General features: G+C 31.9%; 5 protein-coding genes, 1 long non-coding RNA gene and 1 pseudogene across 8 annotated transcripts in view; 4 read left to right on the forward strand and 3 right to left on the reverse strand.

Annotated features, from left to right (window-relative positions):
• Positions 1 to 4,635: 4,635 nt before the first annotated feature.
• On the forward strand, positions 4,636 to 5,929 carry LOC144547495 (uncharacterized). Its single transcript, XR_013509090.1, has 3 exons — positions 4,636 to 5,021; positions 5,117 to 5,169; positions 5,302 to 5,929. It is a non-coding gene; the product is annotated as an uncharacterized LOC144547495 (long non-coding RNA).
• A 432-nt stretch (positions 5,930 to 6,361) lies between these two features.
• Positions 6,362 to 8,047, reverse strand: PTAC7 (plastid transcriptionally active7). Its single transcript, XM_078296256.1, has 3 exons — positions 7,863 to 8,047; positions 7,714 to 7,764; positions 6,362 to 6,885 (listed from the first exon to the last, which is right to left on the reverse strand). The coding sequence occupies exons 1-3, from the start codon at positions 7,980 to 7,982 to the stop codon at positions 6,532 to 6,534; spliced, it is 525 nt and encodes a 174-aa protein (XP_078152382.1). The 5' UTR covers positions 7,983 to 8,047; the 3' UTR covers positions 6,362 to 6,531.
• Positions 8,048 to 18,178: 10,131 nt separating this feature from the next.
• On the forward strand, positions 18,179 to 23,503 carry LOC144547391 (uncharacterized). 2 transcript variants are annotated; one of them, XM_078296021.1, is made up of 11 exons: positions 18,179 to 18,774; positions 18,864 to 19,092; positions 19,847 to 19,929; positions 20,032 to 20,132; positions 20,544 to 20,639; positions 20,748 to 20,801; positions 20,897 to 21,045; positions 21,129 to 21,246; positions 22,353 to 22,440; positions 22,528 to 22,741; positions 23,114 to 23,503. In XM_078296021.1, exons 1-10 carry the CDS (start codon positions 18,690 to 18,692, stop codon positions 22,728 to 22,730), a joined length of 1,206 nt encoding a protein of 401 aa, XP_078152147.1. In that variant the 5' UTR covers positions 18,179 to 18,689; the 3' UTR covers positions 22,731 to 22,741; positions 23,114 to 23,503. The 2 variants fall into 2 exon arrangements, with proteins under 2 accessions (XP_078152147.1, XP_078152148.1); XM_078296022.1 differs by lacking the exons at positions 22,353 to 22,440; positions 22,528 to 22,741; positions 23,114 to 23,503 and adding an exon at positions 21,783 to 21,900 and having other exon boundaries at positions 18,337 to 18,774; positions 21,129 to 21,375.
• Positions 23,504 to 25,663: 2,160 nt separating this feature from the next.
• On the forward strand, positions 25,664 to 27,752 carry LOC144547147 (fiber). The gene is made up of 3 exons (XM_078295739.1): positions 25,664 to 25,850; positions 26,238 to 26,320; positions 27,534 to 27,752. The coding sequence occupies exons 1-3, from the start codon at positions 25,772 to 25,774 to the stop codon at positions 27,564 to 27,566; spliced, it is 195 nt and encodes a 64-aa protein (XP_078151865.1). The 5' UTR covers positions 25,664 to 25,771; the 3' UTR covers positions 27,567 to 27,752.
• Positions 27,753 to 27,982: 230 nt separating this feature from the next.
• LOC144547146 (uncharacterized) lies at positions 27,983 to 29,127 on the reverse strand. The gene is made up of 2 exons (XM_078295737.1): positions 28,368 to 29,127; positions 27,983 to 28,181 (listed from the first exon to the last, which is right to left on the reverse strand). Exons 1-2 carry the CDS (start codon positions 28,932 to 28,934, stop codon positions 28,131 to 28,133), a joined length of 618 nt encoding a protein of 205 aa, XP_078151863.1. The 5' UTR covers positions 28,935 to 29,127; the 3' UTR covers positions 27,983 to 28,130.
• A 26,245-nt stretch (positions 29,128 to 55,372) lies between these two features.
• On the forward strand, positions 55,373 to 57,787 carry LOC144547465 (transcription factor MTB2 pseudogene; annotated as a pseudogene). Its single transcript, XR_013509085.1, has one exon. The product of XR_013509085.1 is annotated as a transcription factor MTB2 pseudogene (transcript).
• A 13,312-nt stretch (positions 57,788 to 71,099) lies between these two features.
• LOC144547616 (RNA polymerase II transcriptional coactivator KELP-like) overlaps positions 71,100 to 72,089 on the reverse strand; it is a 1,741-nt gene continuing 751 nt past the window's right edge. The window contains exon 3 of the mRNA XM_078296306.1: positions 71,100 to 71,351. Coding sequence (XP_078152432.1) covers positions 71,257 to 71,351 — 95 coding nt within the window. The 3' untranslated portion in view covers positions 71,100 to 71,256. The remainder of the gene's footprint in view (positions 71,352 to 72,089) is intronic.

Below are 72,089 nucleotides of genomic sequence, written 5' to 3' on the forward strand. Positions count from 1 at the left end.
TGAGACATATAGCAAGCACGTTAAAAAAAAAAAAAAAGCAATCCGGACCATATCACTAGTTTAGTCCCACAATTGGTAATGTATAAAATATATATATATATATAGGCACCCCATTGTGCTTGCAGGAGAGAGAATGTGTCAGTGACCTGTAAAAAATCTCAGTTATGGACAGTGTGATGAGAGAGAGATTGGGACTAAAAAAATATGGTGTCTAAGAGTTTTTTGGAACTAAAAAATTGTACTAAATTGAGTATTGTTGGGAATAGGGTTGTACAAAATTGTTCAAACTTATAACTCGTTCATTTACAACTCGAGTCAGTTTCAATTCGAGTTAACTGACTCGTTTAATAAATGCGTTAATAAATGAGTTGAGTTATACAAAATTTATCACAATAAATCTCATGGCTTTCTAAATGACTCTTAAGTTACGGTTTGAATTTTTTATTTTGTTAGTTGTCTTGTTAATTTTGTTTGGATTATTTGTATTTAGATAAATTCTTACTGAGTTATTTGAATTATTTGTGTTTAGATAAATTCTTACTTGTATATAACTATAACTAAGAAAATTGACTGGTCAAACGAGTTATAAACGAGTTGTGAGCCAACTTGAGTTGGTAATGAGCTGAACTCGAGTTGGCTTTACAGCCCATCATTGACATTCCAACTCGAGTTGACTCGCTCATTTACTAAATAAGTTGAGCATGAGTTGGAGGTAACTCGCTCGAACTCGATTCATTTACAGTCCTAGTTGGGAATAATTCATAGGAATATTTGGGGAAAAAATTTAGCTGCCGAACGCCTCTGAAGGATTACCATTCCATCAAATCTAAATTCATATAATTTCCACTGAAAAATGTACAGCCGAACAGGTTTACTGTAGAGATTTATTTTTCAACATCTTACTTTTTTGTACATATGATTTAAAGCTGTCCAACAAACTATTATATGAGAAATAAGATAAAGGAAGTAATTTAATCCTCTTTAAATATAAGTAGCAACAAAAGACCAATACGAGTGTTATTTTGAATATTTATACTCTGTCATTTTAGATTTAATTTGAGTAAAACTTAATTAGTTAGAAAGCTCTCTGGCTATTCGATCGGTCTTCAATTTTGATAATCATTCAAATACTTTATTTATTTTAATTTTACATGCGAGAAATAGACATTATAACAACCTTTTCATCAGAATATTATCTTCAATTTGAAAACTTATATCTTTGTGGTTTCAATATAGATTTGAGTACAATTTTAGCTCTTTATGATGATCTCTAATTAAATGCTAACTAACTTGTTTTTAATCTCATGAAATAACGTACACTATATTTAGTTTCATTTTATCTTGAACATTAAAAAAATTATTAAAATCCTAATAATTTAGAGTATATATATATATAATGACTAATATCCATGCAGTAAGAGACTGACATTGAAACACCTAAAGCATGCATAAGACTAACAACCTAAATGTTCTGTGTAACTTTTTTGAGAGCGTCAGGTTCCGAACAAGTACCTCTCGGGTACAATAAAGTGGTACTCACAATTTTTATGGTTCAAATTTTTTCAATTCGGTGCCTATTGAAGTTGTAGAGGTCTCTTTAAGATTCGTGCCAGGTTAAAAGAACTCTGATCCACTAATTCTAATAGATTATTTTTGAAGGTATCGTGAATCGTGATGATCTGAATTTGCATGTTTCCCACCTGCCGATGGAGATCGGACCTAAATTCGCTCTAATTTCCCGTAATATCAAGCTAATTCATACTGAGAGTCGTGCATATTAATTGAGATTCATACAAATTAAATAGTATAGATAGAACATTAACCGAATTTGATCCAATGTTCATTATAACCTTTCCTGATATAACTTATGTTATGTCCAATAAAGGACGAGGAAGAGAGATCATTTCAAAATTGTTATCTCACAATATTCATTCTGTGGTCGCTATTGGGGATAGTGCAGGGGCCAATATTATCTGAGCTTTGAGATTCGTGCAGAAAGTCACGCAAAATATGAGATATCTCAGAGGATGCGAATTGCACTCTGTGAGTGGTCCAGCGCGTTTAACAGTGAAACTTTAAGAAAGGCTACTGCATATCATAGTGCAAAGGATTCTAGGTTTGCACCATTGCACATTGGTAGTACTGTATATGCTAATTCTTTTAACCTTTAATAGTTTAATTGGTTGGATATTTTGTTTGTCGTTATCAATTCGCACGCGTGTAAGAGAAATATCCGAGGTCAACAGCTCAACATACGAATACATACAGGACATATATGTTAATCACTTGTACCAATATAGGGGAGATCTAATAATACTTATAATAGGTCTCATCATGTGAGAAAGAGATAATAACCACCACCTCCTTTTTGGTAACCGTGACAACAAATTGTCAAATTTTGTCACAATTTAAATTTGAGGATGGTTCAAATGCCTTCATTTTTTGTGCCTCCACTATGCCTCTATTTTTTAAAACTTTAATAACTCAAAATTTAAAACTTAAAAGTCAAAACAAAATCATTAGATGTGATCTATGTTATTTTATCTGGGTGCTCATAAAAAATTATCACATTCCAATTTTGTTTTTATGTGAATCAATAAGTAGAAAAATCAACGTCTAAAAATTATCCATATTAGTACGTTTTTTACAAGCTCTTGATGACAACCAAAATAAAATTTAAATGTCATAATTTTTTACACGTGCATAGATAAAATGATGTAGATCACGTCCAATGGTTTATTTTGAATTTTAAGTTTTAAATTTTGAATTATTAAAGTTTTTAAAAATGGAGGCATGATGGAGGCACAAAAAATGGAGGCATTTGAAACCTCCTCTTTAAATTTAATGTTTGAAAATATTTTTTATGATTTGTATAGTTAGGTCATGTATCAGGATTTGTGTGACTTAAAAACAGTGGTTCGTAAACCTAATTAAACATAATCTTTAAAATATTAAATTGATTGATTACATTATATCAAATCAATATAGTCTATTTGAATATGAAGAATATATATTTATATTTTTATCATTTAATAATATTAAAATGTTATAAACTTTGAATAGCTTTGCACAGCCAATTCTCCTCATTCGCTGCAACTTTTCTTTACTTTACGTATCTATATATTATGAGAGGCTACGGTGATATGCATATTATAAAGCGGTTCTTGTTATGAATTTATATTTTTATTTTTAAAGTCTAAACAGTTGATCTGAATTGATTAACATAATTAGGAACGGAACTAGAAAATTTTGATAGAGGTAGCTAAAAATTAAAATATATAATGTAGTGAATGGAATTTGAATTCAAAACATCTCAACTATAAAATAGAGCTCTAACAACTAGGTTACAATTAAACATATGTCATTTATTAAGGATGGCTAGACTATATAAAATATTTTAAAAAGATAAAATTTAATTAAATTTCTATTAAAATTTTAAAATTAAAGAGATGGCTTAACCACCTTTAGCTATGCCTGAGATCCGCCCCTGAATATAATCTTCATATAAATATATATTTGGAGGCCAACTTTATATTTTTTTTTAAGATCTTTTTTTCAGAAGTGTATAAAATTACTTGATCGACCATCAGAAAATATAGTGATATTCTATCTACCTAAACAAATATAGTGATATTCTCCTATGAAGATCATGTTAAACAATTCTAATTAACTATTTAAATTTTGAAAACGAAGATATGGATCCATAGCACGAACTAATCTGTTATATGCATGTCACAGCCTCACTCCTGTTTAAATTCATACTAAAATATAATTAAAAAAAATACAGCATCATAAACCACCTGATCAATCTAGGAATTTTTCAAACCTCCTCTTTCGCGGTCTACTTTAATTTTGTTGAATTTGAACAGCTGCAAAGCGAAGAACACACTAGCGCAAGGTCAGAGAATATGTAAATTTCAAATTCAGGACTAGTTGGAGTTCATCAGAAATGAGGGTCCGAATTCCTTTACTCAGAAGAATAAAATAAACTTGCTCTGGTGAAGAAGTTGTGATTTGTCAACTTAAAGGTAACGTGTCATCGTATTTATCTCTCTGTTTCCTCCATGCCTAATGCTTCTGGCAGATAATATGGAAGAAATTTTCCAGAAAAAGGAAAAATAGTACATCCACTAACACCATGAAAAAAAGAAAATAGAATGGATGATCAGTATCAAGTCAAATTTAGACACTATGAGGCTAACAGCACAAGGCGATAAATGATATGACCTGGATGCATCACCATGACATTGTCCAGTAATCTTCTTTTGACTATTTAGAGATCAAATGGAAATGTGTGATATTCTGTTCATGTGCTGTAACTGTTATGCCTTTTGGGTCATACACACCAGATAAAATTTTGCATATGCTGTGTCCACTTAGTATGGCTCAGATTATATCCACCTTTTCTGTTCTGAAAATTGTGTCCTGAGCTAGTTTGTAGTATTGCCAAACTCCTGGATTTGAAATGATGTTATAGATTATACATTTATACTGAACATAAAGGAAGCATGTATGACCTTTTGGTGACCTTTGTAAGGCATAATAAATTTTCACTATATCAAATAATGGTGACTAAAATGCTCAAACAAGTGCGAGAAAAACTTTGCTTCTCCTTTTTGTTTATTTAGTCTGCATGTATTTCTATTTTATGTTTCTTAATATTATTTTTAGGGGTGGTTGTTGGGAAGGTTTAGGGGAAAGAGGTGGAGGGTTCAGTTGACTTGTGGATAATGGATTAGATTTAATCATCAAATCTATTGATAGAGGTAGGTTATGTATGACAAACTGGTGGAGCCTGACATTTCTCACTGCTGTCACTACATATGTAGTATATATATTCATCTTGACGGCACTTCAATCATCATGTCAAGATATACATGAGATACACATAGAGACTCAGGCGATCTGACTCCAATTTGAGGAAGCTTAATCTACACTACCATCAATTTTGAAGATAATGTCAAGACTAGCACATACCCTCTGCATCCTTTATTTAATTCTGCTTTTTCATTTTTCTTCAGGTACTTATACATACCGGTTGTTAGTTGCTTTCCAAGTTCCTCTCAGGTTCTGTTTTATCTTCCATTGCTAATTAGTAACAACCAAATTTGTACAGGCAGAATCATAAGAGATGCAGATGGGAACAAACCTGACATTCCGATCACCAAGGTTTTGGTTCAATTTCTTTCTAAACCTGTTCCCAACAAAAATCATACATTAGACATCAATTCACTTGAGAATGTTGAGTTAGATATGATCAGACAATTAACAAAAATAAAAAATAAAAATAATGTTTTTCAGGGTGTTATCAGCAGAAGAATGGTGTTAATAGAAGCACAAGATTACGATTACGGGCAACCTAATTGCAAACATGATCCTCGCAACAGAAGGACCAATTGTCCCAAAATACCCTGAGCCTTATTCCAAAAGGGAGGAAAGTCTAATTTTGGAGCAGTTAAAACTATTGCACTTGGTTCAGTTGTGTCTCCATTTAATTTTGCCTTCTTGCGATGCATTGATCTTCTGGAGTTATGCAAAGAGCATGGATTCTAGTAAAATTGAATAGCTGAACTATACTTCAAAATAAAATTGGAAGTTATCATATACGTTTTTAATATCAAGATGAGTGGTCAGTACTTGACATGTTTTGTCAGTAGCTCAGGTTCTAATTAGATGAAAGGACCTTGTTGAACTAATATTGAACTCTGAGGGCAGATTTAACAGAGAAAAGAAGAGAGGGTTAAGGGACCTTGTTGGACCAAGTGCTTTAGTTTACCTATATAGATAACACTAAGACTTTCCTCTTTCACAGATTTTCTACTTTAATATGACATAATATGCTTGACAGTCTTGTTTGCATCATAGAAATACTACAAAGATGTACTGGATTTCGTATACTATTTTTATGTCTAGATGATAGATTGGTGTATGTTTCTGTTCTTACAGAGGCAATGTCGGATGATGTTTTGTTCTTTTAGTACCCACGTCAACTAGAATAGTGATCATGAATAAATGTGATTTAGATATCTACAAATTGCAACTGTCGACAATATTGATCCTCGACTATAACCAGCATGAGATAAGACTAGTTCAGTATCCTCAATATAAAACTAGCCTGAGATCAGCTTCAAAAGGGATTCAACCGCATGGGAGTTACCAGAGCTTCGTACAAGATACAACTCAATTATAAAACTAAAGCAGGAAAAAAAAGGCATGAAAAATTTACAAACCAACAACAAACTGCATACATAATCATGTGAAACAATGAATCGTAATGTAGACAGGTACAGGAATGCCAGCATTGAAAGTATCACTAACCAGAATATGAATGAAATTATTGAATTCTACCCAGGAGCATAAATTTTGAGAATCTAAATTTATATAAAGGAAACAAAAATAAACAAGGTTCAGTATAGTACGCATTAATCATAAGGAATATTATCAATACAATCTGATTGAGACAGAAATCAGCTAACAAAACCCAAAACCCCAACATACCAAATCCATCATGGAGTCAAAATCAACTAGGGCTCATAAGAAGAAAGGCTGGTGAATAATACCATTAGTAGTATCAGAACGTTTAATATTGAACGGACTGGGTTCAATGTAAGCCTCGTGACGGGTGTAACCCTCGCCATTGAGGCGGTTCGTTAGAGCATGATACACTGGCTTCTTTCTACCACCATACGCATCTGGATCTTTATCGAGCAGTTTATTTGCCTCGTCAATTACCTCATTGACGACTTCAAACCTGTTCTCCGCTGAGAGCATTATCTTGTTTATGTCGTGGTTTATGTGCACGTCATCGTATTTTATCCTGTTCATCCTCTCCTCCAGAAACAAAGTTGGTACCTGATGACCCCCACCAAATCTATCCTTCCTTTTCTGTTGATTAGTTTTTTTAATGGTAAGTTAAAAGAAATCAGATCTTGTTTCTATTTTAGGTGTGCCCTGAAGAGTTAATAATTGAAATGTAACAGTAAATCACAAAGTGTTGACTTTTACCGATGAGTAGGGGTGTCTGATGGGTTGGTTTTCAACCGAACCAAAAAAATTTGGATTAAATGGTTTGGTTATTCAGCTAAAATTGATCGATTCGGTTGAATTTTTCAATTACTTCGGTTTTTTAGTTTAGAATTTTCAAAACTGAAAAGGCTGAACAAGACAGCCAAACTCTATATGGTTCAAATCCATGCTTTATATATAATGTGTGTAATATCAACAACTTATATTTTGGTTAAAATATTTTAGAACATCTACATATTTTATATGGAATTGAACAATGTATGTAATGTCAACAACTTATATTCATAATTCATATTAATTTCTATGATTATTAAATGTATTTATGTATGTATTGAGTTTTGACCTTATAATATATATTCTCTCTTATTTCGGTTCAACCAAACAAAGTGAAATTTACTTTGGTTATTTTGGTTCGGTTGACAAGTTTAATTAGGTTGGCTCGGTTATAGTTTTCAAAACCGAATAAAATTTTGGTTTTACTATTTTAATTCGGTATTAACCAAACCGACCCAATGAACACCCCTTCCAATGAGAAATTAAATTTACTGACTAGTTGTGTAAGACAAGAATTGTAATGGCTTGTAAATTTTCAGGATTTTAACAGTAATCTGATGGAAATTCAATCTAAAGTTGTAAAACAAGCTTTTCAAAACATAATTTAATCTTCCTAGAAAATATAAGTATTACCAATTTTCGGCGGCGCCAAACTCGGTTCACGTTGCCGCCTTCTCCTCCTCCCTGGAGATCACGTCAGATGAAACACTTAATCTTATAGCAAGGAAGCTAGGGAAGGAAGAAAAATAGAAAACAAACAAAAGGCCAAATTGAAACTAAACCTGAGCCCTGACAGAGACGGAGAATCCTTGTTTGTTCTGGTGTTGACTATAAACAGCAGTAGAGGGAATGATGGTAGCAGTTCTGATAAGGTAGTGGTTCCAGCTCAGACTTAGCGCCATTATCCAACCCCTTCTTCCTCCTCTCGCTTTGCATCTCGAAGGAAAGAATGAGAAACCCAGACCAAAAACCAACGGATAGGATTTTCCGCTGGGATAGAATATGCATGGGCCGACACACTGATACTGGGCTTGGCCTGTGTCTTATTAGTAGGCCTAAATTTGACTTGTTAGACCAAAAAGTTGGGCCTTTAATTTATTCGGCATTTGCTTAGCATTTAAGTCGAGTGTTTTCTTGTAGTGGGTACGGGTTAGCCAGAGCGAAGCCCGTTATGCTGTTAATAGGTCGCCATTTACGGTGAATGATTTTATCGTAATTGCAAGGTATTTATTTCAACAGCCATCAACCACACGTGTTTCTCGTTTAATAATTGAAATTATTATGTAGTTAAGCTCAAAAAGATGTTTGATAAGCTTAACTTTAAAAATATCAGTTAATTTCAAACAACGAATTCAAATCGTTGATTGCTGTGTAATTGCACAATTAGCATATTCCTCTATAGTCGTCATGAATAGTGATACGTCCGAAAATAGAAAGATTAGGCCATAAATGGTCGGAACACGTTTTATCTCGAAAGGTTAGGTCGTGTGTGTTTGCTGTGTATATAATGTTATCGAGGTGAAAATTCAATAAATTAGTACGCGACTCTTTTCCATATATACCTTGTGTTGCGTAGTTGTGGACTCCAAATTCAGTGAACTCGGACATATTTATATAGATCGGTAGATCGATTGTGATTTAATATGGGCATCCTACAGACTTGTCAAATAAGCTCGCGGAATGAGCTTGATACTAGGTCCATAGATAATTTTATAGAACCTTTTAGTACATGGCCGTATCAAATAGCTAATTAACGTTTCAATAGGAATATTGATTAATTCAACGTACAATTACTGCTTCAAAAAGTGCAATGTGTGGATAAATGGTTTGGTCAATGGTGGGTGTTTATTGACCTGGTCTGGTAGACTCAATCCAACACAATTTTTTTTTATTAATCCAACCATTTTTTTAATATTATATTCAAGGCAGTCGTGGAAGGTCACTGTCGAGTGTCGATGAGAATAAATGCATTGTTATGTAGAATGAGATGATTCAAACTGTTTTTTAACTTGCTATGAATTTTAAAGGGAACCCTAAATTGGTAACTGATTGAGTTTGATTCAGTTGAGACTTGAGAATAAATTTAAACTATAAAATTGTTACAGAATGATATAAATTAATTTAAACTATGCAGTATTGTAGTAGATATGAATCCTGAGTGACACAACGACAGAACATTTGGTAACATTACACAAAAAAAAAAAAAATATATATATATATATATATACATTTGCGGATTTTAGTACATGTACTATGATTAAAAAAAAAGGCTTAAATAAAGTAGGGTCCCGAACCCCTAAAGTAACTCGAATTTTGAGTTTGGATCCGGACCATCCAATCAGAATCCAATCCATTTGATTGAAGATGAATTGCTCGCCAGAACGGTCTAGATCTAAACTAAAAAACTTGAGTTACTTTATAAACTCTGAATGAATAAATAAAGTATATCTCTGACATATAACTATTCATTTAATAAATAAAATATTTCTCTACTTCACAGTAGTTGCGTCCATTTTTATTAGAGGAGGGTTCAAATGCACCCAAATTTTTGTGCACCCAAATGCATCATATCTTTCAAATCATTTTGCTCTGTTTTCAAAGTCCGAATAGTCAATCCGAACCATTAGTTGCGATCTATATATTAAGATGTGCTTGGAGACCAAATTTTACATTTTTTGGAATTTTTTTACTATTTATTAAGCCACTTTGAAAATCGCTGATTTTACATTTTCTGGACCATTGGATCAGCGATTTTCAAAGTGGCTTAATAAATAGTAAAAAAATTCCAAAAAATGTAAAATTTGGTCTCCAAGCACATCTTAATATATAGATCGCATCTAACGGTTCGGATTGACTATTTGAACTTTGAAAACGGAGAAAAATGATAGGGTGCATTTGGGTGCACAACAATTTGGGTGCATTTGAACCCTCCTCTTTTTATTAATATCCCTAAAAAACTAATTAATTTTAAAAAGGTTCTGACCGCTTGGACTTCGGGTGGCCCAAAATACCGAATGAGGCGCCAGTCCCTGGGGCGCCCTATAAGGCCAGTGAAGCTCCAGCCCCCCGGGCGCCCCATGGTTTTTTTTTTTTTTTTTAAGAGATCTTAGTATTTTGATTTAAATAATTTTGTGAAGAAAAAATTTTCTTGTTTAGAGTGTATGCCAAAAAATAAAACATTTGATATATTTATGAAGTGATGTCGTAACTCTTTATAACTATGATTTTTATTTTTTATTTTTTTGGTGAGCTTTGATTTTATTTGTCAGTTGGATATCACAAGTCTAAATATAATACTAATTAAGGACTTGGTTTTTATTCAAAAAAAATTAAATTTTAACAGCTTGTTGATCTCTTTTTTTCCGATTTTTATAATATATATATAATATATACACATACACATATACATATACATATACATACACATACACATATACACATACACATACACATATACATATACACATATACATATATACATATATACAATTTTTTTTTATAATATATGTAGATATGTATAAATATGTACATATACATATACATCTACATATACATATATATAAATGTAGAGTAAGGCTATGCTACTTCATGAATTAAACTGAGCATTTTAATTCGCGCTCATATCTCTAGTTTCGAAGTCCAAATATCCGATCTAAACCGTTAGATGTTTAATCTATATTAAAATATGCTTGGAGACCAAATTTTACATTTTCTTTTTATTTTTTTTACTATATTATTAAGATGGTTTGAAAATCGCTGTTTTTTAATGCCTACCGTCGAACAAAAACTTAAACTGGATTTTTGAGGCACTAAACGATATTTTTTTGAAATTCTGATGCTTCCGATATGATGATGCCTGGTGTACTACCAAGGAAAAATCGGATCCGTCTCGTCCTCCCCTTTCCGAAAAGTGCTCATACGCGTAAATCCGACTTTCCTAGCCAAAGTTCTGACTGTTTAAAGTTTTTTCGAAAATTAAACTTTGAAAATTCATAACTAACTGTAGAAAAATCCAAATAAGTTGAAATTTATATCAATTATGTGTATTTTTGAATGCTCTACATGCTGGTGCAATCACTTTTGCAGTTTAGTCCCTGTGTCAATCCCCACTACTTCATTAGAGGAATATTGACGAGGAGACTATTGGAGGACTAAAAAGAGAGAATCATCATATCAAGTTACGCACAAAAATATTAATATCTTTCTCTGCGAGTATTAATCTCTTATTTCTCAAGTATTTATACCTATGAAAGTTGACGCATAAACTAATGCAGTGACTGAAAAAGAAGGCCATAAAATTAGTGGAGACCATAACATAACCTTCTTCTACTGTAGTTACGAGGACAAAAGAAAAACTGGAGTGCAAAAATGACTATAACCAAAATCTATGGTAAAAGTTTTTATTATAGAAATGTATATATTTTGTAAATAATCTGAAAGATGGATTTTTTTTAATGGCATAAAAAAATTTTGAATTTTGAATTTGATTTCTTTAGACATTTTCTAATTGATTCAATCTTTTTGAGTTTGTATTGCATATCAACTATTGTCTATGGTTAATGATTTTGGTATGCATATAAATTTTAAGGAATCAAATCAATAATTTAGTTCTTTAAAATATACTTCAAATCAACTATTGTCTCTTTTTTTTTGGCATACACTCTAAACAAGAAAAAAATTTCTTCACAAAATTATTTAAATCAAAATACTAAGATCTCTAAAAAAGAATAATAATAAATAAAAAAAAAACCGTGGGGTGCCCGGGGGGCTGGCGCCTCACTAGCCTTATGGGGTGCCCCAGGGGCTGGCGCCTCATTTGGTATTTTGGGCCACCCGAAGCCCAGGCGGTCAGGGCAGAAATAAAAAAAAAATGGTACACAGGGGCCTTTTTAAAATTAATTAGTTTTTTAGGGATATTAATAAAAATAGCCGCAGTAGTTGACACCCACCTATTATTAGTTTGATTAATTCATATCACCTACGCTATCTCAGATTTTGAGTTTGGATATGAACCGTCTGATTTGTTTTGGTACAAATATTTTCATTTTGAATCAAACTAATATCGAATTAGTCCAGATTCGTATTGGTTAATCCGGATTCAAACTCAAAATTTGAGTTACTTCAGGGATTGAACTCTGGTTTGATGGTCTTGACATCATACCAATATTCGAGCGGAGAGAAAACAAAGTAAAAAATGTGAAAAAAGCCTTCCACCGACCATGATCGGTATGGGCCCACCATTGGTTCTTTTCATTAATAAATTTTGCCGCGGGATGCACAACTGCACAACTGAAAGAATGTTTATATTTTAATTGAAAAGGTATACGTAGTGTTAAAGTAATATTTTAGTCTTATTATGACATGCAAACGAGTACCTCTGCTGTGGAATAGTTTGCACTTGTGAAACTGTTGTTAAGGGAAAGAGAATATATATATATTTTTTTCTTAAAAGTAGGAATCTGTTTTTTCTCATTCAATTGTTTAAAAAAAAATTATTTACAAATTTTGACAAAAATTAACGACTGGATTTGAAAAAAAAAAAAAAAACAGATTCCTATTTTCTCAAGAAAAGAAAAAACATCATTTTTTTAAATTAGTGGCTTTAAATACCAACTAACAATTTCATTGATAAAAAAACATATTTACAATGGATCAAATGACTGTAATTCCTAAATTTACTCTTTTATTCTCATAAAATCTAATATAATATTATAATCCTTATATCGTTCTACGATTGGATCTGTTTCTTCAACCGTCACTGCGCCATAATGGCAACCGGATCTACTTACTGTCGTGCTCTAATCGGGATGTTGATCACCGTAATACTTTAATCGCCATCTCCCACACTCGGATCTGCTTCTTCAATTAGTGCCGTGCTCTAATAACGACTAGATCTACTCACCATCACGCTCCAATCGAGATATTGATCACCCTAACGGTATCTCACTCTACAACCGGATCCGCTTCTTCGACCACCGTCGCGTTCTGACGACGACCAAATCTATTCACCGTCATGTTCCTATGGATATATAAACTCTACGCTCCGAGTTTCGAAGATACCGCACTTCCGGCTACGATCGGCTCCGGTTCTTTCCCCCTCTCTCTCTCATTCCGTTGTTAAGAGGTACAAATCTTCGACTTTCGATATGGTTTTTTTATTCCGTTGTTAAGAGGTACAATTCTTGGTCTTGTTCGGCATTATGAGAGGAAAGGGAATGGGAATAGGATTTGAAAACTTTTGAACTAATTTTTACTGTTCACGTGGGAAAAAAAATTCAGATCGAGTGAATTTTTTTTCCCATATGAACAGTAATTTTGTTACAGCAGCTGAACAGACCCCTAGTATTTTCATTCCGTTGTTAAGAGCTATGAAACCATATGTTTCATATCACAGTTGTTATAGAGCCTTTAAAAGGAACAATCTTAGACTTTCGATATGTGTTTATGCAAATGTGAAGAAGAATGTAACTTCCCTTTCTAAAAAAAAAATAAGAATATAACTTCAGATGGCATATATAAACTCTAAAAACGCTATAGAAAAAAAAATAGGAGATGTGAGTTGTCGTTGGATTTAGAAATTAGGACGGATGGACAGTTAATAAGAAAAACTTAACCAAATAAATTGAAGCCTAAATTTTTAAAAATACCATAATCAGAAAAAATAATAAACTAAAAAACCACCATTTCCAAAAAAAATTTAAATTTGACACGACCACATCTAAAAGATGCGGACCACATTTCTTGAGACCGCATCTAGGGTATGCGGACCCATAATTTTTTTTTTTCAAACTTTTATGTTATCCGAATCATTTGTTTGAAGATATTATAATTTTAATAATTCAGATACGCATTATTTTAAGATATAATAAATTAAATGAATTATTTTATTTTATGGTTTTTTTTCACCAAAGACTATAAAAAATTATTCGCCGGTAGCCTTAAATTAATTTATATTACAAATAAGTCCAATTATATATATATATATATATATATATAGAGAGAGAGAGAGATGAGCTACGCTACTCCATGGAGTAAAACGTGTTGGTGCTTCATGGCACTATATTTTTATTTTGAAAATCCAAACGACCAATCCGAACCGCTCAACATGATCTCCATATTGAAATGTGCTTGGAGACCAAATTTTACATTTTTTGGAATTATTTTACTATTTATTAAGCAATTTTGAAAATCGCTGATCTGATGGTCCAGAAATTTTTACTGTTCACAGCAAAACGACAATTTTCAAAATTGCTTAATAAATAGTAAACAAATTCCAAAAAATGTAAAATTTGGTCTCCAAGCACATTTCAATATGGAGATCACATCTAACGGTTCGGATTGGTCGTTTGAATTTTCAAAATAAAAATATAGTGCCATGAAGCACCAACACGTTTTACTCCATGGAGTAGCGTAGCTCATCTCTCTCTCTCTCTCTCTCTCTATATATATATAGAGAGAGAAAAAAAGAGAGAAAGGCTACCGTACATTATAATGCATAGGCATTTTTATACACTGGCCTATAAATCACCGGATTCAAAGTCCAAATAACCGATCCAAATCGTTCATCTTGTTCTCCATATTAATATGTGTTTGGAGACCAAATTTTACATTTTTTGAAATTTTTTTACTATTTATTAAGCCACTTTGAAAATCACTGATCCAACGGTAACAGTAAAATCAAAAGGCACCGTTAAATTAGCGATTTTCAAAGTGGCTTAATAAATAGTAAAAAAATCCAAAAAATATAAAATTTGGTCTCCAAACACATATTAATATGAAGAACAAGATGAACAGTTTGGATCGGTCATTTGGAGTTTGAATCCGGTGATTTATAGTCCAATCCACAAAAATGCTTATGCATTTGGGTTTATATCCCTTGTCTGCTTCACATTTTATGAGGGAAAAAACAATTGACTAGGAGCTCCTTTTTTTTTTCCCAAATGGCACAGCTCTTGCAAAAAGAAAAATATGTTATATCTTTCGTTCATTAATTAAACTACGTGTCTGCTTAATAATTAAACTACATGATTTATGTTTTTACAAGAGATATAGTTAACTTGCTTATTAATTAATTAAAAGAGGAATTATATTTATCAATGTTTATTAAATTAATTAAATTAAAATTAACTTGCACATGGAATCATCAACGTCATGAAACAATTATATTAATAAACTGTGATTAAGCTAAAATAGTTTATTATATAAATACAGAAGTTCAAACACGAGACTAACAATAAAACAAAACATAATTTAATATGTGATATTGTTTCATATACTCCTACAGCTTTGTCTCAAGAAATTTTTTTTTATGGCATGTCTCAAGTTCTAGCAGTTATCGGTCCATTAATTAAGAGATATAATTAACTTGTTTATTAATTAATTAAAAAAAGAATTATACTCATCAATGCTTGTTGAATTAATTAAATTAAAATTAACTTGTACAAGTACTCAATTAAACAAACACAATTTAATAATACAAGGCTAAAATTAATTAAACAAGCATAATTTAATAATACAAGAAATTATTAAACAAGCATAATTAAACTAGCACCACTTAATTTTTTTGCAGTGTATAGTCAATTCACTCATTTTTTTTAGAATATGATATATACCATTATATTGATCACAATCAGTAATTAGTATTAATACACTTACTATAGTTTAATTATAGTATTACGTCTACTATAAAAAGAAAAACAAACCTACATTCTAACAAATTTTTCATGCATTTGCCGAACACCTATATTCTAAAAATTTTCATGAGTTAAATGATTTTGGTTTTGACAAATTGAAATTCTCATTCCCATATTAAAAATTCTCATTTCTACAAAATTCCTATGTTACCGAATAAGCTCTAAAGCTCTCTTTTAAAAGAATCCAAAATAAAATAAAACATATAGAAGCGACAACTAATTGGATCCAAGAGCGAAATTGAATCATGTTTTTCATCTAATCTCAAAGAAGAATGAAGCTGAAAAATAGTAACTTCGGTTAAAAATAGGAAGTGGACTGGATAGCTACGGTAGAGATAAAAAAAAACAAAAAACAAAAGTAAAATAGCAAATACGCTGGGTTTAGGGGTGTTAATGGGTACGATACGGATAGGGAGGAAGCATTTTCATATCTATAATCATTAGAAATGACCTTACTCATATTTTACCTTTTTCCATTAAAAATTAATCTTACCCAACTCTATCTTTATCTGTTAAAATTATCGGGCAACGAAACAGTAGCGGGTGAATAACGAATAATACTAATATAATAATTAATTTTATTATATTTTACAAATAGAAGATCAAAATTCACTTATTTCGTATATGCAATGACATTACTAATAAAAAATAAAAATTAATGTGCAATTAATTTCAACTAAATTGTATTTTTTATAAAATAAGAATATATCTTCCGACAAATTCAATTATTCAGTTAAAAAACAAGACATGCAAATAAAAGTAAAATATTTAATATTTTTCTTACAACAAAAATAATACACTAAATAACAAAAATACTAACTAATTATTGCTCAAACATTATCATATTATTATATTTTATATAATTACCCTATAGGGTAACGGGTACGAAATAACCTTATCCGTACCCTTATCTGTTTAGCTAACGAAAAAAAATAATTACACATACCCAATAAACTAAAAAAAAACTTACCCATACCCGCCTTATCAAAAACGGTACGAGTCGGATAAACGGATAAAGGATATCATTGACACCCCTAGCTGAGCTGGGTTATTACATTCTTGACTGACTGGGAGATTTGATTTGAAAATTTCTTGACGGAGAATAGAAATATTTATATTTAGTAATATATTTTACTAGAACCATACAATGTTTACATTTTCCTTCTTTTGCTGAAAGAAACGCATGACATTTCATTAGGTGTGGTGTGTTTATCATACCAAGAGTTGTTGCTTAAAATTGACTGGACCAATTCAGTTTGGTCTTTAGTCAAAAGGGGCGGTTTGGAACAAAAATTAAATAAACAAAATACTGCTTTTGGGATTTTAATCGTTTTTCTTAAGTTCATTGTGGTAATTATATTCCAATTAGAATTGTTTCTTCAAAAACAACTTCTTTATTATTTCTCAAAAGGTTTAAAAAGGGATTCAAACTTTTCAACAAGCTGATCTGATCTGTCACACAGTTATCTGAATTGGTATGAAAATCCTCCCAAAATTTAATAATATCTGATGCAGATTACACCGTGGAGCTGGAGCATAGTGATCCACAAATTTGGGAGTTTTTTAAAAAAGAAGAGAGAGAAATAAAAAGAGTACATTATATTTTTAATTGTAGAAAGATTGATAAGATTTTTATGGATTCTAAAAATAAAAAAAATTAAATCAGTAGAAATTCTACTGATTCAAACTTATTTTTTTTAATCTGATGTATAGATATAGGGAATTTTTATATTATATCTCTAGTATAATGTAAAAGGTTTTTCAAAAAATAGATGAGATATTTCTATTATTTATAGCTTTTAAGATAATCTATCTATATTTATAAAAACTAATGATATTTTATTAAAAAAATTTAAAGGAATGAAATACAAACAATTTAGATCAGTAGAATTTTGATCGATTCAAATTTTTTTTATTTTTAGAACTGATAGAAATTCTACCAATCTTTTCACCAATAGAAAAATATAATATACTCTTTATATTTCTCTTTTTTTATTTCTACATATAAAAAATTTCCCACAAATTTTGGATAAATGAAAGCCACCGCATTTAGCTCGTGCATCCATCCACTGGATCTCAAATAATGAAGAAAAATACGAAAAGGACACCGCTTTTCATTGCATTACGGCTGAATCATTGATTAAGAAAAGGACACGAGACGACATCGACATTCTCTTGATCTCATCCGTCCGATTTAATCGGACGGCGAATAATCTCCTTCTTTGTCCCATCTATTAATGAGTTTTGACTGGTGCGCCGCGGCCGCTCCACTGGAACCTCCTGGCTCGTCTTCATTTCTATCGTCTTGTATCTATTTATTCGCAAAATGATAAAAATAATTATCATTTCCCCTCCAACTTCTCCCCTTTTGACTCGTCGTTTCGCGCCCACCCAAGCTTTTTTTTTTTTTTTTTTTTTTTACCCTTTTGCTCTTTTTTAATCTCCGCCACAGCACAGCCGACCGGGTGACGTGGAACCCAGTCAAAAGGGATATCCATCCACGTATCCTCTCCGCCTCCTAGTTTCTCGCAATCCGACCCGTTTTAATTTTCTCCTCCGAATAGCCTAGGCTGTCAAAAATGTCAACTATTTATAAATGTAACCGAGCTTAGACTTAAACTTAGGCGTCTATAGCTGCAAACCGAACAAATTCACGCGGCTTCTCATCTCCGCTCCTCCTTGCATAGCTTCTACCTATCTCAATCTCACTTTCTCCTTCAGTTTCTTCTTCCCCGATAATCACTGTTAATTTGTTCAAGCCTTTTCATAGATCTCAGCACACCAAATTAACGCAAAGTTTCCCAGGGAGAAAATTGCTTAACTGATTGAATAATAGATCAGTTTCTCCGCCATTGAACGAATTCGTTGATTGATTCATTAATTAAAATTTAATTAAGCTAAAAAAAGGAAGCAAAAATGCCTTTTTGTGAAGCGAGCAATGGCGTGAGGATATATTACCGGAGATACGGCCATGGAAGCACCAAAGTTCTCCTCATTATAGGTACCTTTTTTCAATCTCTCCCCTACAAAACTTTGTTATTTCTATGTCATTTCTGATCTCATTTGCAAACTGGGATGGGAACAATGCAGGATTAGCGGGGACGCACGACTCGTGGGGCCCACAGATAAAAGGCCTGACTGGATCGATCGAGCCTAGCGACATTGATGATTTAGAGGCAGCGTCATGTGCTTCTCCAAATCAAAAGGAGGGATCTAATTTAGATCAAACTGAAGAAGATGAGGAAGGGATTGAGATCTGTTGCTTCGATAATCGGGGAATGGGAGGCAGTTCTGTCCCCATCAACAAATCCGATTATACGTCTGTCCCTCTTCCACCCTTTTCATTTTTCATTTTTTAGTGAAAAACTTAGTTACAAAATTCTTATTTTTGTTATTCATGGCCAGACCCGAATTTGGTAACTCGTCTGATGATTCCATTAAAATTAGAGTTTTCTATTATTCTATTACTTCCAATTGAGGATATGTTTCATCTCAAAATAGCTATTGGATTTTATCCATCCATACAAGGCCAGTGCATTGATAAATCCTACATGGTCTAACAAAAAAAATTGAGTAAATTTCGCCAGAGGTCACTAAATTTTGCTATTTGTCACAAATTGGTCACTCAAGTTTGATTTATCCTTTTTTAGTCACTCAACTTTGTTATTTGTCCCAATCAAGTCACTCTATATTTTTACATCTAAAATCTTAACGGAATATTCTCATTCCGTCCAAATAATTAACAGAATATACTCATTCCATCCAAAATATTAACGTAATGAGTATATTCCATTCAAAATACTAACGGAATGAGTATATTCCGTTAGTATTTTGGATGAAAAAGTATAGAGGGATTTGATTGTGACAAATAACAAAATTGAGTGACTAAAAATGAACAAATCAAATTTGAGTGACCAATTCGTGACAAATAGCAAAGTTTAGTGACCTACGGCGAAATTTACCCAAAAAAATTTGACTTCCTTTTAGAAATGCAATGGAATGTAGGAAAGCCACTTAAGTCTCAATATTCATTGAAAGACATCTAAGGGAATTAATGAAAATATGAAATGCAGGACAACAAAAATGGCAGGAGATTCACTTGCTCTTTTGGATCATCTGGGGTGGAAGAAAGCACATGTTTTTGGGCATTCCATGGGTCTGTTTAATGAGATTTTTTTCTCTTCTTTTTTCTGTTCCAAATTAAAAATATGTTGAATCTGATTTCTGGTTCTCATTTTATTTTCTTTTGAAAATTCAGGTTCCATGATAGCTTGCAAACTGGCAGCATTGGCACCAGAAAGATTATGCTCCTTAGCTTTGCTCAATGCTACTGGTGGTGGCTTTGAATGCTTTCCGAAGGTTACAAGTTTTCCTTTTTCTAGTTATTATATTTCTCATCATGTCTTGAAATTGTTGAATTTAAGTTCAAAATTGCTGGATTAAGGCTCAAAAAATTTGTTTTACAATCACGATAGCCATACGCTAGGGAGTATGGAAGGGCATGGGGCCCTATTTTGTGCTTTGTTAGAGTCTATTTTCAATAGTTGATTTGTTTATTTTCAGCAAGCAAGACGGACTAATCAATCCTATGTAAATAACTCTTTTCTTATTAATACATCTGTTGGCGGTATTTCACCGCCAACATTAAAAAATAAAAAAAAATTGTTTTAATTTGTGCATGGACAGGGTACTTTAAGATAGCTCAATTTGATTGCAGCTGCTTCTGCAGTAAATTTTTTCTAGTAACCAAGTATCTTTGTGTTAATGCAGTTGGATCGTCAAATGATGTCTCTTGCATATCGCTTCTTACGAGCAAAATCTCCAGAAGAAAGAGCTCATGTTGATTTGGAGACTCATTACACCAAGGTTACCTGCTCCTGTCTCCCATTATATTAATAAGAAACACGCCTTGTCAATTTTACAACAAATAGGGCAACCTTGAATTCTAGTTATAAAGATCTTTTGCTCATGCAGGAATACCTAGATGAATGCATAGGATCATCTACAAGAAGGATAATACTTTATCAAGTAAGAAACATAGAATATTTTCAAGATTCCTATATAGAGATACATTGAGAAGGCTTGGTATTTATACAAATCCTTAAATGTGCCAATTTAAACAGGAATATGTAAAAGGCATATCATCTACTGGAATGCAATCAAACCATGGATTTGAAGGTCAAGTAAATGCTTGCTGGACCCACAAAATGACCCCCAAGGAGCTTGACACCATCCGCTCGGCTGGTTTTCCTATTTCTGTCATTCATGGAAGGTCTGTACCTTCCACTATATTTTGTGGTGGCCTACAGAGTTGGATCAATTTTGCTCAATTTTTTTCCATTTATTGTTTTGTAGGTATGACATTATTGCACAACTATGTCATGCTAAGAAATTAGCAGAGAAATTGCATCCAGCTGCAAGGATGGTAGAGCTTCATGGCGCACATTTGGTGAGCCATGAAAGGCCTGATGAGGTAAATATTGTGATAAATCATGTCTCTAAAGGACGCCTCAATAATTATATGTTTCATTTGAAGCTTTGCATTTTCTGCGACTTAATATAGTTATTTCAATTGTAATTTGCTTTGTCAATGCTCTTGATAGTTGTCTAGTTTTATTACTAGATTTGTGTTTGGCATTCTGAGCCTCAGCAATTGCAACAACAACAAAAGACAAAAAGAACATAAGTTGCCCTTAATATTCCCTTTATAGGTTTCACTGTCACCGGAAATTTGTGTTTCCCTTCATTGTGAGTTTTTTGTTCCTACACCCACAATGTCATATTTGTGGCAGGAAAATTAAGGGAAACATACACAAGGATCGTCTTAAAAAAGTACCATTGAAGGATTGTTCTATGGAGATCATAGCATTCATTAACCTCAACAGTTCACCATAAAATCACAAACATTCTGTATTGTCATCCATTTAGTCCTTTGTTTATTTTCTTTTTCTCTTTTTCTATTTTTCTAAGGAGAGCATGCTTATTTCATAGCTCTTTGTTAGTGTTAAGTATTTTTCCTGAGCCAAAATATGATTTTATCATATGTTATCAGCTCTATGCGGCACCATGTGCGTCCTATAGCTGATTTAATCATAATTGACAGTAATTATAAAAAATTTGCCAGCTGTATCAAATTAAAAGGCAACAAGGAAATGTTTCAGCTAGTATTGTGTTGCTGTAAAGTTTATAATAAACCTCATCTCAAAAGATGAACCTTCATTGAGTGTTATAAAGCTGCTATTTTATCAATATATACTCTGTTATATAGTTCCCATATATCCAGTTTAAGTACTTTTATCTCCTTTGGCACAAGTACAACCAGATTATTAGGTAGCTGAGCATTTTGAGCCAATCAGGAACTACTAGATGCTGCATCGTGCTGTTTAAGAAAGAAAAACAAAATCAAGAAAATATCAAATTTCATGGCTAGATAAGCATTAATTAGTACTTGATAAAGCTCAAAACGAAAACCAGAGTAATACACATTGTTCTCATGCAGGTAGCAAGTGGTTCCTGCATTTATTATGTTCATTTTTTGTATTTACTGGTTTCATATCTAATAACCTACCTAAATTCCAGGTAAACCAAGCTCTTAAAGAATTGATAACAGCTTCAAAATCTAAAGAAATAGCAGAAGATTGGTCATACATGCCAGAAAGCGAATCAGGTGAGTAAACCAGAAACAGAAAAATATTACTATTTGATTAACAAAGATAAACTGGATAATTTATACTAATGGTATGATCATAAGCAGGTTGTCTAATTTTACGAGCGCCAATGGCTCTAAACAAGTTGAGAAGTGATGGAGCAAATAGTCTTTTAACTATATATAGCTTGCTAGGAAAGCTGCAACTTAGCTTCCTTTACTTTATTGGAGTGCTTGTCATGGGTTTTGACCATATTAAAAGCACCTTTTGCATCATCAAGCCTGTTCGAGTTGCAACAATTGAGTCATGATTATTTTAGAGGTAATGCCAGAACTATTGAAGATTTTACAAAATGGTTTTGTCGTATCAACCAACTACCATTTGGTATTAATACTATAAACCTTTTGCTTAGACCAATGTGTGTGTTTGGCACTTTGGTTCATACTTTTGTTTGAAAAGAAAAACAAGAATGATAATCCCAATGCACTGTGATATATATTACAAGTCTGTTAGTACTTGATACATGAAAGAAGTTGCTAAACAGAAAATGAATGATAAATTCAATTCATTGGCATATCAACAAACTCCTAGTGTAATCAATTTATTTTCTACCTTTTGATTTTAATGCCTGTAATTTGATAAATTCAATTCATTGAGGCTAACACATTTAACCTAATTTTGACTCTTTTACAGAAATGGCTCATAATTTACAAGACGAAGTTGGTGTTATCTCAAATTGGTGTGGTTTCCCCATTCAAATTTTCAGCAACCGTTAATAAACAGAAAAGATCAATATGCTAACTTGACAACAAAGAAATAAGCAAACTACAAGTATTATTAATTGATAGAGAAGTCATCAATGGCTTCTCGCTGTTGACCTTTTGTGTTGTTTCCAGTGGTGATTGTAACCGTTGAAGAAATTTGATTTGTGGGATGACCAGGCAGCAATTGATTGTTGTTTCAATAAAGTGTAAAGAGTTGTTAATTATCATTCTACTTGAACAATGAATGACAGAAGTGTTCCTGCATGTACTACCTTGGTTGTATTTCTCGAGTTTTGTGAGAGTCTTTTGAAGTAACTAACCTGGAGTAAATATATATAATAACATTGACCATGACGATCTGAAACTACTGTGAAACAACTCAGACACTATAGAAAACGTAGTGAAGTTGAGAAAAAAGAAAAAAAAGATGTTTTGAGGTTTTTATTTTCCAGTAAATTTGAAATATGGTAATATTATTAGAATATATCAATATAGAGGAACTTGAAGATGATGCCTTGCCTTCAAATGCCAGGTCAAATGATATTTATATGTTGACACTGGTTGAAAAGATACATTCAGTAGATGCAACAGTCAGTGCTAAACACCAGATAATCTAAAAGAAAACACTTCATCTCATTCTGCCTTAGGATGCTGAAACACTGCCGCATTTCTTGCTTTCTGAAAAGAAAATTAGCTTCCTAAATTGCTCCCTGTCAACCAGGGATAGACAAAAGGGGTGATTTTGATGCATCTCACACTTAAATTGACATCTTAACAGCCATAAACTAACCACTTAACACACTTTAGAAATTTAACTCAGCATGCAATCAACAGCTGATAATAATTTAGCATTTAATTTACTGTCGGGTTGGCCTGGAGCGCTCCACCAACCTGACCTAGGGAATTCTGGATGCAGTAGGTTCAAATCTATTTGGCATGGCCTGAAACAAGGCCATATAGATAACCTACAGCGGTAATCTAGAATTGTATTCTAAGTATGAATTTTAATTTCAAAATCATTTCTTGGGTTAATTGAATTTTGTGAGATACTCTTCTTAGAAGAAAAACAGAGAAAGAGTTAGACGATCTACATGCCAAATTCCTATCCTACAAAAGTCGTTGAAATTTTTAATTAGGTTTGCCACCTACTAATACGATCAGTGTTACAAACGCTGTTGGGTCGAAAAGTCCTTCACCATGTCCATGTTTTACATTCCTCTATTTGGTTTTATTGACAGACATACACTCAGTCAAATGTTGATTATGAATTATTAAAAAAAATGTCAATTATGTTCAGACCTACAAACCTATTTAATATTGATTGAACATTCTTTTGGTTTCTTGATAAAATGCAACAGCTACAGTACTGATAAGCTTTTATCTAAACTTCTACAAGGTCTCTATGAGCTTCCTCTTACTTGTAAAACAAAAGTACATTTTTTTTCCTTTTTTTTTTTGCACAGAGTTAATTTCTTCTATGGTGAAGCTTTTTACTTTTTCTTATCCCCACGAAACAAATTGAAATAATATATAGAATAAATGATATGAGTTCCACATATAAACTGATCAGTTATTGACATTCAGATATGATATAATTGATATGATTGGACAATACAGCAGGAGAGATTACCAAAAGTTAAATGCACTAAATTAAAGACAAGTTAGTTCTCAATCAGAAGTAATTGGCGTCCTGACCAGATTTTTGCTAGTTAATTTAGTTTCATCACTAATATTAAAAAGCCAACCAAGTATATCTCGTTCAACCTAATGCAAATTAGTTATGTTCCATTTATAATTGAAGTAACAAATCACTGTTAATATAAAACAACAAGACATCAATTTTAGCTATATCTACTCCATTTTCGTTTTTAAACACAAAAAAAAAACTCACTTTGTCTTTTAATTTGTTTCAACAAACAGCGACAAATTTACCAATGCATCGACAACACTAGACTGGAATAATAAATCCCAGCATAAAACGAAGGCCAGAGACAACAGAGAAGATCGATCCAAATAATAAATGTATGAGAAATAGATAGGTAGTAGTCTCACCTGCTATGAAGGCGTGGAGAAATGATCAACGATCCGAAAAGAGCACCTCAAACAGGTCCCTTCTTGCTTGCTCCTGCCTCCTCCTGCCTCCTTTCGCACCATAATGGATAGATTTACTGATGGATTGGGGAAGAAGTAAAAAGGATGGAAAATGCGAGAATGAAGACGACACCAGATTACCAGGTGTAGTAACAACTCGCACCTAATTACAAGGAACAATGTAATATTCCTCCTCAGATTCGCTTTTTAAAATAACACAACACGTAATATTCCTCTTGGATATCCTTTATGCTCTCCAGGCGTCGATCTTCGTGGACCAAGCCCATTTCAATTGAGGCCTCTAAGTAGCACTAGGTGGCCGGGATCGATAATGATATGTGGGCTTAGGCCCGTTTAATCAACAACTCCCAGCGAGAAATGCTTCAAAGAAAGTGGAAATCGAAGTGGCGGAGATAGCAATAAAAAATTAGGGTCTCGAGCAAGAAGAAAAAGAGAATCCGATCCGCTACCTCCGATCACCGAGGAAGAGAGAGAGATGGGGATTATGGAGAGCTTGAAGATTTTTACGGTGCAACAGCCAATCGTTGTTGCTTCTTGTTTAATCGCTGGTTTCGGTACGCTTTCCATCTCTGTCTCTCTGCTCTCGTTTTCAAGCTTAATCGATCTAATTTACCAATTTCATGCTAAATTAGCTTAATAAGTCTTTGGGATTAAGCTCTAGACTGCTTAGTTAATTTTTCTCGTTTTTGATCGATTGTGTTGTCTCCCCCAAGTTTGAGGATCTGGTTTAGACTTAATCAAGCTCGCTATGCTCATTTTAGCCTATGACCTGACAACTACTAGGTCTCTGTAGTACTTCCTCTATTGGGTTTCAATTACGGATACATCAATTTCTTTCCAGCATCTCTTCCAGTCAATGCTGCATTATGCTTTTGTTCCATTCTTAAAACCTTGCATGCCTGAACTAATTTCTCTTTTAATTTGTGGAAAAAAAATATCAGGCCTGTTTCTTCCTGCAGTGGTGAGGCCTGCATTGGATTCATTTCAGACAGCTAAGCAAGTCCCGCCACCAGCTCTGACTGATGTAAGCTTATTTCTTCTTTAATACAATTTTAAAGTTGTAGCAGTTGTATTCAAAATAAATACAATGTCAGGTAATTGCTAATTTTTAGAGTGTGTTTGATCTCACTAGTGGTAATTTATTTATGGTGAGTTAAATTCATATTTGGAAAAAATTATTCCTCTCTTTATTGGACTGATGATTTAGTTCATGAGACAGGATCTCTTGACAATGAATAACATGACAATCTTGAGAATGTTTGTCAGATGAATACAAAAAACTTCAAAAACCAAATTGGTTCGTTGGTGTCAGTTGTACCTTCAGATAGCCTACCTATTGAGTTTTTTTGAGCTTCATGCAATTTGAGTGTTGCTTGATAATGCATCAATGGTTGTTAAGCACAGATGTTGGTAAGTTCGGAACCATTCAATGTGAAACATACACCAAATCTTTGTGCATGATACCTGTCATATATAGGCATGTAATTGTTGGATATCACTCTAAACCTTATTTGTGACGATTGTCAAGATAATTTGTTGTAAATGAATCCCGACACTAATTCCATCTCAATTTTATTTGTTCCTTGCTATACCTATGCAATCGTCAACGAATACCATTAAAGTTTGCTCTGAACATCTAAGTGCCTAACTGACACTGTGCTTTGCGCACAAGGAAATGATAAGTCTAACTAGGATGCTTCCATAAACTACCCTGCAAAAATTTAAAAACTAGTGTGCCTACCATGGAAGTTAGAAATATCTCAAATGCCTTTCTAAAACATACAATCACCTTGTAGCCTTATCTCCCATTAGTTGGTTTAAAAATGACTTAAATGATCGAGCTTTTTCTCCATGCTAGTGGGTATATAAGCAGTGACTAAAGTATGTACATGGGGCATCTTTTGTGGTATGTGAGGAAGATATTATTACAGCATACGGTACTTTTGATTTTTTTTTTTCAGGATTTCTTGGGACATTTGATATTCTGATTATTCTTTTTAGGGTTATACATGATAAATCTCGTTGCCGGGACATGCCATTTTGTTATGTAAAGGGGTAAATTAAGTATCCACCCAGGCAAATGCTGTAATGGAAACAAAATCAACACAGCTCATACTTGAAATACAAGTACCCTCACAATATAAACTTTTAGTTGTTGAATATTTCCGTGATTAAATTCATCCACGTTACATTTCTTAATTAGATGTTGCACCTTAAAATTATTTCTTATGTTGTAGGTTGTTGCTGGTGTAACGGGCAAAAAGAAATAGAAGGGCCATGTACGACATCTGAATTTGCTATTTCTTTATTTTCTCTTTATTTTCTGTTCGCCCTGTTTGGATCATTTAGGAAATGATAGTCAGGTTACTAAATATGTGTCCTAACCTGATCTTCAATGCTATTTTGTAATAAGCATAACATGGTAAAGCTATTGCTGAATATTACTAAATGACAGCCCCTTTTTTTGTATTTTCTAAAATATTTGTTCTGTTAAATTTTCTTATTTTGTTGTGTTGCCATCCTCGTAGTAGTTTAACACTGCTGTTGAAATGATGCGTGATAAAAGAAACCGTTTATGAACAGAATAATACTTGAAACATAAGGCCTTTTTTTTTTTAATAGTAAAGCAATACAAAAATTATATATGCTTGTTTTCCGATACAATCAATTGAATTGCTACCTCGTACATTCTAATTGCAACACAGAAGAATCAGAATCAAGTCCGGAGTTGAGAATTATCTTGAATTGCATTCAACAGTGGTAGTCAACAGTTAGACTTTATTTTCATTATTTCCTTGTCATACATATATATATGCCATGTTGAGAGAAGTAAATTAAGTTTTATGCCAAGGTATGACCTGCCTCAAGCTCTTGTAAATGCCAAGCTGAAACAAAACAAAACAAAAAAGAGAAAAACATACTGATGTGGTTATAAGGTGTTGGTAACATATGAAGCAATCCAGCTAAATAATTGGCTAGCAAATCCAAATCTTTTCCATCCTGTACTTCTTACAAGCAGATAGGCCAAAATGAAATTTTTTGGGGAAGACAGCTTAAGATCAAAGACTTACCAACAAGTGAGAGGTGGCATGCATTGAGACATCAATGAGGCTACGGTGCCTCTTAAACCTTCTTATCTTAACACTGCTCTCCATACCTTCATCACAACCGCAAGAAGATGCATCAAATGACGAAGAATAAATTGATGACTTACTGGCCCTGTTTGATTCTCTCTTCTCCTTAACTTCATCACCTTTGCTTCTCTCATTCCCTGTGTTAAAGGAGTAGCACCTACTGAAGGATCTTGATCGATGGATAGAATATGTTACATCAAGAACTGATGTCGGGGAGGTAGCATTTGTACTACCGGCCTTCATCTTCAATTCCTCTGCCACCATCCTTGGTGGCAATTCTAATGACCTAGCCGAAGAAGGTTTCTGATTGGGCTTGATAAGGATTGTATCCTTTCTCGGCCTCCCTGGTTCCTCTTCCCATGTAAAGGGAACAGCAACTGGGACCCGAAAAGGGGGTGGTGTTGCCAATCCAGAAGGTTCTGGCCGGTGAAGCGGTAACGAGCATAGCGACAGCTCGGGTGGAGTTTTGCTCGGCTTCATATGAAACAACTTCAGGCCATGCATTCTATAATGCAAGTTATCTATATCTGTGAATTTTCTCTTTATATGGAGAATAATAGATTGATAGAAAAATAAAAGTTGCGCCTGTACTTGGAATTTGGAAATCTGTTATAGCATGAAAATAATCAAAGAGGCTCCAGAAATTCCCACATTCACTACACTTATCTGCCTTTATCACGAGAAAGCTATGGCCAGGCGCTCTACCCTCGTTTCTTTCTTTAATGTGATTTCTTGATTTTGAAATTGATGTTAACAATTAATACTGGGACATTCAGCCTATTGTTGGATCGAGTGAAATATAAGCCCGTTTTAATAAAATCTCGGCCTATGGGCTATGACCAGTTGGCTACAGTGTCTTACATAAATCAAGCAAAGGTCGCTACCGGATTTGTTTCAAGTTACAAAATATCACAAGAATAATAACCTAACAACTGAACCGCATTGCTTCATAATTACAAAAAATATTATGACACTTTTGACTTCACCTTGTTGGTAATAAAAAACAAAAGAAGCTGCAAATCCATTGATGTGGAGGATATTTTGTGTATTTTTTTTTATTTGTAAAGTTTATGGACACATATCTAGCTGAAAATGCGATGTAAATAATTTCTCACATTTAAATTTGTAATTTTAGTTTTTTCACTCTTAGTATTAACAAAAAAAAAAATACATGTTTGAAATAAAAATCTTCGCATTCTTTACATGTTTGAAACTTTGGATAATACCAAGTTACTAAAAAAAATAATGACAATATAAAATGTTAGACGAGGAAATATCCCATGCCGAAATCATGTTCCTGTCTAGCTGTTGTAACTACTAACTAGTACTAAATGGTCCTGCTGCATCACGCATGGCTGATTGATTATCATATTATGCTTGTCCGCTTTTTGGGTGCTCATTTCGCATATGCATGCATGCAGTCGTGCACAAGATTTAGATTGGAACTTAATTTTCGCACTATAGCATATTAGCATAATTAATGGTACCTTAGATGGACAGGTATATATTCATGCAAAATCATTTACTTTTATTAAACATGATTCCATCAATCTATCATTGGTGGTTAGGAAAGAGAGATGTGGGACGGGGCCCACCATCGTACTGCATGTCGTATATAATATATAATTAAGATGGAGCAATTGGAAATTCCATTATTAGAAAGAAACTATAGTTGTCGACTAGCCGACTAGGTGATACAAAGGTACAAATATATGTGGACTATAAAAAAATACAAGTTTGAAGAAAAGAAAAAACAAAACAAAACAAATCCTCCAATATAATCTTAAAATTGCACAAAATTTACGTCAGGTCTAAAATCGAAATTAAAATTTGAACTTAAAAGTTCGACCATATGACGTGAGAGGACTAATTAGTGAACTTATTAAAATAATTCAAAACAAAAATATTTTCAAACTTTAGAGAGGAAGCATGAGAGGTTGGCTACGATCTCATCTCATCTCCGGAAGTGATTTTTTTATTGTTATTCTCATGTGTGGTTGTCATATTCGTTTCCACTAGAAAGATATATTGAACTCAGGATAATACTAACTATTATTATGATGAGGAGGGTTTAAATGTCCATGTTTTTGTGCCTTCATCATGCCTCCATCTTTCTCCATTATTTTCAAAGTTCAAACAGTCGATCCGAACCGCTCAACCTAACCTTCATACTAAAATATGTTTGGAGACCAAATTTTATATTTTTAGGAATTTTTTTAGATAGGTACAAAAATACTGTTTTTATATGGTTCAGATTTACTGATTTTGTACCTATCTAAAAAAATAATAATAAAATTCCTAAAAATATAAAATTTGGTCTCCAAACATATTTTAGTATGGAGGTTAGGTTGAGCGGTTCGGATCGACTGTTTGAACTTCGAAAATGATGGAGAGAGATGGAGGTATGATGGAGGCACAAAAACATGGAGGCATTTGAACCCTCCTCTATTATGATCATATTATGAGAATAAAATAAGATTTCTAGTACAAATAATTAAGATATATATATATATATATATCAAGGTTCTAAATAGCGATTATAGCGGCATAGCGGGGAGACCAAAAAAAAAAGCTATTGCGAATAGCGTAGCTATAGCGGAAGCTATCACACATAGCGATTTTCCTTTTTCAAACTTTATATTCTATATTTCTACTAATTATCAACATAATCAATATTAGAAAATTGATGTAACAACTAAATGACAACTAATCTAAGTCTATACTTTTTATCAATTACGCAAATAAGAAGGAAAAAAAATCTAAAAAGTAACATTATTTAATAGTTTATACTTCATGGTATTACATATTATAATAGACAAAGAGCAATTAATTTTATAAGGTAAATGAAGTCAATATACATATTTAAACATTTTATAATTATAATAATAATCAAAATCAGCTTTCAATTGAAACGAACGATAATAATTTTACAAATGAATACTATAAAAAGAGTAATCAAAATGAAGAATTAGTATTTGAATATTTCTCGATATAGAATGATAGAATAAATCACAAATAAAAATATAAGCATATAGTTTGGTTTAGTATACTTATCGTAGAAGACCATGTAGCATTAGAAATAAGAATAGAAGTACAGAAGTCCATATAAATTGCAAAAAAAAAAACCATGTAGCATAGCGGTCGTAGCTGAGTTAGCGCAATTTTATCTCATAGCTTAGCGTTTATGGTCCGGAAAAGCTATAGCGCCGCTATAGCTACCTATTTAGAACCCTGATATATATATATATATATATGAGGAGGGTTCAAATGCACCCAAATGCACCCTATTCTTTTCCTCCATTTTCAAAGTCTGAATAGTCAATCCGAACCGTTAGATGCGATATATATATTAAGATGTGCTTGGAGACCAAATTTTACATTTTTTGGAATTTTTTTACTATTTATTAAGCCACTTTGAAAAATCGCTGATCTAATGGTCCAGAAAATGTAAAATCAGCAATTTTCAAAGTGGCTTAATAAATAGTAAAAAAATTCCAAAAAATGTAAAATTTGGTCTCCAAGTACATCTTAATATATAAATCGCATCTAACGGTTCGGATTGACTATTCGGACTTTGAAAACGGAGAAAAAAGATTTGAAAGATAGGGTGCATTTGAACCCTCCTCTATATATATATATATATGAGGAGGGTTCAAATGCACCCAAATTTTTGTGCACCCAAATGCACCCTATCATTTTTCTCCGTTTTCAAAGTCCGAATAGTCAATCCGAACCGTTAGATGCGATCTACATATTAAGATGTGCTTGGATACTAAATTTTATATTTTTTGGAATTTGTTTACTATTTATTAAGCCACTTTGAAAATCGCTGATCCAATGGTCCAGAAAATGTAAAATCAGCGATTTTCAAAGTGGCTTAATAAATAGTAAAAAAATTCCAAAAAATGTAAAATTTGGTCTCCAAGCACATCTTAATATGTAGATCGCATCTAACGGTTCAGATTGACTATTCGGACTTTGGAAACGGAGAAAAAGAATTTGAAAGATAGGGTGCATTTGGGTGCACAAATATTTGGGTGCATTTGAACCCTCCTCTCTATATATATATATAGAGTGTGGCTAATTTGCTATCGGAAGCACTTCGGCCGAGGTGCTTCCGGGGCTATATTCGCATATGTGATGTTCAAACAACAAATTCAAACCGTTAGATGTTTAATATATATTAAAATCTACTTGGAGACCAAATTTTAGATTTTTTGGAATTTTTTTACTATTTATTAAGATGGTTTGAAAGTCGCTGTTTTTTATGGTGCAGAATTTTAATAAAAACAGCGATTTTCAAACCATCTTAATAAATAGTAAAAAAAATTCAAAAAATGTAAAATTTGGTCTCCAAGTAGATTTTAATATAGATTAAACATCTAACGGTTTGGATTTGTTGTTTGAACATCACATATGCCAATATAGCCCCGGAAGCACCTCGACCGAAGTGCTTCCGGTAGCAAATTAGCCACTCCCTATATATATATATATATATATATATATAGGAGGGATCAAGTTACAACAATTTTTGAGTTACAACAAGCATTTTCTACATTTTTAAAGTCCAAATCGTCGATCCAAACCGTTAGATGTGATCTCTACAATAAAATGTGCTTGGAGACCAAATTTTACATTTTTTGGAATTTTTTTACTATTTATTAAGATGGGTACAAAATTCAATGGTCTGAATTTGTCTAGTTTTTGTACCCATCTTAATAAATAGTAAAAAAAATTCAAAAAATGTAAAATTTGGTCTCCAAGCACATTTTATTGTAGAGATCACATCTAACGGTTTGGATCGACAATTTGGACTTTGAAAATGTAGAAAATGCTTGTTGTAACTTGTTGTAACTCAAAAATTGTTGTAACTTGATCCCTCCTCATATATATATATATATATGTGAGTACGGCTAACGCGCTTTCTCTAGTATATTAACAATATGCTTCCGGCCTCTAAAATCTATTGAATCGGCTTCAAATGACAAATCTAAACCGTTCAAACCAATGTCCTTAACGAGAGCTTCGTTTCCATATAAAAAAAATTTAAGTTTCGAATTTATTTACTATCAAGTTAAGCGGTCAAAAGACGAAGGATATTATGCGCATTTTAATGCACTATTTTGGTCATTTTTTTGACCGCTTGACTTGATAGTAAATAAATTCGAAACTTAATTTTTTTTTATATGGAAACGAAGCTCTCGTTAAGGACATTGGTTTGAACAGTTTAAATTTGTCATTTAAAGCCAATTCAATAGATTTTAGAGACCGCAAGCATATTGTTAATATACTAGAGAAAGCACGTTAGCCATACTCTCTCTATATATATATATATATTAAAAGAGTATAACGAAAAATTGACAACCCAAACTGCAACGTTGAAATCATTCAATCACCTATATACACTGATAATATTAAGTCATTAATTTTTCAAATGATTTGTTGGATGCTTATTTAAAATTTACTCGCCCAAAAAATTATTTACAAAACCGTTTAAACTGTAAAGATCATTATCTATAATTTTATTTATTAAATCTTGATTACCGTTTTATTGATTGTTGATATTGTCAAATAAGCTGGTTTAAAAAGAGGTATAATAGATCATGGATTTGAAATCCACAAAGTGAATAAATCTTCTTTAATATACATAGGAGTTTGAAAATATATTTGATAGCTTGATCTCCAACTCATTATTTCAAAATATATACATAAATAGGAAAATGTTAATATGCTACGCGTAGCATAGAGGACCGTGCAATGGCTCAATATTTGAGTTTTCAAAATTCTAACTGTCGATCCGAACTATTCAACATGATCTCCATATGAATATGTACTTGTAAATCAAATTTTACATTTTTTTTAATTTTTTTACTATTTTTTTAGATAGATAGAAAATCACTTGATCTGAAAATTCTTTACCATTCAGATCATGTGATTTTAAACTCTCAAGCATCTAAGAGTGGTCCAGAAAAAATTCAATCGGCTGGAATTGTAAATTGTCAGCGCAATACCTTAGAGAATACTCTCTTTTCTCTTTTCTTTTTTTGAAAAGGACAATACTCTTCTTATATATAGAAGTGGGGGTGAAGATTTTAGTAACGCACCTTTTACTTTACCAGCAATGAAGTTTGAAAAGCTTTTTAAATTATTCTCGGTACAGGTCAAAATTATTATGAATAAAATATTAAAATGTAAATGTTCATAATTTTCAACATTCATTCTCCACTACCATTACTACTATTGGAATTTATATCCTACTATTATTAAAATTCATTTTCTCATTTATTCTTGTAATTAATTTAGATGATTTTTCATTCACAATTTGTAGCCTATAAATAAAGCATTTGTACTCTTGTATTGTACACACATGAGAAATGTATGAATAAAAAGATTATCATCTTTTTCCTCTCTATCTTGTTTATTATTTTTTATACTTGTTTATCTTTATTTTATAACACGTTATCAGCACGAGAGCTCTATTAGTTGATTCGAGATAACTTTGATATATTTTATTTCAATTCCATTTAAATAAATAATGCTTATAGTAAGTAATTGTTAAATTGAATAAGCTATCAATTTATGTACATTTATTTTTAAGATTTTTAGTATGGTTCATATATTTTTATATGAATTGCAATTTTTTTTATCTTCTGGAAGAAGATTTAAAGAAATCTTCCAGAAGAAGATATATATGATATAGGAAATTAATCTAAGAAGATTTTAAAAAATCTTTCTGAAGAAGAATTATATGATATACAAATTTTGTATGATGTTCATTTTGTTATTTTTTTCTCAATAATTTAATCTTCTCGAAGAAAAATTTCAAAATATATTAAGAAGGTCTTCCTGAAGAAGATTTCAAGAGATATTAAGAAGTTCTTTTCTTCAAGAAGATTTCGAGAAATTTTATATGATGCGTAAAATTTATGTGATGTTCATATTGATATTATTCATCAATAATTTTAATCTTCTTGAAGAAGATTTCAAGAAATATAATTTGTTTAAGAAGATTTTAAGAAATTTTTCTGAAGAAAATTCCAAGGAAGAAGATTTAAAAAAAACCGAAAAATATTTCAAGTAATCTTCCTGAAGAAGATTTATGCGACTCACAAAAATTAATATGAGAAGATTTCAATATATCTTCATGAAGAAGATTTCAATAAGGTTTATATGATGTGAATTTTTTTTAATGATATAATCGTTATGAAGAAGATTCAAGAAATATTCCGAGTTTATATATTATATTTCACATTATATTATGTTAATGAAATGACCTGATGCCCTATGAATAGTGTGTATCGAAGTTAATGTTATCTCTATTTAATATTAATATCAAATAGCCTGAAGCTATTTGTTAAACACAATTTTTTCTCTCCATATTGTGCAATTTTAGATCTGAGTATATTATTAAATTTAGATCTATTCAAGATTAATTTTAGATCATACTCATATTTTTTTATAATATACAATTTGAATGGGATTATAAAAATCTGTATTCTTATGTCGTTTTAATTCATGTAACACACATGAAAAAAAAAATCTCATAACACATGAGATGTGAATAGGGAGATGCGTTTTGTTGTAATAGATACTGCCTTATTAATCTGAATAGTAATGGTAATAAATGAAATTCAATTTAAGGATCAGATTATTCGCATACAACGTATGTTTACCAGTCTGTTACTTTAATTTCTTAATCAAATATTTTATTAATTGATGTTGGCTAACTACAGTTATTTATACGGGGAATGAAAATTACACATTATTTGATTTCATTGAAAAGGCCTCATGTAACGTTTACATTTATTTTATAATGTTGGAGCTGCTCTTCATATTACCAAATTTAATTAGATTGGTGAATAAAGAAAAAAAATTAGGTCATGATTGATTTTCTAAATTACATCTTCACACTGTTAATCACGGAATTTATTTTCTTTTATCAGCAATTTATCATTTTAAATAATTTAATCTTTCTGAAGAAGAAGATTTTAAAAAATATTTTGAGTTAATATCTTGTTTCTTTATAGTTGAACAAAATAACGAGTTGTTAAAAAAAATCATGAATTTCATCCTATTAGTTATGCTTCATTTCCTGAAGTGAATGTAGCAACACATGATAATCATAATAATTTCTGGACATACTCATGTGGATGTGGTGATGATGAAAATACATATTTTTCCAATAGAAGCGAAAAAATAATAATGAAGAAAATGAATGAGAAAATATAAAAAAAAATGATTGAAGGCTCCAGAAGAGCAATATTATTATTATATGGAGGAATATAAGTTTATATTAATGATGCATTATCTTTTTCTAAGTCTCAAAAAAATTTGTTAAGTTTTAAGAGTATCCGCTGAAATGGATATCATATTGAGACTACCAATGAAGAAAATATTGAATATCTTTATATTACTAGCATAATATCAGATAAAAAATGCATATTGAAAAAAATTGTTTATGTTTTCCTCCGGCTTGTACTATATATATTAGTGCAATTGAAACTTATGTTATTGAAAACCAGAAGTTTACATACAAGAATATGTTTATAGTTTGACATGATCGGTTGGGTCATTCTGGATCAATAATGATGCGAAAAATAATAAAGAATTAATGTGAATATTTATCAAAGAACCAGATAATTCTTTAATCTGGTGAATTTTTTTATGTGTTAATTTTATTTCTAGAACGTATATAATATGATATTTGTGGAACATTATATCCAACATGTGAACCATTTGAATATGTTATGGTTTTAATTGATGCATCAATAAGATGGTCACATGTATGTTTATTATCAAATCACAACCTGGCATTTGCAAGATTACTTGCTCAATTGATTTGATTAAAGAGCATAATTTTATTATCATCCAATTATGAAAATACGTCTAAACAATGTCGAAACTAATGTTGAACATCCTGTAAATGTTGGTATATAAAAAAAAGATATAATATTTTACATACAACAAAACTAATTTGCATCATGCCAACTAGCAATTATAAAGCTCCCCATTATAATTGGTTTTTGGTCATATATCTAATATTTCCCATATAATAATTTTTTAATGTGCGGTATATGTTCTGATTGCTTCACCACAATGCACTAAAATGGGATATCAAAGAAAGTTAAGAATTTATATTGAATTTGAATCTCCATATATAATAGAGTATCTAGAATCATTGATGGGAGATTTATTCATGGCTAATTTTGTCGGTTATGATTTTGATGAATAAAAATTCTCAACCTTAGGGGAAGAAAACTATTAGCTGGAAAAATATATTAGTATGAATTATCATTGTCTTATTTTGATCATCGTACTAAAGAATATGAACTAAATATTCAAAAGATAATTCATTTGCAAAGATTAATAAATCAATTGTCAAACACATTCACAGACTCAAAGAAAGTGACCAAATCACATGTACCAACTGCTAATGCTCCAATTAAAGTCGATGTCCATGTTGGACAAACTAATTATAACACGCATGAAGCGTGGAAAAGCAATCGGTTCCAAATATTGAAAAGATAAAATAAATCCTCGAAAAAAAGGAGCAAAGAATGAAAATGGTCAAGTCGAGGATATGATAATTTCATATAAAACTCCAAAAGAGAATAAAATTATAAGTAATATTGGAGTTCCAACAGAAACTCAGGTATATGAAATTTATGAAAATAAAGAGATCTCGATAAATTATATCATGAAGGAAGAAGATGGAACCGAGATAAAATTGATATTAATGATATTTTTTTTGTATATAATATAGCGCTAAATATAATAAATATTGAGGATTATGACTAGAAGTCTATTAAAGAATGTCGACAAAGAAATAATTGGCCAAAATAGAAATGTGCAATTGAGGCATAGTTAAACTCTCTTGAAAAACGAAAAGCTTTTGGACCTGTAGTCCTAATACCTGAATGTATAAATATCAGTAGGATATAAATGGTTATTTACGTGAAAAAGAAATGAGAAGGGTGAAATTGTAAGATATAAAGCGCGGCTTGTCACTCGAGATTTTTCGCAAAGACTTGTAATTGATTATGAACAAACATACTCATTTGTGGTGGATGCAATAACTTTTTGAAACATAATTAGTCTGGCAGTGCATAAAGGACTTGATTTGTACCTAATGAATATTGTAACAGCCTATTTAAATGGTTCGCTTGATAATGATATTTATATGAAAATCTTTGAAGGATTTAAGATGTCTGAAGCATGTAATTTAGGTTCTAGAAAACATTATTCAGTTAAATTGAATAAATCTTTATATCGATTAAAGCAATATAGACGCATATGCTATAATCGTTTAAGTGAATATTTATTGAAATATGGATATAAGAATGATACGATCTGTCAATGTATTTTCATGAAAAGATATAGAAATGATTTTGTTATAACTGCAGTTTATGTTGACTATCTAAGCATCATTGGAACTCCTAAAGAGCTTCCAAAAGCAATAAATTATTTAAAGGAAGAATTTGAGATAAAAGATCTTGGGAAAACAAAATTTTGCATTGAATTGCAAATCGAACATTTAAAAATGACATTTTTATGCATCAAGAAAATTATATTGCAAAAGTGCTGAAATAATTTTATCCATTAAGCACGTCGATGGTTGTAAAATCATTAGATGTGTATAAAGATCGTTTTGGACCTCGAGAAAATGATGAAGAACTATTTGGTCCTGAAGTACCATGCCTTAGTGCAAGATGAGCACTTATGTATCTTAATGGACATACAATGCATGATATATCATTTGCTGTAAATTTATTAGCAAGATATAGTTCTTCTCCCATGCGAAGATATTGACATATAATTAAACATAAACTTCGCTACTTATGAGAAAATTTAGCAATACACAAAAACAAGTCAAGTATGTGTTTGGTTAAGATCTGTGATTCAACACATTTGTCAAACATGTAGCTTGTCTTTTAGAGAAATGATCCCGGCGATCATATATGAATAATATTGTATGTATTGCTCAATGAAATGAATGATACATTAAAGGAGATAGAACAAAACATATTTCACCAAAATTCTTTTTCACACATGATCTCCAAAAGAATAATGTTATTAATGTTCAGCAAATCCATTTAAGTGAAAAATCTAGCATATTTATTCATTAAGGCGCTCGTTACTGCAATATTCGAAAAGCTAGTTCGTAATACTGGAGTTCGCTGACTTTAAAGATCTTGATTGATGCTGTCATGAGGGGGAGTTAATATGCACTTTATTTTCCTTAACCATGGTTTTTTCCACTGGGTTTTCCTGGTAAGACTGTAGTTGCGTATTTAGAAGAATATTGTATTTTTTTTCCTTCACTAGGTTTTTATCTTATAGGATTTTTCCTAATTAGGTTTTAATGAGGCATATTCTTATGTAATGGACATCCAAGGGGGAGTGTTATGAATAAAATATTATAATGTGAATGTCCATAACTCCCAACATTCATTCTCCACTACCCCCACTATTATTGGAATTCATTTTCCCATTTATTCTTGTAATTAATTTAGATTGTTTTTCATTCATAATTTGTGACCTATAAATAGAGCCTTTGTACTCTTGTATTATACACACATGAGAAATGCATGAATAAAAAGATTGCCATCTTTTTACTATCTATCTTATTTATTCTTCTTTATACTTGTTTATCTTTATTTTATAACAAAAATCACATTGTTAAAATCTGCAGCCCATGCAGGAATGTAATCTAAATTAAATGAACAGCACGCAAAAATTTAATGTTCAAGCCGACCAATCCAATGTAAAGGTTTCTCTCGTATCATTTTTGAGAAAGGAGTGGGTGTCATGTTCGTTGGATCTATTTTGGATCCAATAAAATTCATAACCGTTCAATTTATTTTAAGATCCGTGCACATAAAAAATAATGTGAAAGTGTACAAATATTAAAACAGATCGTACATATTTTAAAGTAGATCGAATGATTGAAGAACTCATCTAACTAAAGAACTAAAATAGGTCGAATGGATATCGTAGTTCCGCAGTGTTATTTACATGAGGAGGGTTCAAATGCCTCCATTTTTAAAAACATTAATAACTTAAAATTTAAAAACTTAAAAGTTAATATAAAATCGTTGGATACGATCTATATCATTCTATCTATGCACGTGTAAAAAATTATAACATTTCAATATTGTTTTGGTTGTCATCAAGAGCTTTAAAAAATACACTAATGTGGATTATTTATGGACGTTGATTTTTCAACTTATTTATTCACATTTAAACAAAATCGAAATGTAATAATTTTTATGAGTACATAGAAAAAATAACATAGATCACGTCTAATGATTTTATTTTAATTTTTAAATTTTAAATTATTAAGGTTTTTAAAAATAGAAACACATTGGAGATATAAAAAAATGAATGCATTTAAACCATCCTCTATTATAATATAAAGGAAATAAAATATAAAACGGACACGTGGCAGATATTTGTGGATTGAGATTTGAAATAGACAGCGAGAGAGTCAAAAAAAACAAAAAAACAAAAAAGAAAGAAAGAAAGAGAAAACACCAATAACCATCAGTTTCACGTGAACCAGTCTGAAATCAACGTCTTCAAATAAAAACAAAACATTAAAACATAGAGAATGCTAAAGGCCAATTTACCTACTCTTTTAGCAACTCACTGACGCCGTGACGCGTGGGTATAACAATTTTTAAAAAATGACCGGAGGAAGGAGTGGGGCCGTCCTGTCAGTGAGTTGCGAAACGTCCTGTTCTAGGAGATCTGTTAAACAGGATTCCTCGAAAGATGGGAGGTTGTCTGCCGACAGTGGACACATTTGCAAGGATACACCTACTTTATTCATAATTATTAATAAGCCCCTACATCAAAATTACAATTACTGCTGATTATTATTATTTTTTTAACCATGATACGAGAATATATTTTTTTAGGAGAAGATTGAGATTAGGGGTGAAAACGGAACATATACAGAGCGGATAATGCTGATACCATATCCGCATTCGTCTGATAATGAGCGGATACGAATACGGATACGGATAGTAAACGGATATCAAAATTCAAAACCAAATTCGCCTTAAACGGATACGGATACAGAACGGATAGTCCACGGATACGGATTCGAATACAGATATAAAACAAATAATGGTCGGATAATTAAGATATATGAACTTCTAAAATACAAAATATTATATAAAATAAAAAAATTATATGTGTTCTTAATTATTTAGATAAGGTGTGTGTCAAATATATATATATATAGAGAGAGAGAGAGAGAGAGATGGGCTATGGTGCATTGCAATGCATAGGCCATGGTGTGCATTGGACCATAAATCACCGATTCAAAGTCCAAATGACCGATCCAAACCGTTCATCTTGTTCTCCATATTAATATGTGCTTGGAGACCAAATTTTACATTTTTTGGAATTTTTTTACTATTTATTAAGCCACTTTGAAAATCGCTGATCCAACGGTGACTGTTTAGAACAGTAAAATCAGAAGCCACCGTTGGATCAGCGATTTTCAAAGTGGCTTAATAAATAGTAAAAAAATTCCAAAAAATGTAAAATTTGATCTCCAAGCACATATTAATATGGAGAACAAGATGAACGGTTTGGATCGGTCATTTGGACTTTAAATTGGTGATTTATGGTCCAATGCACACCATGGCCTATGCATTGCAATGCACCATAGCCCATCTATATATATATATATATATATATCGTATAAATTTCAAAATTCAATATAAGTAGCTCAGTAAATTGATTATATAATAAATGAGGAGGGTTAAAAATTCCCCAACAGCTTTTACCCAAAAATATCTCACTATCTGGACTGCACATCTAATTTCATATCGACGTTCCAGATTATTTGCATTTCATACCTTTCAACTTCTCAAACGCCTTTCTCTCTTCTCCAGTTGCTATCGCTCGTTTCTCTCTTCTCCACTGAACAAAACTCACACGCAAAGAAACTCGCTCTTTTCTCCATCAACAAAGTTCGGTCCTTTCCTACCATGAACGAAACTCACTCTCCTCCCAACAATAAACACGGGGTGGCTCTTCCCTCCGCCTCTCTCTCCAGCGAACCAACGAAAACATCATCACCACCCTCTTTATTCTCTCACGTAATATACTCCCTTAAATTTCTGTTAAATTATTTTCAATTTAGAAAGAGGAATGAAATTCAACATTGTTTTCTCCTTAATTGAAAATAAAAAAACAGTATCACTACATTGTTACTAATTAATTGAACCTTTCTATAAACTTAGAAAATACATAGAAAATCATGTGCATATATGTACAATTTAAAGTAAAATGCTCAATTTCTGTATAACTAACCTCATTTTCATAAGGGTCACGAAATCAACTTTATGATAGTGGGTCGACAAATGAGCAAAAAGGCCGAAGAACCATTTCATAGTCAGAAATCAATTAAAAATATTAAAAGAAAATGCTAATTACTGCAATAAATCAATTATACAAGCCATACGAAACTTCTTCTGTAACAAATTCAAAACCAAATCCATAAGCAATTAGTGATTGACAAATTTGAAAATCAATTTCATGGTCAATTAGTGATTTAACAAATTCACTCCAAAAAAATTGCTCAATGGTTCGCTAGAGAGAGGCAGAGAGAGGAGCCACCCCGTGTTCACAATTGGGAGGAGAATAAATTTCATTCATGGAAGAGAAGGAGCGAACTTTGTTGATGGAGAGGAGAGTGAGTTCCTTGCGCTGAGTTTCATTCGGTGGAGAAGAAGGGAGCAAACAATAGCAAATGGAGAGGAGAGAGGCATTTGAGAAGTTGAAAGGTCTGAAGTGGAAATGATCTGGAGAGTCGATCTGAAATTAATGTGCGATTCAGATGATGGGATACGTTTGGGGTAAAAATTATTGGGGTATTTTAACCCTTCTCATAATAAATTTGTAGAATATTAATTTTTATTATTTTTGAAATAAATTATTATTTTTTATAATTTATGAAAGATGATAAAATATGACTTGAAAATAAAAGAAAATTATTAATATTTCAAGTCATTTTTTATCATCTTAGATAGAAGTTGGTATTCTACAGACTCATTATATAACTAATTTATTGAGCTACTTAGACAGAAGTTTGAAATTTATATGATAAATTTTTAAGGTAATAGTAAAGAAGACCTTGTGTTATATATCCATTGCACTTAAGCCTTACTCTAGTATAATTATACAACCGACTAATGTGAAAGGAAAACATGTAACAGAGTTTAAGATTAGATTTTTTTCAAAATATTGACCCGACCATTTTTTTTCAGTTTTAATCAATTCTGATCTCCCTCCTAAAACTACATTTGCATGATATTACGTGGCTTATTAGGACGCTGATGATTGCTTCCATTTAGAATGACAAACTGTGCAATTGTTGGTACAAAAGTCTCTATGTTGCACCTGCATGTATATATACCCTTTTCGCCCTGTGTTTATAAAAAAAAAACACACACACACACGGGGAAAATCTAATCAAATATTGTGTACCTAATCGGACTTAATTTGTTACATATGGTTCTGTAATTGGATCAATGTTAATTACGTTCGTTAATTAGCGTTTTTAGTTATTGCATAGTAATATTTACAGAAAGGTTTGTTGTTGTTTTTTTTTTCTGAATAACATATAAATTTGTTTTGTTATAATTTATTTCTTGCATACCAGTACTTACGAATTCTCAGTATACTACATTAATTTGATTAAGGGTGTACAACGGGCGGGTCGATGATAATTTATTAAAATTTTAACCCAATCCGATCACACCAGGTTAAAAAAATTTTTTACTTGACCCACCCATAACCCAACCCAATCCATCTATTTTTTTATATACGGGTTATGCGGGTTAGACGGGTTAAACGGGTTATAAATTCAAAGCTATCATTCTGGACTGATTCAAAGCAAGACATATTCAAAAACAGAAGTTGGCAAGTTGGTAACTTATCATGGTAACTTACCAACGTACCACTGCATTAAATAAACTTATCATGGTAAGTTGGTAACTTATTAGAACCAGTTAGTACCAGTGCAGTGGTACTAATTTGTATTTCATTTAGAGCCCACAATAATCCTATTTTGGCCAGCCTACAATAGTGATGTTAAGCATATACTGATACTGGTACCAGTGCAAAAAACTGAGTTAAGCATACAAAACAGTGGTACTAACTACACTAACTGGTACCAGTGCAAAAAACTGAGTTAAGCATATACTAACACTAGTAGCAGTGCAAAAAACTGAGTTAAGCATATATTGATATTGGTACATAAGAGATATTCTTGTAAAGATTTTAAGTTTTTAACAATACAGTGGTACTAACTGGTACTAGTGCCGGGTCGCGAGCGAAGGAGATAAGGACTCTGGGTCGGGTTCGGGTATAAACGGGTTAGTAAGAGCAAACCCGTGACCCGACCCAGAGTAACGGGTTTATCAAATTTCAACCCGTACCCGACCCAATAACAACTCAACCCGGTAAAAAACGGGTTGGGTCGGACGGGTCAGATGGGTCGGGTGGGTCACGAGTATTTTTGTACACCCCTAAATTTGATAGTGACACATGGCAATGGTACTACACATACATAGCGCACATTGATATGTATTACGGATCAATATAATTCATTTTTAAAATCCAAATATTTGATATAAACTGTTCAACGTGATATTCATATGAAAATTTACAGACTAAAGTTTACATTTTTTTTCCCTATTTTTTATATACCTAAAAATCACTAATATGAATTATTAATATTTAGATCAGGTGATGTTCTACTTGTCTGGCAAAAAATAGTCAACAAATTCTACATAATATAAAATTATATAAAATTCGATTTAGAAGTACATTTTGTATACAGAGATCATGTTAAACAATTCAGCTCAACTACTTGGACTTTAAAAACAATATTGGCGTTTTTCAATTATCGAAAGCTTGTCCATATATCATTTTTTTTATTTAAAAATAAGGGCAAGAGTTGTGCACGCACATTTACAGAAGTCAGTAAGGATGCACAAAACATTAAGGAAGAAGTTTTGTGGCAACTACAATTTCAACGGTCAGAGGCAGAGGCAACACAAACGAGAGGAAGAGCATAGATGAAGAAAGAAAGATCATGGGATCAGCAGCTTCAGCTTTACTTATTTGCTTACCTAATTTGTTTCCCTTCTTTTATTTACTTTATTTTGCTCAATTGTTTTGAGCAACATTACTTTTCTTTATACAGTTACATAACCAATATAACATAACACTCTTTTCAATTAAATACGGGCTAGATCCATATTTTAAAAATAATAATACTGTTTAGTTTACCTGATGATTAGAAATGGAGGAATTACAAATGTAATTACATGCCATATGTTTTAATTATAACTTTTAAACTTGGTTTGCGAGGTACGATTCGTGTGAAGTGTTACAACTTAAAAGTAAAAGAATTTGTGGGGGTGGGGGGACAAATTAAACTTGAAGCAAAAGATTCATTTAATAATTCGGAAGACAATATAACACCAGAGAAACATGGACCTAAAAATATAATGCCGAAAATTTTATTAATACACAAAAAATATAAAATTACAAAATCTACCCAACTTTTCGTAAGAATTCAAAATCGAACCCTTTTGGTGTAAATAACTGGACCAAGCCCCTCTTTCCGATTATTTAGTCATAGATCCAGAAATTGGTTCGATGACTAAATAACCGGTTTTGTGTTTTTTTTTTGTACAAAACATAATTATTTTTAATTAATTTATTTTTTGTATTGAAATATTAGAAATATTTAATATATTTCTTTGAAAATAGATGAAAATACAATATAATTTGATTTATTAAAAAGACTGCGACAAATAACCCAGATCAATATTTTTCAGACCGGATTTTTCACGGCTGTAAGAAAAATTAATATATTTCTATATGTGTTATTGGAAAAAAAAATTAATATGCTTTGAATGTGAGTTATTGATCACAATTCAAAAGTCACTTCTAGGTAAATACATAAAATATTGTTATTCTTCTATTACATTTAATTTCTAAAAAAATATATCTATTTTTGAAAAAAAAATAAAAATTTTAAATTATTTAATGATTGGTATTCAAAAAAAATTCTCAAAATACCAAAAAAAAAAATTTAATTCGCAAGGACATAGTACAGTACTAATATTATTTTATTACAAAAAAAACCGTTAGGGACCCGTTACTTTCCCCGGATCAATATTTTTCAGACCGGATTTTTCACAGCTGTAAGAAAAATTAATATATTTCTATATGTGTTATTGGAAAAAAATTAATATGCTTTGAATGTGAGTTATTGATTACAGTTCAAAAGTCACTTCTAGGTAAATACATAAAATATTGTTATTCTTCTATTACATTTAATTTCTAAAAAAATATATCTATTTTTGAAAAAAAAAACAAAAATTTTAAATTATTTAATGATTGGTATTAAAAAAAAAATCTCAAAATACCAAAAAAAAAAAAAAAATTTAATTCGCAAGGAGATAGTACAGTACTAATATTATTTTATTACAAAAAAAACCGTTAGGGACCCGTTACTTTCCCCTCTGTCAAATACAATTCCAAGCTTCATGCTTTGATCGACAGGGCATCTGTTTGACTTGTTCGCTCCAATTTCTCTGTACGATTTTATAATATATAGTAAGTCTTCCGTGTATCAGCGAACCAGCAAGGAAAGAGCCTATTTCTTTAGTGGAAACAAAGAATTAGCATTTTTTTTTAGGAACTTTAGTGGAAACCGTTAATCGGACGGATGGTACCGTCAAACGATTAATCGATAGTATTTGAGAAAAAATAATCAGAAACAGAAATAATCGGTTAATTAGTTGAAAAAATCCACAACGGTTTGATTACCGCCAACGAGTAATTAGTCTAAACGGACGTTTTTTACAACACTGTTGGAAACAAATATATTATCCGCGCATCGTTAAAAAATAACACGCAGGTACTATATATGCACCACTTGAGGGCATAGTAGGTGCGATCGATGGGTTTGAGATCTACTTTTGAGATTGATGAATACTGAAGTTGTTTGATGCACTTTAAAAATCGTGTGCACAAAACTTAGAACAGCAACGCACAAATCTTACGAATTTTTTTTATAAACCATAATTAATAAAATGTTTTTTAGGGAACCAACATGATTGATTTTTTTTTTCAAAAACCATAAGGACCGTGGAAACCCCACGGTCTCAAATTGATTTTTTTTTTTTTTTAAAAACAGATTTTTTTTTTCAGACCGTGGGGTTCCCACGGTCTTAATTTTTTTTTTTTTTATAAAACAGAATTTTTTTAAATTTTTTAATTTTTGTATTAAAATATTAGAAATGTTGAATATATTTCTTTGAAAATAGATGAAATACAATATAATTTGATTTATTAGAAATACTGCAATAAATAACCCGGATCAATATTTTTCAGGTCGGGTTTTTCACGGCTGTAAGAAAAATTAATATATTTCTTTATGTGTTATTAGAAAAAAATAAAAATGCTTAGATTCTGAGTTATTGATCCCGGTTCAAAAGTCACTTCTAGATAATCCAGAAAATATTGTGATCTTTCTAGGACATTTAATTTATAAAAAGTTATATCTATTTTGAGGATTCTTTTTGAATAACAATTATTGAATAACTTAAAAGTTATTATTTTTTTCAAAAATAGATACAACTTTTCATAAATTAAATTTACTAGAAAGATCACAATATTTTTTGGATTACCTAGAAGTGACTTTTGAACCGGGATCAATAACTCAGAATCGAAGCATTTTTACTTTTTTCTAATAACACATAAAGAAATATATTAATTTTTCTTACAGCTGCGAAAAACCCGACCTGAAAAATATTGATCCGGGTTATTTATTGCAGTATTTCTAATAAATCAAATTATATTGTATTTCATCTATTTTCAAATAAATATATTCAACATTTCTAATATTTTAATACAAAAATTAAAAAAAATTCTGTTTTATAAAAATAAAAAAAATAAAAAAATTAAGACCGTGAGAACCCCACGGTCTGAAAAAAAAATCTGTTTTAAAAAAAAAAAAAAAAATCAATTTGAGACCGTGGAGTTCCCACGGTCCTTATGGTTTTTGAAAAAAAAAAATCAATCATATTGATTCCCTAAAAAACATTTTATTAATTATGATTTATGAAAAAAGTCCCAAATCTTACAGCTCATCGGACCCATACTTTTCTCGTACCAAACTACCAATCAATGGTGACACTCTTGTGATACCCAGGTATTATCGAACTTTTGTGTAGTCTGCAACATCTATATTCCGGTTAAAATTGAAATTTAATGCAACTATATATATATATATATATAGGATTTGGCTAATATGCTATGGGTTGCATAGAGGCCTCCCGTGTTACGGCTCAATATTCAACTTTTCAAAATTCTAATAGTCGATCCGAACCGTTCATCTTGTTCTCCATATTAATATGTGTTTGGAGACCAAATTTTACTATTTTTTTAGATTTATTGAATATCGTTGTTTTTATGGTCCAGATTTGTCTGCAAAACAGCGATTTTCAATAAATCTAAAAAAATAGTAAAATTTTTCCAAAAAATGTAAAATTTGATCTCCAAATACATATTAATATGGAGAACAAGATGAACGGTTCGGATCGACCGTTTGGATTTTGAAAAGTCGAATATTGAGCCGTAGCACAGGAGGCCTCTATGCAACCCATAGTACCGTAGCCAAGTCCTATATATATATATAGAGAGAGAGAGGGGGGGGGGGGGGGGGGGGGGTTTAACTAAGTTCAGAACTTTTAAGTGTAAAATATTTATACTAGTCATAAAAATCATTTATATGTACAATTTTAATTGTTTATATTTAATGTATGTATAATGTGTTTTTCATTTTTTTTCTTTTAAAACTAATTGCAAAAAAGTACAAGTAAAATATTTTATCATATATAAGTAATGTTATAATTTTCAAAGTTTTCGATGGCTAATATTGTTAAGTATTAATAATTTTATTATCAAGTATAAAAAATTAAAATAAATAAATAAATACAATCGAGATGCAAGTATGGTCCACTTCTCCTTCAAAAAATGTATATAATGTTGCTCATATTTCATAACGCCAAATACTTAACAATATTAAAATTAAGCACTAAATACCACAAACTTTCATTATCATTATCCACATGTCACGGTTGGAACTTATAATCAAGGATTTCTCTATTAATTATGACAATTTTTTAACCGGCTTTTGAATAAAAAGTATATACCATAATTAAAATATACCATTGCTACTGAGAATCATCCTTTAAGAGATAATTCAAGAAATAGAGCAATTGAGTACGTCATTTTAGAGAAAATTAAAAATTGAGAAGCCTCTTACTGCCTAATATTTTAAATTAAATTATTTAAATAAATTAAAGAAAAGAGCTAATTAAACATTTAAATAAATTAACTGAATTATGAGGTCTAGGCGTCTAGCCCATAAAAAAAATATTAAAAAGGAATTAAGCACACTAGCGGTTTCTACTTTATACGACATAATGTAATGATTTTAGTCAAAATCCCTAATAAAAGGGAGGATCTCTCTTTTTTTTTTAATAATTAAAGGGTGGAGTTACTTGGTGCTTTGAAGCGGCATGTGCCTTGGACCGAGTTGGCCATGACTCCATTTATTGATCCGATGTTTTCTTCCCCAAATCTGGTAAAAGTCTAAAAACATTAAAAAAAAAAACAATACAAAATAAGTTACCTTGTTCGTTATTGAAGGAGAAGATAAACGTAATCCACATAAGAAGTCAATAAAGGTTAGTCTACGTATCCATTTTCAAAAGTAGTAGTAGTAGTAGCCGATTTTTTTATATATCCAAAAAAATATAAATTTAAAAAACTAACCAAACCTTGCGTCAATTTCGAAAACTACCCAAATCGGAATTTTTTTTTCCGATTTTAACACCAATTTTTGGAAAAATAATTAAATTATAAAAAATGAATAAATGAAAAAAAAAAGAATCCGAAAAAAAATAATCCTAAAACCGGAAAAAATTATTCCGGTTTTAATATCCATTTATCAGAAAAAAAATTTATGGTTTGGGTAGTTTTTGAAATTGACGCGAGGTTTGGTTAGTTTTTTAAATTTATATTTTTTTTGGATATAAATAAAAAAATCGGGACTACTTAATGAGTTTTTATAGTTGATGACAAAAATATTTATACATTATTTTAAGTGGGAAGTAAACCGCACCTCCTTATTTGCATCTCCAACATCTGAGTTGTGTTTATTTTTTTTTAATGTTAATTATTGTTAATGATGAAATTTAATTAAAAAGTTAAACATGAAATTTTTAATACCCTACATTACTAGAAATATAAAAAAAACCTCTGAATGTTGCACTTTGATTTAAATTAACAAAGAATTACCTCGAATTTTCTTCTAATCATTAAGAAAAACAAATATGATGAACCCACATTGTATATTAAATATAAACACTTGTGAAATATGACAAACAATTTACATATTGAGTATGAATATTTTTTAATGCAAATGGTAAATAATAACATGAGGCACAAAGACAGTTTCTATTAAAATACTCAATTGCAAAATATCTTATATACAGTTATTATTTTTAAATTTTTAATGTTATGATTCACGCTAAAAGTTGAGACTGCATCCTAGCACAGTTAAATAAACATACTATAGAGCCCAAGTATAAACGTGGAAAAAATTAAAATAAGAAAATTAGAAAAAAAAAAAAAAAAAAACCACATGCACATATCTTAAGGTTCTAACGCAATAATGTATTAACTATTAAGGTCTTTGGTTGACCCATGAATGTTTGAAATTCGTTTAAAAATAAGCTCAGAAATAGGAAATCAGCCTAAAAAAAGGAAACCTAAAACTAGACCAAATCAGCACCCAGTCAAGTCGTACACTATCCGTACCAGCAATTAGCGCACCCCATGTGACTGCAGCGGTTTGGCCACACACCGTCCAATAACACAAGTTTTTCTTTTACTTTCTTTTCTTTATATAAAAAAGTTAAATCGGCTCCGCTCCACCATAATTTACCATTTTCACAATCTCAAGTGCCTAGAGTCGGAAAAAATGGCACGGCGGAGCTGCCTCCGTTACGGAACGGTATGGCATATGTGACTGTTTTTGTAACTAGCTTTTAAAAATTTGGTACGGTACGTCACGTGAAAGATTCGATTATGGCACGGTACGGCACGTAATCATGCGAGTCACGTGTAATTAGAGCCGTTAGGACTTAATTAAATAGTGAATCTTGAACAAACTAACTTAAAGTATGAAAAAAAATAATTAATCACGGCGTGACTCGCGTAGTGTGAACATCCCTCAATATTTTGATCACAGCACGTGTCACTGTTCACTTGATCACTACGTATTAGATCAGAGCACGTATTCTATATTTCCAAATGTTGTATAGGAATAGAAGGGGTTGATGTATGTATAGGAAGCAAGGAGTTATTTATCTGGCTTTTTTCGTCGTGGATATTCTGAGAAAGGAACATAGTTTGTAATGGTTTAACCGTCTAAGGGTCTTTTTCCAAACAAAAAAATAAAATAAAAAAAAAACTTTCCTTTAAATTTTGAATACCGAGCCTCTAAAGTATAACTCATATTTTGAGCTTCATTCCGAACCTCTAAGATAACTCACAGTTTGAATTTGAATTAGATTGGTTAATTATATATTAATGTGAATATTAAATAAGTTTGTAATTTCAGACTTGAGCTAAGTTGATTCAGATTTAAACGGATAATCCGAATTCAAACTCGAATACTGAAGTAATACACATGATCTGGACTTTGAATTCATCACCCATCCATTCAAATGAGATGATTCTAATTGTATCTTTTAACTTATTAGTCAAATTAAAATAAATTCAAGCCAAACATCAATTAAATTATCGAATTAGAAACTTATTTGAACTGAAATTGAGTTCATGCTATACACAAGCTCAGTATAATTTTCTTTTAGTTTATTTTCGTTTTATTTAAAAAAAAATATAAAGCATAAAATCACTATATATGAATTGTATTATTCTAAATAAATTTAACTTTAGTATCAACATATTGGTAACCTCATAATAAAATTTGAACAAAAATACAAATTCCAATTAAATGATATATTTACATATAGAACTTGTTCAAGTCGATCTCCACCAAATCACTCATTAAATTTGAGGTCAACCTCAAACGAGTCGGCAAGAACTAGTATCAAATCAAACATTAATTAGCAAGCCACTAATTAAATTTTAAGTGTTCATCTACAAATGATAATAAATTAGGCCAACTAAGAACCGGACTAAACTTGATTAACTGCACCCCCAATCAGATACCAAAGGGCACGAATCATGATGAAACCGCGGGTAAATCCAGCCGTACAGAGAAAGCACAACGTACAATTTGTACAAAAGTGGGCGGTGGGGATTCGATCGGGATCATGTGATCCATCAAAAGAAGGTGACTTGATTGTTTTAAGAGGAATCAAATCTGGAGCACTCTCTTATTCTTCCATTCAGATCGTTCAAAATTGATTATATGACTTCAATTATTTTTTTCTCTTATGTCAATATAATCTATTAAAACGAATTAGATGTAATTGAAACCGTGTGATCGATTTTGAACGGTAGTGATGGAAGAATATGAGGGTATTTTTTTATCAAAACAAATTATCGGTCAACAAATTACCATGTGATCCAAAAAATGTAATTTAATTCTATTTATATTTTTATGTGATGAGTTGATTGGCCATATTATTTTTTTAATATATATATAACTATAATAGTAACATAAGTAATATTTAAATTATTAATAGTACAAATAAAAAACGTATACCCAAAAATAGTAATTATATAATAATACATTACTTGAATCTTAGATAAAACATTTATTAGTATTTAATTATTAATGATTTTTTATTATATGTAACATAAATATTAACAAAAATAATATTTAAATTATTAATAGTATAATTAAGAAAACTCTAAACTAAAAAATTTATAATTTATATTAAACAATACTAATTTGTAATATTTATAATTGAGTGAGGCTACGACACTATGCATAGCATGAGCCAATACTATGGATCAATATCTTTATTTTCAAACTCTAAAAATAGTTGATATGAATTGTTTAACATGATTTTCATATGAATATACTTGTAAATACATTTAATAGAATTTTTTACTATTTTTTTTAAATAGGTTTGAATGTAGTGATTTTCAATCTATCTCGAATAGAGGGAAAAAAAAATTGGCCTTGAAATACATTTTCATATGGAGATCGTTTTGAACAACTCATATTGACTGTTTGGACTTTGAAAACAAATATATTGATTTTAGGGGTGGCAAAAAAGCTCGTAGCTCGTGGATCGATCGTGATTCACATCTGACTCGCTCGTTAGCAACTTATTTGTTAGTGAACTAAGTTATTAACGAGCCAGCTCATCACTAGCTCGATCCAAAATTAACAAGTTTGAGCTAGGGTCTAGCTTGCTTGCGAGCTGGTTCGCCAGCTCGGTCAAAGTATGAATTTGTTTATTGGTATAAATTTGTGTGAATTTAGTATGCATTAATTTATTTTATGAACTATGTTTGTATGAATTTGGAGATTTAGTATTTTTAGTATGTATGAATTTAGTTCCAGACTTAATTTATGGTAGTTGACTTTATAATACATATCTAATACATTTGGACTTTTGAGTCCCGAGCTTTCACGAGCTGGCTTGGCTCATTTGTTGCCAAAACAAACGAGCCACGAGTCACTTTTTCAACTCGGATATGAATATTAGCTCGCTCATGACTCGCTCGTTGCTAAAACAAGTGAGCCACGAGTTTGATCTAGCTCGAACCGAGCCAGCTCGTTGCCAACCCTAGTACATATCAATCTACAATATGCATAGCACTATAGCCTCACTATTTATTTTTTTACACAGAAATTGCACAATCTGGCAACATCTGTTTGAATTTTTTTTCTTAGTGGTGTAGTTCTATCTATTTTTTGAAAAAGAAAAGAAAATACTCACTCTTTGGCCAAGATTTTAATTTCTAAAATTTCTAAAAATTCTACGATCGACATCATGCAGCCCTTTTCTTATCTGAATCATTTCATATGATTATATTTAAAATTAATACTTATGGAGAATGAATTAACTTATATATTTTAACAATTATAAAAAAATACGGTCCAGATAATCAACTGAAAGTTTCAGTCGTCAAATATTGCTCTATGTGGTTTTCTGTCAGCTACAGATTGCATACTGATTCAATTCTGCAACAGTTAGCAATATAATGCACGCTTTGATGCTTACTCGAAAATTTATAAGTTTCACATGTAAATGAATGAATGAATGTAAATATATTACTCGTAAAATAAATTAGGTTTAACGGTTCGAATTTCTCATTTAAAGTTAATTTAATGAATTTAAATTTTAAAGTTAAGCTCATTGAAAAAACTGAACGAGCTTAAAAATTATAGTTATTCTCGTTCGTTACACTGTATCTGAAATTCTGAAATCGTTAGATCCATTGGTGGTCGCTCAGTTGGGCTGGAGTGCAAACGAACCGGATCGTTCCACCTCCACGTTTTAATATCATTTTTTAATATTTAGTCAAGTCAAGCGAACAGTGCTAACAGAAGCGAACACAGAATAATTTGATACACCACAATTTGTGCTGAACTGACACGGTCCTCAACCCAACAGCCTCTATAAAGTGTTTCCCTAGCTTTAGTCTAAACGGAACCAGTCCAGAAGACCTCAAACCTCACTTTCTATTTATTCACAGTTTCACACGCGGCCTAAAACTAAAAGGTACCCAAACACGGCTAAATTATTATTATTTTTTTTTTGTGTTCCTAAAAAAAAAAATCTAATCGATCGCCTAATTCTAAATCACCGATTTCTGCTTATTTTTTTATTTACATCACGAGGTGTTTCAGTTTTCATTTCTCTCTCTTTCATTTCGCCGTGTGCCTCTTTTTTTTTTCTCTTAGAGCACGCGCTGTTAGGCTCCAAGTTCCCTTTCTCGTGCCTCCACAGGAAACATCTAATAATCTAATCTAATCTACAGTATACTCTACTCCTCCTACTCAGATCCCTCTTTCTCTAAACCCTATCCCAACTCAATCAATTCATCATGCTGCAATTTTCCGCTTGAAGCACCCCTACTTTCTACTAACATCAAATTAATCCGTTAATTAATTAAATCATTCACCAAATCAGAGAAGAAGAGAAGAAGAAGAGAAAATCTAGATATGTGGTCGGAAGAAGAAAGAGCCACGGCGGTGCGGGTGCTAGGTCGTCAAGCATTCGACTACCTGGCAACGAACCGCGTTTCATCAGACGGGCTAGTGGCCGTGGGCCACGACCCGGGCCTAAGTGACCGGCTCCACGACCTGGTCGAAGGGCCCGGGTCCACCTGGACCTACGCCATCTTCTGGCAGCTAACCTCCTCCGCATCGGGTGAGGCAGTGCTCGGCTGGGGGGACGGCTACTGCCCCGACGATGGGCCCCACTGCGTGTCTGACGATGAGTCCAACCAGCGAATGCGTATCAAGGTGCTTAAGAAGCTGCACGTGCTTTACGGCGGCTCTCCAGATGAGAACTCCGGCCTTGAAGGCCTTGACCGCATCAGTGGTGCCGAGATGTACTATCTCGTCTCTATGTACTTCTACTTTCCCCGTGGAGCTGGCGGGCCTGGCCGCACACTTGTCTCTGGCAAGCATTTATGGGTACCCGAATCTGCTCTCCACTGGCCCACCAATGCGCCTGAATTTTGTGTGCGTTCATTCATGGCGAAATCAGCCGGATTCAGAACTGTTGTGTTGGTGCCGCTTAGGAATGGTGTGCTGGAGTTGGGATCAATGGAGGCTATGCCGGAGGGGTTTGAGGCTGTGCAGAGAATCAAGACTGTTTTCACTCATGGTGCCGAGATGGGATCGGCTCAGGTCGGCATGGGAAGGAGGGATGAATTGGGTGGCTCAGCGGGACCCCACCAGATAGAATTTATCTCTGGTCGGGTTGAGGACTACTCGCCTAGGATATTCGGAAAGAATTTCAGTGTGTCCGCTCGGTCTCAGGTCGTGCCAAGTTCTAACCCGGCTGCGTCGTTAGGTCCGAACCGGCAAATTGGCTTCCAGACCCGTGTAGGTGTGGTGAACAATTGGGGTCCAGTTGCCAGGACAGAGGTGAAATTTGGTAATGGAGTTGTGGGGGGTGCGGCCCATGATTGGGATCAACAACCCAAAATACCATTTACAATCTCCTCAAGTATTGTAAGGGAAGAGCCGGGTAGGGTTAACCATTTCACCTCCCCAAAACCACCGCATCCACAGCCCCAGCAACAACCTCAACCCAAACCACAATTGAAAGCACTGCCGAAACCTGTGCATTCCCCGAAACCTGTACCACAAAACATTAATTTCAGCAGTGGGGCAACATCTGGTACCGATCATGTTGTCTCACGAATTCCTACCCTAGATCAAGATGTCTCTGACATAGAGGCACTCTGCACGGAAGACAGGCCAAGCGGCACATCCATGAATGAGGAGAGGAAACCACGGAAGAGGGGTCGCAAACCAGCCAATGGCAGAGAGGAGCCACTAAACCACGTAGAGGCTGAAAGAATGCGGCGAGAAAAACTGAATCAGCGGTTCTATGCTCTTAGAGCAGTGGTACCGAATATCTCCAAAATGGACAAGGCATCTCTGTTAGGCGATGCCATTGCGCACATTCAAGAATTACAAAAGCGGGTTAAGGAGATGGAGTCGGAGAGGGAGAAATGGCCTGAGCATGACCATGCAAGGAGGAAGGCATTGACGCCACCTGAGATAGAGGTTGTAACAGCTCAGGATAAGGTGATAGTCAAGGTGAGTTCTCCTTTCGACACACACCCGCTTTCTAGAATTATCAATGCCTTTAAGGAATCAAATGTCAATGTGGTAAACTCTAATGTTTCAACTGGTAACGGGTCGGTGACCCACACATTTGTGGTGAAACCTCTTGGGCAAGAACAGCTGACGAGAGAGATGCTGATGTCCGCAATTTCTGGTGAAATGAGTGTTTCCCAGTAGGGGAATGAGGAGAAATATAGATGATCAATGATTTTTTATTTTGTTGGATGTAGCAGTAGAATTTAGGAGATATTTAGCAGAAATCCTTTTTCCATTTTCTTTTTTTAATTTTTGATGTTCATAGTTGTAGGATATCTTAGATGGATAGGTTTTGCTGTCGAGAAAAGAAATCTACGAGCAAATGCTCAGTTTTGGAGCATTCTCACTATGTACCAGTAATCCCATTGTTAACAACTTGGAAGGAAATCAATTCAATTTCTGGTTCTTTCTTCATTAACTGATCAGTTGCATCAACTGTCTCCCCTTTTTACTATGATTGTTGCTATTTACTATCGGAGTTTATGATATATTCTTTTTTTACTTAACATATTGGAAACTTCCTTTGATGTCTAGAGGTAAAAGATCAATTATAGCAGTTAATCATCAATTTCTTTTCATTCTTGACATGATATTAAAAGCAAAAAAGCATTTTATTCTGAGTGAGTCTATGGTACTATGCATATTACGATTTGTTACTGTGCTACAGCTCTATATTCGAGTTTTCAAATCCTAACGGTCGATCCGAACCGTTCATCTTGCTCTCCATATTAATATGTGTTTGGAGACCAAATTTTACATTTTTTGAAATTTTTTTTTTACTATTTTTTTAGATTTATTGAAAATCACTGTTTTTTGATGGTCCAGAATTTTCAGATCAAGTGATTTTCTAAATATCTAAAAAAATAGTAAAAAGTTTTCAAAAAATGTAAAATTTGGTCTCCAAACACATATTAATATGGAGAACAAGATGAACGGTTCGGATCGACCGTTATAATATGAAAACTCGAATATAGAGCCGTAGCACGGTAACAACCCGTGATATGCATAGTATCATAGACTCACTCTTTTATTCTTGTCAAAAGTTGCAGCCTAATGTGATGTCAACACATTGAACCATAATTACGTGGCAGCTTGTCGGCTTATGTTTTTTTCCTGGTAGATTCATTAATTATAAAATACTTTCAGATACTGATAAACTTAGTAAAAGCAACAAAACAGATACATCAAATTCTCGGGCGTCTAATTCAAGGTAAGAAAACCAACAATGCCGGTACTCAGACTATTACCAGTAAGAATTTACTTGATTTGGGTCAAAGGAATCTAAACTTAGCCTAAATTAGCTATCATTTAACAACAAGGCACCCTCCCAAATTAACACTAGGAAAAGAAAAGTAAACCTTTGCTGAAATTAGTACATCATTTCAGTTTTACAATAAATTCTGTCAAATTGCACTTCCAAATTCATAAAAGATAAAATAACAAATGGTTAGAATTGGGTCCTATTGAACTTTAGATACAATTCAAGCCATCAATTCTGAAAATGAGCAGTGCAGTAGTCCTCTTTTCTTTCTTTTTTCTCATTTATATGTTGAGTTTCTTGCACACTAAGTCATGTTTTATTCTTTTACCAAATAAAATGTTTCCACAAGAACAACAGAGTGTGACATCCATGTAACTTCCTAGTCAAAGTAGACTTTGAAGAAGGGTTTCACACTTTTTATGCAACTTGTGGTGACGTGTTGATGCGAAAAACTACACTCAATTTGACAACTAGGGGTTAGGTACAGCAATTCCATTTTTAGTCCTTTTTTAAAAATATCCAGTTGTAAATTGTAAAGTATTTCTTTTTGGAATTAGACAAACTGTAAAGGTGAGATCTTATACCAGAGTAAAGATTTGGAATAATGGCTGGAGTAAAGTTAACCAGTACGTGTATTTGACTATTGATTCTTACTTATCCTTTTGGAGCCGGAATAATCAAAGAACTTTGGAATAAATAAATACAGAGCAAGAGCTGATGAATGCTGGTTACATAGAACATGTATATGGTATAAAAGTGAGGCAGCATCAGATACCTAGTAAGCTTTGTTGTACTTGTACCATGTAAATGCTAGTTTTCATTTCAGTTAATAATTTAGCTTTTAGGAAAAGCTGATTAAAATCATTCGCTCTCTTTGCACTTTAATAGTGACATAAAAGGAACTATATTCATTACTTGATATGATATTTTTGTTCTGATGCATCTTCATCTAATAGTTTATATAGAACCGCTCCTGTGTCTTTTTATAATACTGTAAAATCATGTAGGGGTTGTTTTTTCGATGAGACAAAAGATATGGAGGTTGAAGTCTTGGTACAATAAAAAGGTGCTAATAACAATTCAAATTTGGGGTTGAGGAGAGATGATAGAATGTAAAATTTTCACGGGTAGACAATTAAACTGCCACAATGTTATTTATTTAATTTCACTTGTTTATCTAATATCAAAAACTCGTTAATCTAGTACCAAGATGATCTAAAATTAAGAATATATATATTTTTTAAATGAACTAGTTGATACCTAATATAACATCATTTGCCATTTTGACAAGTTCTTGCATATTATATCCTCAACAATAATATTGTCCAATCTGACAAATCTAAAATTACAAATTTATTCTTCGTCATTGAAATAGAACGTATATTATGTGACAGTCATCCATCAAAAATTTTAAAATTTATAATTGGTGAATTTTAATATATTTTTGGGATGACTAAAACAGTTTTAATGGCATATAATACAAGCTAAAAAAAAAAATCTTTTTTGTTAATATTGTTTTTCGATTGTTTTACAGTTTGCATCCTTTTATTTTCAAATTCTAAATTAATCCGTTTGCAATTAGGGCCTGTTCGGTTGCACAGTGGGAATGAGAATAAGAATAGGAATAGAAAATTTTTGAACTGAAATTTACTGTTTATGTGGGAAAAAAAAATTCAGTCTGAGTAAATTTTATTTTTCTCACGCGAATAATATTTTGTGGGGAGCAGTCGAACAGGCTCTAACGGTTGAGATTATTTAGAATGTCCGAAATTTAGATGGATAAGATTGGAATACGAAGTGGCATGTATATCTGAGACCAACCTTTTTCAGTCCATTAAATGGCCCCATATAATTATTTAATTTGTGGGCTTGTATTTTTCATTCGCAATCACATGCATCTAGTTAGGCTCCATCGTTATATACAATATAATATCAATAAGATAGTGCTTAGTCTCATGTTTAGTAAACTTATAATTATAAATAAATGAGCGACAAGTAGCTGAAGTCTTCATCTTGAGTCTTTTATTTGACTCTAAAAAGATTTTTCTTTTGTGGAATCTAAATCTTTCGAGAAATCCGGCAGACTTCTGGTTGTGTACTTACTATGAAATTAAATAAAAAAAGCAAATTAATAAAGAATGCCTCTATCTTTTGTGTCTTGGTTATGTTTTCATTTTTAAAAACTTTAATAACTCAAATTTTAAATCATAAACCTTAAAACAAAATCGTTAGATGTGATTTATGTTATTTTTTCTATGTACTCATAAAAAACTATCACATTTCGGTTTTGTTTATATGTGAATTAATAAGTTGAAAAATCAACGTCTAGAAATTATTCACATTAGTACGTTTGTACAAGCTCTTGATGACAAAGTTAAAATGTCATATTTTTTTTACACGTGCATAGATAAAATAATGTAGATCATATCCAAAGATTTTATTGTGATTTTTAAGTTTTAAATTTTGAGTTATTAAATTTTTTAAAAATAGAGGCATGATGGAGACATAAAAAATGAAGATATTTGAACCCTCAAACGATTATTAATTGCGGTGATTGTGAAAAGAGTCAAAAATCAGTTGTTTTTAAAGATGTAGTATGGACAAAATGATGTCAATCTATTGCTATCAACAATTAAAATTGTCAATTAAACTAATGCATCTAGGTTATATATATTTATTATTAACAACCTATTGTTGGATATATTTCTACAAAGCTACCCTATTTGTTATTCTAGACCTCTTTAGGTGCCAGGACCAAAAATCATATAAAAATATAGCCACATTATTTTTTTTTATTACAAATAATCCCAAAAACAGGCTCTATATTTCAAATAGGTATCAAATTGATTTTGATTCCGTTTGGAGTATTCTATCACTCGCCAAAATGTGCACGCATAGAAGATACCTATTTGTGTGATATTCCATAATAAAGAAAAATAATTAGGTGCCATAACTAAAATTAAATACTAGCCACAAATAAGCATGCATTTCATATTATGGTTTCTAAGTTTGGCATGACAATAATTCTAGTACTTTAGTATACCAAATGGAGATTATAAGAACGTGAAAATTGTGGTAAATATATATATATTTCACCCGCATAAGAAAACAATTGTTTCATGTCCCTACCATTGCAACGTGTGACATACTGATATGTATATTTTTGGTATCTCCTGAGATTCTTTTGTGCATTGTAAATCATGTCTGTTGTTGCTCTGTGAAAGATAGTGACAGCCTAATTAACCAAGCATGCTGTCAACTGCTAATTTGACTAGTACACATCTCCTTCCATTATTTCCAGTAATACCAAAAACAAAGGATGTCTTGTCCAAATCAAAAGTCTTGCTACAGTAGCCTTGCATGTGATATATATCATGTGAATTCAATTCAAACTATAGATATAAGAGATCTAGATCTTTAATTTGTGCACGGAATCGGGTCGTTGGTCGTACATACATGCATATAATATATGCGACAATGTTGAATTATTGTTATTTATTTGGAATCATTTGAAAAATTCTAATGCTTTCAAGTGTCGACATCTGTTATATAATTATGCTTCCTTTTTTTCAACTAAATTTGAATATTGGCATTTAATTAAGAGACGACAAATTGAGTTTTATTATACTTCTATTTAATATTCTATAGAGGGAAAATTGATTTGGTGACTGGAATAAGAATATGACCCATTAATTTGGTACTTTATTAGTGCATGTGACCCAAAAGCATATGCAGTACTTGTGTCTTGGTTAACAGAACCCATTCATTATTAAATAAGCTTGCTTTGCTGTTGTCAGTATTCGCTCAGAAACGTGAATCTCGTGGAAACACAACCAGCTAGCTTTAAAAATTATATTTTCAACTTGTTATTAATTTGTTTATTGTTTGGATACAGCGAGAATAGCGAGAATAGCGAGAACAACGAGAATAGCGCTGTTCCGATTCATTCAAACATATTCAGGAACAGCGAGAATAGCGCTATTCCTACAAAAACATGGAATAGCAAATGAACTCTCTCAAAGCCTCAATCCCTACAGTAGCTATTCTAAATGTTCAATCCAAACAACTTCCGAATAGCTTTGAGTTAGCGCTATTCTTAAATAATAGATGTTCTCGCTATTCTTAATTTACTATTCTCAACAGTAGCTATTCTCGCTATTCTCTAGTGCATTAGGGTTTTGTAAAATTGAAAAGTAGGCCAGTGGTCCGCGGATGCACTAAGGCTCAGCTGATACTTGACAAAGCTGAGAAGTAACAAAGATATCAGGGGTGTTTGGTCCGTTCTTTTAGAAGATTTCTTATCATTACAATTTCATCAAGGTGTTTGTCGAAAATGGTAAAGAAATTGATATGGAAATATGTGATTATCTTGCAATTATAAATATAATTGAAAAAATTGGTTATTTGTCACTCCAAAACTTTTAAATTTGAAAAATGACATCGTGAAATTTGAAAGGGGAGTGCTATTTTGAACTAGGGTATTACAATATTGAGCGGTGAGAGAAACTTTTGTGACCAAATATCTATTTTACATTTTTACTCTTCTATTCTCTCTCTTCATTATATACCTTAATTAATGCAAAGTTAATAAAGAAAATTTAATAAAGAAAAGAACTAACTACATATAAGAAAATATATGTCTAAATCTCACACCTCTCCTTTCTCTATCTCTGTATCTTCCTGTTCCTCATATTCCCTTCTATTCAATTAGTACGTATATCATAGAAAATAAGTGATTCAACCAGTACACATATCTCTCCAGCAGCAAATAAGTTTAAAAGGGTATAACGATTCAACCAGTACGTACATCTCCATATCTTCTTGCTGTTGCTCCTTCCCAATTCTCATATCGCAAATCAAATTGTATGATTTTCACCTACACTGAAATTCTCGATGCAAAGAAGTTTAAAATATCATTCTTCAAGCGAGAGAACAAGATAAAGAGGTTGACTAAAGACAAGCTCTGTTGCTACCCATAATTGATGTTGTTCTGAATAATTATTACTTTTTTTTTATATGTATTTGAGGATTCTCATCATTGATATGATTCAAGCCAAGAAACTCATAATAAGTGGTAGTCATATGAGCACAATTATAAAGTATGAAAGGAGTATATGATGCAAGGGGCATATGGGTCTTAAAAGAATTAATTAGTAACCTAGGTAAAATATATTAGAGGATTATATGTATTCATCTAGATTGAAAAAATAGTTTGGTATTTGAAAACTAAAAAGGTGTCAGTGTATCAGGATAAAAAGGTATTAAGTGAATACTGTTATTTTTTACTGGTATTTGTTTATTTGTTTGGTATTTGGTATTTGTTTATTTGTTAGGAAAATCACAGAAATGGATTTTCACTTGAAATTTATGCACCATATAAATTACTAGTTCAAATGAAAGGATTGCCTAAGGGATTTAATGATTAAAAAAAATATTCTAAATGTTGTGAATAAAATATTAATTTCATCAAATTTTGTCTACTGTAAAAATTGCATTAGTATAACTTGAGCAGAACCTAGCATGGTGAATTTCTAAATACGGCACATTAATACCTTTCTTGATTCACTTTATCAATTTTTTCTGAGATTCGGACATATATATTTTTTTTCTGTGAGATCTTCCTTTATTAATTGTTTCCTTTGTTAACTTTGTATTAATTGAAATAGATAATGAAAAAAGAGAATAGAAGGATAAAATAGATATTTGGTGACAAATATTTCTCTCACTGCTCAATATTGTAATACCCTCAAAATAGCACTCCCCAATTTGAATTGTAATAATGTCTCTCTAAATTTTATTAAGTTTTAATTTTGTCACTTAAAAAAATTAATAGCTAAAATACCCTTCCTTCTTCTCCTACCTCCCCTTCTTCTTTATATTCTCCTCCCATGTTCGGATCAGTGTGTGGACAACTGTTCATTACTGGTCAGGTTGCACTGTTTGTTTTGTTTTAGACCAATTGCTTCTTGCTCAGGTGACTACATTATTACACAAAACAGACCTTCATATGGCTGTGTAGTCTCCTGGAGAAATTATTTTTTAACTAGCTTTAATTGATAGCTTTTCCTATTACGACTTAATTGATTGGAATAAAATCAAAAGCTTAAACTATTGAGGCAGATTTCATTGTCATCTGGAAATTATTGAGTGTTTGTCAGAACCATTTCTAGATTGAGTTCAACGTTGTTGGAAAGACGTGTAAAATTAGACCTGTGCCAAATTTTAGGAGCAATTTGTACCCTGGACCATTTAGAGAAAACCACAATTTGTTGCCAAGTTGCAGCTTCTTGGTAGTTTGTACACTTTGATGTACTTAGAAATTTTGGTCTTTTTAAATTTGGATAAGGCTAAGGTGCTATGGGTTGCATAGAGACCTACGGTGCTACGGCTCAATATTCGAGTTTTTAAAATCCAAACGGTTGATCCGAACCGTTCATCTTGTTCTTCATATTAATATGTGTTTGGAGACCAAATTTTACATTTTTTTGAAATTTTCTAGTATTTTTTTAGATAGGTAGAAAATCAGTTGATCTAAAAAATTCTGCACCATTCAGATATTTGATTTTCTACCTATTTAAAAAAATAGTAAGAAACTTCCAAAAAATATAAAATTTGGTCTCCAAACACATATTAATATGAAGAACAAGATGAACGTTCGGATCGACCGTTTGGATTTTAAAAACTCAAATATTGAATCATAGCACCGTAGGTCGCTATGCAATCCATAGCACCTTAGCCTTACCTTATTTTGCCTACTGTTTTGTGAACACCTGGGAAATGATATAAAGCTCCCAGCATGCATTCAAAAACCAACTACCATGGCAATATAAGATGTTGCTAACAAATCAAAGGGAAGCTTCTTTTTCAATTTTCGGCTTTATAATTTGAGAGTTTCTTTTTCTCATTTTCGACATGACTATGGTCATGGAAGGAGAATATAAATAATAAGAGGAGGCAGGAGAAGAAGAAGAGGAGAAAAAGGGAGTGTATTTTAGTCATTAATTTTTTGTAGTGGCAAAATTAAAAATTAATGAAGTATAGAGTGGCATTATTACAATTTCAAATTTCGGAATGACATTTTTCAAATTTGAAGGTTTTGGAATGGCAAATAACCAATTTTCCCAATATAATTTCATATGAAAGAAGTAAATTTTTTCAATTCCCTTTTAACAAAAACCACTCCTATATATAGTGCGGTTTTTTCAAAAAAAAAATTATTTTTTCTGCGTCGACCTCCTCTCCGTGTCCGACTTCTCTCTTGTACTTCTTGTTGAAATCTAAAATTTGAAAACTCAAAATTATATCATCATTTGTAATATCTGATAACTTATGGGTTAAATTAGAAAAACCAAATTTCCTAATTATTGAATTCCGTTACTATTTTATGATCAGTTTTCTATTAGAATCAGTGTTCTAAATAGCTAGCTATAGCTGTGCTATAGCTTTTTCGTTATCTAAAAGATATGGCACTATAGGCGATATATAGCTAGCTACTTAGTACAATCGCTTATTTTTTTAACCGTCCCGCTATACCGCTATAATCGCTTTTAAACCATTGATTAGAATCAATTGAAATGAATGTCCAAAGAGCGCTTGGTTAAAGACCGTTAATATTTTGATTATTCATAAATATTCTTTTAACACACATTTCAATCACTGCATTATTGTGTTTCTTTTCTTAATTTAATTCTATATTAATTAGAGGCTATATCTATAAAAGCAACTTAGTTTTTTGTTTTCTTTTAACACACCTTTTAGTTTTCCTAATTCAATTCTATCTGATTAGATCTTCTCTCTCTCTGTTTTGTATCCGAGAAAACGAGAAAAGAGAAATATCCATTTCCTTTACTCTCTCGCATCATTTTTTTTTTATCTCAATTATCAAATTCTGACTTATATCGAGTATTGTGGAGTTATTGTCAATTACTTATATGGCGTGTTTAAGGAACGACAACTTCGAATTATCAAAATTGCGGTTCCATCTTGCACAATGAGATGAAATACGCTTAAGCACAGTGTCTCGTATACACATCGTATTATATTTTTAACTTAATATTATTTTACTTTAATATTTAACTATCCAAATTGTTATTAAATTTATCACAACACTTCTCCGTTAACTCTCTCTCTTCTCCGATTTATGCCGTTCTTTATTGGATAAAAATATATAATTCGTATGAAAGATAAGAAAATAGAAGCAAATAAAATTGTAAAAGACCAGAGTCCTACCATACACAGGAGGGGTTATTTAAAAATTATTTATTTTGATAATTTGATAATTGTTTTCAAAATAAAATTTACATTGAATCCAACACTATAGACATAATTTATATTATACACATTATATTTACAAAATATGATGAAATTTGGGATGTTTTACTGGACATCAAGTGACTTCAAATTTTAACGGTTCGGATTTAATAATCATCAAAGCAATATTAAATTATATTAAATTGCATGAAACTTGATTGTTAGACTATCCGTCTTTCTCTGTGTCCAATAGCATATCTACAAAGTTACTTTTTAAATTACAATTTTATTTGATATTTTTTTTAAAAATTTATTACTATTGTTAAAATAATCATTATTAAGTGATCTCATTCTTATATATCAGATAATATATAAAAGAGAGTAATAGTGCGGCCGTAAAAAAATTATGCATCATTCAGATATTTGATTTTCTACCTATCTAAAAAAATAGTAAATTTTTTTTTAAAATGTAAAATTTGGTTTGCAAGTACATATTCATATGGAGATCATGTTGAACGGTTCGGATCGACCGTTAGAATTTTGAAAACTCGAATATTGAGGCGTTGCATAGAGACCCTCTATGCAACCCATAGCACCGCAGCCTTACTCTTTAAAAAAATAATAAAAATAATAAAAATTGATCCGAGTCAAGTATGTTTGGTTGCCCAGGTTGAAATGTTCTGTTTAGTTGGGCCGAATCAATCTATTTATCTTTTTTTTAGAGAGAGCTTGACAGTGCCTGTCAAGATTGAATTAATCTATTTATCATTGAATCAAATTCTGAAAATAAGAGCAATCACAATCCTAATGTTACAAGCATGTGTCCTTGAGATTGAAAGAGCAATTTAATTTATTTCAAGTACATATCTTGGCTCTTGGCTGTGGGGTATTTCATATCAGGTGCCATTAACGCGACATATAGTTCATGACAATTTATAATTAATTTGACATTTCATAGATGAGAAAGAATCGTTTAAAACTTTAAAACATATTAAATTATGGCAGGTACAAATTAATTCATATCGACTTTATGTTATTGTAAACAATTTTAGTGTAGAGAGTCCATCAATTTTGTGCAGCCTCCGCTAATTGTTTATGTTCAAAAAAGTCCCCAAATTAATTTTTTTTATTATATGTGTCCCCAAATTAAATTTTGAGAATAGAAATTGTAAAATTTTGAAACCACGAGTCCAGCTTGCCGATCAAAACAAAATATACTACTTCATACTCTATTTAAAAATCTGAACTTTTACATTTTCAAATTTTCAAAATTCTCTGAGCTAGCTTTTATCTGCGTCGATGAGATGCAGATTCTTCTCCGGTAAAATAAAATTTTCACGGAAATCATGCCATATTTTTTTGGAAGATGATAAATAAATACTCGGTATGTACTGTCATCGTAACATTGTAATCATGCATGAAGCATTGTCTCTACAATTTCGTTTTAAGCATAAAGTGCACTGCTATATTGCTGGGCACGCACAAAACGTGACCCTCGTGGATGCGCTGTCCTTGCAATTTTATAAACTACAACCCATTTAAATTTGCAAATTGGGATAATTTTATATGAGGTTTCAAATGCCTCAATTTTTTGTGTTTTCATTATATCTTTATTTTTAAAAACTTTAATAATTTAAAATTTAAAAGTCAAAATAAAACCGTTGAATATAATCTATATCATTTTATCTATGCACATGTAAACAATTATGACGTTTCAATTTTATTTTGATTGTCATCAAGAGTTTGTAAAAAACGCACTAATTTGGATGACTTCTAAACGTTGATTTTTAAACTTATTGATTCACATAAAAATAAAATTGAAATGTGATAATTTTTTATGAGCACATAGAGAAAATAACATAGATCACATCTAACGGTTTTATTTTGACTTTTAGGTTTTAAATTTTGAGTTATTAAAGTTTTAAAAAATGAAGACATACTGGAGGCATAAAAATGGAGGCATTTGAATCCTCCTCATTTTATATTTATACTTTGTTTAGAGACAACAGGGTGACTAGTGGAAGCGCTGATGCTCTTATCTCATGCTCAGCTGAGTGACGAAGATGGAAACAACAGATAGCACTGTCACAAGAGCAAGAGGGGAATCAAACTTATCAAATTGTTTTCTGTTTCTTTGCATTATAATATGGTTCAACAAATGAACAGGGAATAATTGGATGCGTGTCTCTCTAAACAAGTTCTGGCTAATTAAAAGCATGGAGGTTTCAACATTTAATTATTGAAAAGATATAATCAATCATCAGACTTTACACCAGTTCTGAATTTTGACACGAGATCATAACCAGCAATGTGAATCGGACGAATATAAATACATTGAGATCCGTGCTACTTATATACGGAACTTGTAGAACATCCTCTTTTTAAATCTCTAAACACGAGAACAGCAATTAATGGTGGAAAATTTTCCACCCCTCTAGTGGATTAATTAGTATATATACCTCGGCCAGTATTGAATTCTCTGATGCTCTTTTAAGCAGATTTTGTTTTATTTTGTTTCAAATGCACATTTTAGATTTCATTGATCAATATAGTGTTCTTTAAATTGCTACTGAGGTAATTAAGCCTCAGTCAATAAATCTGATGGAACGGGGGCCTATCTAAGAACCCTTTTTTTTTAGTAAATGCCCACCAAATATTCACAAAGAATTGTCTATTTTGAATTTCGAACCTGCGACTTCCCACACAGAGAGCATTGTCTTTGCCATTAGACCAAATTCCAGTTCTCAGCCTATCTAAGATTTACAACTAGTTGCCAATTTTATCTTAGAAAAAATAGAGACGATTTTCTTTTCTACCATTTAACTTAAGTTAGTAAAATAGTCTTGATATGTAAAAAATAAACTTCTTCGAAAAATAAATTTTGCAGTTGATAATAGGATAGTCTTTTTAACATGAAGGTATAAACAATAGTGTTTTCGCAGATGTAAGCTATCAACCTCTGCCTAACATATCAAATGGCAGTATATACAACAGGAAATTTGTTGGTCTTTGCTATCTACACGTTTAAATAAAAAAATTCAGTTGGTGCAAAAAGAGGTGTATAAATACGGCCCAGGTATCAAGGCCCATCCCAAAGCAAATAATAACGGATCATAAATAATTTGAAAAATTGAAATTTAATGTCCTAAATCTGACCATAATTCAAATCCCTACTAAACCCAGAAAGACTAAACCCTCATAAATAAAAGCTAGAAAGTAACTAATGACAATACGAAATTAACTTTAACATCAACTGAATCCAACTGATCCAAACCCAAAAGAGTCCAATTCAAGGCCATTTTGACACAATTATCTCAACTCTTTGACTTGATATAGAACCACAGTTGGCTCAACACAAATACAGACCAACTCGAAGTTTAGTAGATCTAATTACATAATTAGGTAAACTACGTAGTAAGGGTGGCAACGAGTTAGGTCTAACTTGAACTTATTAACAGTTGGTTCGTTCGAGTCACAAGAGCTGATTTTAGAAGTCCGAACTGAAATTTCAGCTTGAACTCGTCACGAGTTGGCTCATCCAAGTCAACTCAAATATGGCCCTGGTATCAAGGCCCACTCCAAAGCAAATAAGAACATATCAAAAACACAAATACAGCCTAGGTATCTTAGCTTGAACTCATCACGAGTTGGTCGTCCGAGTCACAAACAAACTAACTTTAGGAGTCGGAGCTAAAATCGAGCTGACTCGTTGGATTTGGTTTAATCTTGTTTTAAGAAGAAAATAAATTCTACAAACATTTTATATCGAGTTGGGCAGTATAAAATGCACACACACAGATTCACAAATTGATGCCTAGTCAAGTTTGCTCACAAACTGGTGAGCAAACTAGACCCCAGCTTGAACTCATTTATTTTGAATCAAACAAATGACGAGTTGACTCATTAACAGCTCAACCCAGTAACGAGCGAGCTGTTAGCAAACGAGTCAATGCAAATCACGATCAAGCCACCATCTTTTAGCACCACCCCAACGTAGTAAGTTGCATTGGAAAATGGTCATATAATCACAAGCATTCCAGAGCAAGCAATAGATTCAGTCAGACTGAAACCAACTAGATGTCATATAATCTGGACAGCATTATGAGTATTCTAAAAACAGCCCAAACTGCACAACCCAGCCTCTTACATAATTGTGTATTTCAAAGACGATTAGAGAATACGATAATAAAACATGGATCATCAGAGCGAATAACACGATCAAGTAATCAAACTACACCAAAAGATGATTCATGATCATGACTACGAGCTATAAACTAAGTCCTTGAACAGATCAAGGTGTAATGTACATTAACTGATTACAAAATGTTAGGAAGGGCTTGATGTAAAGAGAGGTTTTGTGGTGGTGGATGTTCGAATCAATCAATTGAGCCTCCAAGTTGTTTAATGGCATCTTCAATGCGCGGCACTGCATTTCGAAACGCCTCCCATTGTTCCACTGTCAGGCTTACCCCTGTTTGTTTCAAAAGACAAGAGGCAGAATCTATTAGTTTAAACTATGAAGTATATAGTTGGAATTGGCAAGTCCTGTATCTACACCATGAACATGATTCAGTGCAACTTGGTAGCACATTAATTTGTTTCTTCAGTTATCCACTTATTGCTGTTCCTTTTGCTTTTTCATTAAATTCTGATCCCAATGATCCTGGTGCCAAATATTGCCTACTTCAAAACCAGCTTTGAGTGACAAATAAAAACAATTATATGTACTCTCTATGACCTTAATTAAGTGCATGGAATTATCTACCAGATTTCAGCCTCTTTCTGTAGGACCTCAACTAATTAGAAGATTTGATTTTGAAATATTTTGGTGCATTGAATTCTTATAGCTTTAAAGAATATAGAAAGGGGACCAAAATAGATACTATTCGTGCTCATTTAATTTTCCACTGGTGAAAGTTATAAAACTGGACCAAATTGGACACCAAAATACATAGCAACTGTTCCCTTCTTATTTTTTATAATTAAACTGAATAATTCCATCATACATTATCTTAGAATTAAATAATTCCAACACCAAGCATGTCCAATGATAGGAAGGTAGACTTATCTAAAGAGCCAGGAACACACACTTAAACACTAAATATGCACATTTACCACTATTCGAGCAATAAAGGAAGAGGGAACTTTTCAATAATGCTTATTTGATGCACCAGTTCACAACTGCATTACCTCTGGATTAAAAATAACA

The sequence above is a fragment of the Carex rostrata genome, chromosome 31 (genome assembly GCF_964058835.1).
Source record: "Carex rostrata chromosome 31, lpCarRost1.2, whole genome shotgun sequence".
NCBI lineage: Eukaryota > Viridiplantae > Streptophyta > Magnoliopsida > Poales > Cyperaceae > Carex > Carex rostrata.

Coding starts and splice junctions, on each gene's coding strand:
- PTAC7 (XM_078296256.1), bottom strand. CDS start 7,982: ATGGCGCTAAGTCTGAGCTGGAACCACTACCTTATCAGAACTGCTACC. Junction 7,765..7,862: donor CCGTCTCTGTCAGGGCTCAG/GTTTAGTTTCAA, acceptor CGTGATCTCCAG/GGAGGAGGAGAAGGCGGCAA. Junction 6,886..7,713: donor TTTGGCGCCGCCGAAAATTG/GTAATACTTATA, acceptor ACTAATCAACAG/AAAAGGAAGGATAGATTTGG.
- LOC144547146 (XM_078295737.1), bottom strand. CDS start 28,934: ATGCATGGCCTGAAGTTGTTTCATATGAAGCCGAGCAAAACTCCACCC. Junction 28,182..28,367: donor ATGCCACCTCTCACTTGTTG/GTAAGTCTTTGA, acceptor GTTTTGTTTCAG/CTTGGCATTTACAAGAGCTT.
- LOC144547147 (XM_078295739.1), top strand. CDS start 25,772: ATGGGGATTATGGAGAGCTTGAAGATTTTTACGGTGCAACAGCCAATC. Junction 25,851..26,237: donor TTGTTTAATCGCTGGTTTCG/GTACGCTTTCCA, acceptor AAAAAATATCAG/GCCTGTTTCTTCCTGCAGTG. Junction 26,321..27,533: donor CGCCACCAGCTCTGACTGAT/GTAAGCTTATTT, acceptor CTTATGTTGTAG/GTTGTTGCTGGTGTAACGGG.
- LOC144547391 (XM_078296021.1), top strand. CDS start 18,690: ATGCCTTTTTGTGAAGCGAGCAATGGCGTGAGGATATATTACCGGAGA. Junction 20,640..20,747: donor TGGAGACTCATTACACCAAG/GTTACCTGCTCC, acceptor TTGCTCATGCAG/GAATACCTAGATGAATGCAT. Junction 22,441..22,527: donor CATGCCAGAAAGCGAATCAG/GTGAGTAAACCA, acceptor GATCATAAGCAG/GTTGTCTAATTTTACGAGCG.